The 69876-nt window shown below is 46.9% G+C and overlaps 6 protein-coding genes across 6 annotated transcripts; 2 read left to right on the top strand and 4 right to left on the bottom strand.

Moving 5' to 3' along the window:
* Nucleotides 1–13809: 13809 nt before the first annotated feature.
* Nucleotides 13810–16653, bottom strand: LOC136469335 (uncharacterized). Its single transcript, XM_066467565.1, has 8 exons — nt 16075–16653; nt 15914–15987; nt 15630–15822; nt 15323–15538; nt 15061–15234; nt 14608–14985; nt 14283–14531; nt 13810–14201 (listed from the first exon to the last, which is right to left on the bottom strand). Exons 1-8 carry the CDS (start codon nt 16651–16653, stop codon nt 13950–13952), a joined length of 2115 nt encoding a protein of 704 aa, XP_066323662.1. The 3' UTR covers nt 13810–13949.
* A 7291-nt stretch (nt 16654–23944) lies between these two features.
* LOC136472486 (probable adenylate kinase 7, mitochondrial) lies at nt 23945–26838 on the top strand. Its single transcript, XM_066470189.1, has 4 exons — nt 23945–24663; nt 25636–25776; nt 25924–26175; nt 26439–26838. Exons 1-4 carry the CDS (start codon nt 24301–24303, stop codon nt 26589–26591), a joined length of 909 nt encoding a protein of 302 aa, XP_066326286.1. The 5' UTR covers nt 23945–24300; the 3' UTR covers nt 26592–26838.
* A 2164-nt stretch (nt 26839–29002) lies between these two features.
* On the bottom strand, nt 29003–29838 carry LOC136469334 (putative disease resistance RPP13-like protein 1). Its single transcript, XM_066467564.1, has 2 exons — nt 29646–29838; nt 29003–29508 (listed from the first exon to the last, which is right to left on the bottom strand). Exons 1-2 carry the CDS (start codon nt 29836–29838, stop codon nt 29003–29005), a joined length of 699 nt encoding a protein of 232 aa, XP_066323661.1.
* Nucleotides 29839–40259: 10421 nt separating this feature from the next.
* LOC136472485 (probable adenylate kinase 7, mitochondrial) lies at nt 40260–43152 on the top strand. The gene is made up of 4 exons (XM_066470188.1): nt 40260–40977; nt 41950–42090; nt 42238–42489; nt 42753–43152. The coding sequence occupies exons 1-4, from the start codon at nt 40615–40617 to the stop codon at nt 42903–42905; spliced, it is 909 nt and encodes a 302-aa protein (XP_066326285.1). The 5' UTR covers nt 40260–40614; the 3' UTR covers nt 42906–43152.
* Nucleotides 43153–44785: 1633 nt separating this feature from the next.
* Nucleotides 44786–56242, bottom strand: LOC136469333 (putative disease resistance protein RGA3). The gene is made up of 5 exons (XM_066467563.1): nt 55820–56242; nt 46863–47863; nt 46328–46736; nt 45960–46272; nt 44786–45822 (listed from the first exon to the last, which is right to left on the bottom strand). Exons 1-5 carry the CDS (start codon nt 56240–56242, stop codon nt 44786–44788), a joined length of 3183 nt encoding a protein of 1060 aa, XP_066323660.1.
* A 10020-nt stretch (nt 56243–66262) lies between these two features.
* LOC136469332 (putative disease resistance protein RGA3) lies at nt 66263–69316 on the bottom strand. The gene is made up of 3 exons (XM_066467562.1): nt 69248–69316; nt 66674–67245; nt 66263–66566 (listed from the first exon to the last, which is right to left on the bottom strand). The coding sequence occupies exons 1-3, from the start codon at nt 69314–69316 to the stop codon at nt 66263–66265; spliced, it is 945 nt and encodes a 314-aa protein (XP_066323659.1).
* Between the last annotated feature and the right edge of the window lie 560 nt (nt 69317–69876).

Below are 69876 nucleotides of genomic sequence, written 5' to 3'. Positions count from 1 at the left end.
CCCACGCTGCTTCTCCTCTCCGCAAGCACCGTGCGCACTCGCTCTCCTCGCCGCGCCAGCGCACCCGCCGGCGAAATCCGCCGCGGCTCCTCCACCTCGGCCAGCAATCACGCGCCCGCAGCTCCGCCTTGCTCTCCTTCAAGTCATGCTCATGTTTGCGCCGACTGCTGAGCTCAGGTAGAGCCGTCTCAAGCCTTTGCCATAAGACAAACATGAGTGGAGCGGTGGTCATCATCATCGGACATGTTGTTGAAGAGACTTGATCTAGAGGATGGCTTTTGAATAGCCACGGTTGCAACTTTCACATTCTCTTCACTTGACTCATTAGTTGAGTCCCACTCATGCCCAATGTGTGCCTCTCCTATTTGTTTGTATCTCTTTTTGTGTTCGTGCTTGCCTTCATTGTTGTCCCTCTTGTATTTGTTTTCCTTCTTGTCATAGGGACACTTAGCAATGAAGTGCTTCGTGCTGCCACAATTGTAGCAAGTCCTCTTCTTCTTGTTGGGGAACCTTCTTTGCACTATTTTATACCCATTCCTTTTCAACCCCTTGTGATAGCTCTTCATGAACAAAGCCATGTCATCAATCTTCATATAATCAATCCCATCATCTTCATCTTCACTTGAGGATGAACTTGAATCATCATTTTGTGGAGTTGACTTGATTTCCTTGGGTTAACTTGTTGATGCTTGCTTGCTGCCCTTTGCCTTGTTGGAGATGCCTTGATTGCTTGATTTATTGACCTTGAGAGCTACTTCCTTGATCTTCATGCCTTCTAGCTTGGCTTGCAACTCACCAAGTCTTCTCCTCTCATTAGCTTCTTCTCTTTGCATGTCAAATGTCAATAATCTTCCAAACACATCATTAGGTGTGAAGTGCTCAAACTTCTTCTTATCCCTAATCAAGGTGACTACGGTCTCATTTCTTGGTGAGTAGGCTTCCAACATAACCTTCACCACTTTGTGATCATCAAGCTCATCACATCCATAGCCTCTAATCTTGCCCACCAAGGTCATCAATCTATCAAACATCTCTTATGGGCCCTCTCCATCTACAATCACGAACCTATTGAGCTTGGTCATCAATAAATCAATCTTTGCCTTCTTTACTTTATCAACACCTTCATGTGCTAGATGCAAAGTGTCCCAAATCTGTTTTGCAACATTGACATTCATCACTCGGTTGTACTCATTTCCATCCAAGGCACTAAGAAGAATACTTGTGGCTTGGCCATTGAGATGGACAGCAGCTAGTTCTTCATTTGTTGGTGCTTTGGGATCTTCCGGTGGCTGCAATCCATTCACCACAATCTCCCAAAGACCGGGGTGAAGACCTACAAGATAGGCACTCATCAAGTGCTTCCACTTGGCAAAATTTGTCCCATCAAAATGAGGCAACTTGCCCGCGGGCACATTGACAAAAGATCTTTTGTTATGGTTAGACAAATACGAATAATTAAAGGATACGGCGGCATATTTGTTCTTGTTGTTGTTGCTGCCCTTGTCCTTGCTATCCTTCTTTTTATCCTTGCTCTTCACCTCCTTGCTATCTTTTGAAGTATGGTATGACACATCATCATCTCTATCGTTTGAGCTACTAGAGAGCTCACTAGATGATGCATCATACTCATTCTTCTCTTGCTCTTGAGCTCTTGCTGCCCTTCTCTTAGCTCTTGCCCCTCTTGTGATTTTTCTAGCTTCTTTTCTCTTCTTCTTGTCTTTGAGCCGCTGCTCTTCCTTCTTTTTTTCTCTAGCTTCTCTTGTTGTGATCTTTGCGGCTTTTCTTTCTTTTCTTGCCTTTCTTCTTTCGGTATCAGTGGTATTGGGTTCTTTGATGGTGGCATCACTTGCTATGGACATGGATAGCTCACTGCTGCTGCCAACATCCTCGACGTGCACACCACTTGCGTCCACAACGCGAACGGTCTTCGAACCTTCTCCTTCTTCCATACTTCACGCGGTGAAGCATATACAAAGCTACCTTGCTCTGATACCACTTGTAGGATCTACAGAAATATATAGAAGACCTAGAGGGGGTGAATAGGCCTGTAAAAATTCAACTCAAAACTCTGTTAGAACAGACGGTGGCACTGCCGGCCGTACAGGGCGGCACTGCCACTCTACGAAAAATAATCTAACACAGTTGAGATTTAACAGAGATGAACCTGACCCCACTAGCTGCTTAATCCTGCAATATAACTTCAAAATCCAGTTCGAAGACTAGATACCACATAAACTTCACACAAATATGAATCGAGCAACTAAACCCTAACAATAGCTAGCAATAAGATAAACAGCATGTATAGTAAAGATAAAGCACGCAAGACATAAGATTTATCCCGTGGTTCAGCTCACCACTAAGGTTTGCCTAAGTCCATGTTGTTGAGGAAGCCACAAAAGGCTTGAGCTTACCACAAAGGCTTGCCTTACCCTTGTTCTCAAATCAAGAGAGTGAACTCTTGAAGTGAGAGGTGATTTCTTAGCTTTTGAATGAGGTTACAAACCTCCCAAGGCTGCCACACAAGTTGGCAAGCACAAGAACGATGCCTAGCTGGCTAGGAGCAAGCTCCAAGAGTAACAAACCCTAGAACTACTGGCCAAACGTGAACCAAATGCTCTTAGACTTTAGGAATCAGTGGATCTTCTCTCCAATCGAGTTTTGCTGCCTTTTCTCTCAAGTTTTGATGGTTGGAATCAAGGATTAGCTTGAGGGATGGAGGAGCAACAATGGAGGAGAGAGGTGAGCTTTAGTTCTATCTAGTTTCGAGTAGAATGATTCAGTGGAGAAGATGACCGTTGTGGGCCAGGCCTGAAGGGTATAAATACCCCCTGAGCCCAACGGTCAGTTAAGGGCGGTACTGCCGCCCTAGCCAAAATAGGTAATATGATATCAAATTTGGCTGGCTGTTTTGACTAGGTGGGAGGATGTAAATCTATGAATTTGAGCATTCGATTCAATAGTTGACCAACTGTCCTAAAATCCCTCTTAATAGTACGGCTTTCCCTAAACTCAAATTCAAAACATAAAAGAATTTAAACCTCCTTTGAGCTAGGTTTGGCCACATTTTGTAATTAGGACACCTGCAACCTGTTCATCATCCTCATTCTTTGATTCCCTGCTGTAACACCCCGGTGTTATGCCTGCATTTAGGCACTGCAAATCATACATATCATGCATCATCAAGCATCCTAATCATACATGCCTAATCATGTAAATAACAATTGAAACACTGCTTCGAAACATTTGAAACATGTTGTGAAACCTGAATGTTGCATACCCTTGTTAGAATTGTTTTGCCCTGATTTTGCTTGCTAGGTTAGTAAAACATGTTTGGCGACTATTATAAATCATCTAGGATTATTTAGTTCAATTTTTGGAGCAAGGTTTGTATTCAAATTAATTCAAAATTTTGCTTCCAAAGTAATTTCCCGAAAATTAGGGTTTTGAGTTAAACATGAACTTTGATTTTACAATTCAAAATCTAGAAAGAATTTGGCTTTGGTCATAACAACAAAGTTGTAGAGCTTGCCCGCCGCGTGGCGGCCATGCGCCGTCGATGCCGCCACGCATCGCAGCCGGCCTGCGCCCGGGCCCACGCGCTCACCTATTTCTACTGAATCCAGTGCGCTCGCTCGCTCACTCCCGCGCTGCTTCTCCTCTCCACAAGCACCGCGCGCACTCGCTCTCCTCCTCGCCGCGACACCGCACCCGCCGGCGAAATCCGCCGTGGCTCCTCCACCTCGGCCAGCAATCACGCGCCCGCAGCTTTGCCTTGCTCTCCTTCAAGTCGTGCTCGCGTTTGCGCCGACTGCTGAGCTCAGGTAGAGCCGTCTCAAGCCTCGCCACCGTCGTCCATGGCGCCGCCGTGCTCGGCCGCCATGGAAGTCACCTTCCTCCTCTTCTCCAACCCCGCCTAGCTACCCTCCCGCCTTTGCCATCTTCTCGCGAACCTTGTGCTCCCGCTAGCTCGCCCTGCCACAGCCGGCAATGGCCGTCGGCCTCGTGGCCGAGCCGCGCCGCCGCGACGTCGCATGCGCCGGCGTGGCCTCTACCTCAGCCAAGCCAGGCCGAGCCAGGCCGTGGGCCGACGCCCTGCTAGGCCATCTCCCCCTTCCTTGCGCTCAGGCCGCGCAGGCCAAAAGTGGCCGTGGGCCAGCTGATTCCAGCGGGCTGGCTCAGTAGCCGTAGGATAAATGGTTTTCAATTTATTCTTTATTATTTGAAAATAGAAATGGTTTGAAAAATGTTTGGATACTCAAAGTTGCTCCAAATCTATTGAAATAAATTTGTCTAGGTTACTTATCATCAGATCTACTTGGGAAAATTATTATATGTCATTTTTGAGATACTTTGCTGTAGAATTTTATTTAATCATGCATATTGCTGATAACTTGAAAAATATGTAGAAAAATCTATAGGCTTCAGAAAAATATGATTTCTAAGTTTGTTAATCTTATTATGTAATGTACTTCCTAGGAAAAATATGTTTCATGCATGTGCTGTGGGAAAATTTTGAGGTGTAGTTCAAGTACCTTTAATGGCTGATTTTTGTTATTTTAGCTAGAGAGCAAACTTTGTATAAACCATGCATATTATAATTTTTGTACAGTCATTGTATGCTATGAAGAACCTAGGAAAAATACTAACTCTGTTGTTTGACACTTTTCACAGTTTAAAGTATTTTTATGTTCATAATCCTGCCATAGCTTGTTATTTTTGTGTAGGCTAATCCACTCATTCAAATACCATGAAAATCTGATAGTAGACTAATTAGGGTAGTAATGTGCTATGGTAATTTTCTAAGATTTTTCTAAGCAATAAAAATAGAGGTTGCTATTCAAACCTATTATTAATTAGGGTTTAATTAAGGGTTGCTTTAAGTGTGTCTGAGAAATTAGTAAAGCTTTGGTGTATCTTTGAAGCATTTAATAAGATGTGTTGACTTAACATATTAGTAGTAGAAGAGAATGCAGTAGATGACATGTGCTTGTAGTATATTTTCTTGGATGATGTTGACTACCTTGCATTCGAAAATATCCATTGTATTCATCTCATCCGATGCACCGATTGCATAAGCACTTACGCACATTGCATCATACAGGATCGCAAACCGAGAACCCAGTCGTCATAACCGAGGAGCCCAAGGAGCAGTTCAAGGTGCAGCCGCAGGAAGTGCCAGAAGTCGACGAGGAGGACGTTCAGGAACTTCCGGAGTGCCCCGATCACCGTCCGAGCTCCTTCGAGAGAGGCAAGCCCCAGAGCATTTTCTCTCGGTTTGCAATTATTAATTAAATGCTTTACTTTAATTGATGCATTACGTTTAGGAGTTGTTTGCAACCGTTGCTGCATTATACCTTGTTTACCTTTGTTATACTATATCCTTGTTACCCTGGTATCCGTAGTCGAGTCAATGCTTAGCTGGCTTAGACCGGTAGAAGTCAGGTGATTTCCTGTCACCTGCGAGCTATAGGTGGTTACCTGGATCTGCTTGGATGACTATGAAGTCATGGTATAACTAAGTGTTAAATGAAATTGAGATCGGACAGAGACTTATAGAGTTTTGGACTGTAGTGTTTCCGTCTGTGTCGATTAAGGACCGACCGTTGTTGGGCCTCGAGTCATATTGAACGCATGCCTTACATTTAGCTGGCCGGATAAAGTACCTTCCGACCACAAAGCTAGGAGATTATTCGGGCCGAGTAGATTGCCCGCAACGCACTGTGCCGGAGCAGGTGTGGTAGGACATGAGGGCGAGATGATAAGACCAAAGTGCAGTCGGTCGGCCCCTGGGTACATGTGGTTCCTGGCAAACTCGAGATTCCTGGATAGTTGACTCGGTGATCAATATCTCACTTTAGCGGGTGAGTGAGGTTTGTGTAAGGAATAAATCACCAGCTAGTTAGGAATCGATTCGAATCGCCATCGCTCCTGGATAGTGAGCACTTGACTTGAGTTACTTCATCGTAGTAAATGTTTATGGAACACTTGGACAGTTATAGTGAATATGACAGTATGGAAGTTGTTTAATGATCATTGGTTATCATTATCTGCTTAATCATATGTTTGCTCTAGTATAGGTGCAAATCTAGTCGACAGGTTAATAATAATTAAATTGACAATAATGCTTTAGGAAGGTTCTTGAAAGGCTAAAAATGCTCCTTTTGCAAATGAGTCAGCTACCCTACTATAAAGCCCTTCATAATCCTTGGTGTCATTATTTTCGGTTATGTCGGGTAAGTCTAGCTGAGTACCTTCTCGTACTCAGAGTTTTATTCCCACTTGTTGCAAATGGGCAGATGTATTACGGCTACTGTATCAACTGCCTTTATCCTACGATGGGTGATGCTTAGGACCATGGGCATGGTCATTCCTTACGTCTCGTCTGATGCTTTTGTTGGAGATGATCATTCGCTGGCACTATATTTGAACTCCGCGTGAGTGTGTGTGTGGTTTGAACAAATGGCTTCCGCTACTTTTATTCGAACTTGTTTTGTAATAACTATGTTGAAACTCTGATGTATCTGAGATTGCGAACTTTTATGTAATATGTGATGGTGATTGCTAAACTTATTACGATCTTGGCTGGAATGGAAGTTGGTTTGAAATCCTTCATGATTGCATGGACTACCGGGTTATACGGGCTTAAGTTTGCTAAATCGTCTGCTTTGGCGGATGATTTTCTTACTTAATTTCGTATAATTGGTCGGTTCTGTTACACCTGCTTATCCTCTTGATAAATTGTCATTAGTCCTCTAATTTAGTGGTCATCAATACCAAAACCCACAATAGGGCTTGATTGCACTTACAGTCGCGTCGCTAGGGGCGGGTGTGGCTTGGCTATCCGGCTGGCCGTCCTTTGTCGGCGTAGAAGGGTTGGGTGTGGCTTCGCCGACCGAATGGCCATCTTGTGTCGGTGTAGAAGTAGTCGCCATGTGCTTGGCCGGCTCAAACCTAGGTGGCCAGACCTCACCATCCTCCCTAGGCGCCACAACACCCACGACAACGGGTTGTCCCACCAGTGAAGGTGTGTCCTGCACAGGCGATGACGGAGGCGGGTCCATCGCGCACTGAGTAGTTGTCACCGGAGAACTGGTGTCCACCAACGAAGCTCGAACCTCCTGAGGGATGGATGCCATAGCATGCAGGCACCCAGGCACTAGAGTGACCGCTGGCCGGCTCACGACGAGCGAGGCAGCAAGCTCGTCCAGCATCGGGTCGACCGAGATGAGCCAAGTGGGAGGGCCTACGCCCATGCACAACGCCTCCACTAGTGGATCTGGCTCAAGGAAGCAGTGTGTGGTAGTCGAAGGAGAGGCATCGTTGGTGTCAGCAGGTGCGGTTCATCGCTGGCTCACTCCTGCACCGCCAACGTCATCTCCGGCGTCGACAGTTGCCGTCGGTACACCCCATGCCTCCCTATGTGGTTCTATCCGTGGTCAGTGGGCTGCCAAGGGCTGTGTGCTAGGAGGCTAGTGGGTTGTCAACATGAGCTAAGTGGCGAGGTAGGCCACCACCCTTTAGCGCCAACTTGGACCGGTTGTAGTCCCTCGTGAGGTGGCGGAGTCCGCGGTAGCGCAGGCAACCGGCAAGTTGCTACTCAGTGCGAGTAGGAGAGGTAGTTGAAACATCTATCGCGGAGCTGTGCAGGGATCTTCCATACCAGTGCGCGTGGACCTAGGCCACGGCGGGGCTCAACTGAGGCAGCCGCAGGTGCCTCCTCCTTTCGGGGTAGGATCTCCCGCCACCCATCGGCGTTGGGGGCAGGGACCCATCTACAGGCGCCGAGGCATTGGCGGGCAGGTGAAAGGTCCTTGTGTGGTTTTGGTAATTGAGTGACAACCTAGGTGGACTAATTGTGTTTATGTGAGATACACAGGTGATTAGTCCACAGGTACATATGTGTGAGCAACATATGCCATGAAGGTGAAAATGGCTTGGAGATGTTGCAAAGCTCACACATGTGATGATGAAGGAGCTCATTGCACATGAGACATGGCATTGAGTCATGTGATCAAGGTGGAGAAGATCAAGATAAGACTTGGCTTGATGGACCGGTTGCAAGCGTGAAGGGCAAGTCGGAGGCTTTAGAGCGATGGACCGCGTGGCGGTGAAGCTTGAGCAAGACTAGGCGCCGATGGACGAAGGCAACGGTGAAAAGCAAGTGGAGTCAAGATTGATGAACCAATATGATCATGTGATGATATGAAGTGGATCATATCATTGTTGATCGTGTTGGTGCATGTGTTGCATCAATATTGGAGGAGATGGAATGGAATGCGCAAGGCAAAGGTATAACCTAGGGCATTTTATTTCACCGGTCATAGGTGTGTAGAGAAGCTTATGACCGGTTTAGGATAGATGGCCATACTATCAAGAGGGGCAAACTTGTTTGCATATCGGTCATCTAGTGCCACTCGAGTAATCTAACTTTGCATCGTCGCTAGGATTGAGTGGCGTGGCAAGTTGAGTGGCTAATCTTTTGAAAAATGATTGTGAAAATGCTGACACACATACACATGGTGGTGTACACTTGGTGGTGTTGGCACATTTACAAATGAGATGAAGTTGGAGTTGATGTGGATCAACTCGGCGATGGAACGTGGTGAGAAGGGTTCGGAACTCCACCGGCGGAGTGTCCGCCCGTAGAGTGCGGACAGTCCAACGATGTCACCGGTGCCCTGTTCCGAACAGATAGGGTCTCACAGAGTGGACCGGACACTGGTCACGTAGTGACCGGACGCTGGGTTTCAGCGTCCGGTCAGTAGTGGCAGTCAGAGGGCAGGCATCGGTCTTCGACCGGACGCTGGCGCTAGAAATGATCGGACGCTGACAGGGTGCGTCCGGTCAAGGTGACGTGTGATGACACAGGCAGAGTAGTGTTGCTGGAGGTGACCGGACGCTGGTGCTACGTCCGATCGCGACCGACCGGACGCGTCTGGTCATGTCTGGTACCTTACTAGAAATGACCGGACAGTGGGGTTGTTGCGTCCGATCAGTTCAAGCTGGAGCATCCGGTCGATGGATGACCGTTGAGATCCAGTGAATAGCGTTTGAAGAAGGGGACACGTGGTGTGCATCGCACGACCGAACGCTGAGGTCCAGCGTCTGGTCGATCGGATCGGAGCGTCTAGTCGTCCCTACTTTTGCCCAGTGAAGGGGTAACGACTCTATTTGTTCGTGGGGTTATAAATAGAAGCCATGGTCGGCCTTGGGCTGAAAGCTGAGCACACTAGAGCCTTGGTGGCTTGTGTAGTAGTGCTTGGGAGCCCTCCATCTCACATACACTTGATAGTGATCATTCGATTGTGTGAGAGAGCGATTCTAGTGCGATTGCATCGTGAGGTTGCATCGAGTGGCACTAGGTGATCGAGTTGCAAGCCGGTGGTTCTTGTTACTCTTGGAGGTTGCCACCTCCTGGATGGCTTGGTGGTGGTCTCCGTCGAAGCCCGCAAGAAGCTTATGTGGTGCTCCGGAGAAGAGCTTTGTGAGGGGCATTGTGCTCACCCCGCGGGAGCCGCGAAGAGCAACTCTAGTTGAGTGTGTCATTGAACTACCCTCACTTTTGGGGTAGGTTCTTGTGGTGCCCGACGTGCGGGCTTCGCGGGTGATGCCAATTAGCCACCGAACCACCAAGTGAGCGGTCGACACAACGGGGACGTAGCGTGTTGGCAAACACGTGAACCTCGGGAGAAAAATCACCGTGTCAACCTTGTTCCTCCCGTTAGTTTGCATCCTCGTTACACAAGCTTGTAATTACTTTCATATATATTATGCTTGTGTAGTTGCTTTTGTAATTAGTTAGCTTGTGTAGCTTACTAGTTACCTTCTTGCTTGTGTAGCATAGAAGTAGCTCTCTTGCGTGGCTAATTTGGTTTGTGTAACCTTGTTAGTCACTTTACTTAGTTTGTGTAGCTAAGTATTTGCGCTCTCTAATTTGGCATTGGTTGCCTTGTTATTGAGCATTGCTAGTGAGCATTAGGTGGCTTTGTGCTTTTGCTTACTAGCATGTGTAGGAGCTCTCTTGTTGCTTAAAGTACTAGTGGCATAGGTTTGTGTGACCTTGCTCCTAGAATTGGTTAGGTAAGCTCTAGCTAGCCCGGCACCTTTGTTGCTTAATCAATATCTTTGGAAGGTGCTAGAGAACATAGATAGAGGGGTGTAGTCTTGGCTAGACCGATAGTTATAATTCCGCACTTGTTTCGGTTAGCCAACACAATTAATTTTAGAAAGGACTATTCACCCCCTCTAGTCCGCCATCTCAACCTTACAGCAGGGACCTGACCGTCCACTGGATGAGCAGGCAAGCCATGCACCAGCTGGGGACACGGCCGGCAGTGCTTCCTCCGCCTTTGCATAGGTCCCTGTCCAGCTTCCACTCCGCCGCGCCCTAGAACCGCGACTGAATGAGTTTGGGGGCACACGGGGTACGCAGTGGCTGGCTTCGTCGAGCGACGAGCGGCCTCCAGGTAGGTCACGAGGTGGTCATCATTGGTCGTCTCATAGTCGTCGTCCGCCCATCGCCGACTCTTCGTACGTCCTCCCGAGGAGCATCCTTGGAAGAACGGTGCCGTGGCCGGTGAGAGGGAGGAGCTTGGGGCACTCGGCGATGCCGTGCCAGGGCCCCAAGGCACGGACATGGCCACGGCGACATTGGCATCCAGCCCTAGTGGCGAAGGGGGTGAGGAAGCGCCAGAATTGGCTCCTCGGTTGTCAGCGGTGCGGCCGTGGTGGCATCCGTGGCGGTGTCCTCATTCCCCGGCGGCATATGGGTCGAGCGGTTGTTGATGGCGGAGGCAGCATCCAGCGGTCGTTGAGGGGTCAGCGATGGCGCGGGCTCCGCGGGCATAGGCAGCGGCGGCCCGGTCACCCCGTGAGCGGCCGAGGAGTCGGCGTGGGCCGCCCAAGCGCCGGTGGAGGCCGCGTGCAGCAGCATCGGCTGGGGGCGGGGATCTCGATGCCAGCTGCTATTGAGGCCCGAGATTCGGCGCCTGCTACCGGCGGGCCTCAGATCCGATGGGCTGGAGGCCAGTGGCCGCGGCTATAGGGCCCTGCGGGTGCGACGTCGGCGTGGTCTGGATCGACCCCCGCAGAGCTCCAGACTCTACGATGCCATCAGGGGTGGGTAGAGGAGGGGAAAGGGAAGGGGATAGGGAGGTGGGGGAGGAGGAGGGGGGGGGGCGCCGGCGCCGTCGGTGGCAGCGGGGTCAGGGCGCTAGGGTTTGGTTTCCCTGGCGCTCCACAGCGCGACCAGGGCGGGGGCTGGGACGAGGGCGAGGGCGTGAGTGGTGGCCGCGGCGGTGTTTGGCAACTCGACGAAGCCTGGAGCAGCGGCTGCACGACGTGAGGCTAACTTCTCCACGAACCGTACTGTACAATTTTAAAAAAAAGCAGAGAGAATACAAGGCTAAACAAGCCAAGCCGCTTAGGTAGATTGACCTTTTTTATAGTAGGGAAATAAAATACAGCTTCATCTCTTTACAACCACTTCATAAACTTATGGCCTGTTTGGTAGGACTTGTCTTGCGATCTGACTCCTTCGTGGTTCCTTCATAACGGCTCCGGTTCCTTCGTGAGGAGCCCTGCCAAAGACCCTCTAACATTTGAGGAGCTTCACCAAAACCTTGAAAAAAAAACTCCTCTACCAAAGAAGGGCCTTTATTCAGCCTGTTCGCTTGGTCGTAAACGATCGTAAATTTCCAGCTAGAACAATATTTTTCTCTCACACCAAACCAGCCAGCAGTAAATAATTTACGATCGTTTACGGCCTGCCGAACAGGCTAATTAATTTCTCTAGCGTGACAAGGCCTGCATGCCAGTCTTGCTTGACGCTGACTCGCGTCAACCACCGTACCGGTTACCTTACGATATTTTGCCGGTTTCATCGGAGCATTGGACAGGTACGTGTGTACTCGTATGTGTGTTCCCGTAGGAGATCCACGGGTGCTTGCTTGGTGCGCTCAACTTTCATCTTCTTCTCTCTTTTTTTTTCTTCCTTTTTTGAGGTTTATAAAAACAGAGTTTTATTTATCTCTATTTATTTGAAATATATCACCTCCACCACATTATTGCAGTGATATATACCTCCGTCCCGTGAGTGATGAGCAGCTAAATATTGTTACACCTTACCAGGACAATTAGTGGAGTAATATAGTCCATCCGTATCTAAATAAATCAATTTATAGAAATGTCTCATGTCAATTTTTTAAAGTTTAGTCGAATTTATTAAAAAAACGTCAAGATTTATGACACCAAATTAGTATCATTAGGTACACGGTACACAATAAACTTTGTTTTCACATATTCACAAAAAAAAACTTTATTTTCACATCGGGAGAGAGCCGTCGTGGAAGTTGAGAGCAGTGCTCCTAGGCACTCGAGATGGAGAGACTACAACACCGGTGCAGCAGCGAAAACAGAGACAAAAATCAAAACCGAAAGATGTTTTTTGACAAAGGCCAATAGGTCATTTATATAGGGAAGCCTCCCCATGATCTCGTATATTGCGATCATGATCTAAGGGCATGTTTGGTTTACCTAGTAGCTACTAAATTTAGTAGTTTTTAGTTACTTTAGTAACTTTTTAACCAAACACTATGACTAAAAGCTACTAAAAGGGCTTCAGTCCTCTCTAGTAACTCTGAAGTTACTAAAAGTAACTAAACCGTTTAGTAGCTACTAAAGTTTAGTAGCTCGAACCAAACACCCCATAAATCAATTAGGTTTCCAACATACTAGACTTAGAGAAGTCAAGAGAGCTTTCATAGTTAAGAAGTTTGGTCGTTTCAACTAGGAATATGGGACTCAAGTTTCCCACTTAATTTCCCCATATATATATATATATACACACACACGCGTATGAACAAGCCTTTGACATTTATTTCGAGTTATTGGGAATTCTCTATTGGACTAAGGCCATGCACATGAATGCATATATTCCAACGGTCCCCCACCAGATCTCAAATGTCCGTTTAAAAAATTTGTGTGTTCTTGCTACTGTTTTAAATACCAGTGTTTTAGAGACCGTTCAACTATAGTTTTAAGGTATGAGTATGCCTTGCAAGTTTCGTTGTCCCCCCCCCCCCCCCCACTACAGGAAAACGCCTCTTTGCCGACTGCTTGCCCCGGTCGGCAAAGGCATAAACCCAGTCGGCAAAGGATTTGCCGACCGCAAAGCCACGTGGCAGTCGGCAAAGAGCAGTCGGCAAAGCCTGGGTCGGCAAAGGCGGATTTGCCGACTGCCACGTGGCACACAGTCGGCAAATCCTTTGCCAACTGCCACGCCAGCAGTCGGCATAGCCACGTGGCGCCGTCAGCCCTGACGGCAGGCTTTGCCGACTGCTGTTTCCTCGGCAGTCGGCAAAGAATTTTTTTTTCAAAAATTGTTTGCCGACTGGCCGCCAGCTCGGCAGTCGGCAAAGAAAGAAAATTTTTTTTTTGAAATGTTCTTTGCCGACTGCTTTCGGAGTTGCAGTCGGCAAAGGTTTGACCTCTTTGCCGACTGCCTCCCATTGCAGTCGGCAAAGACTCTGTCCTGGGGTTTTTTTGCCCAGCTTTGCCGACTGTAAACAGTCGGCAAAGCTGGAATTTTTTTTTTGCTTTTGTTTTCTGTTTTCTCGCATCAAAACCCTGCAAAATCACAAATTATAATCCAATTTCACCAGAAGCACCGGTAGCACCATTTATATCACAATTTCATCACATTTGTCGCCAACATCACCACATATATCACAATAACGCACAACATCACATATATCTCACATATATGTCACAATAACAACCACACAAGTGCATTACAACCATCACATGAAGTCCAACACGTCGAACACCACAAGTCGACGTCCATCACACGAAGTTCAACATAACAAGTCTAGGTCCATAACGAAGAAAAGAAATACATGACAACAACTTCGACGATACGGTGGATACATGATAACAGAATCGACAAGTACCTAGCTCGTCGCGCCGTCCCCGGTCTCGTCGTCCGCTCCACCCCCAGAGCCCCCAGGGTTTGCCCACGGAAACCCCCTTGGACCAAATTGAGGCGCCTGCGCGTACTGCCACCCTCCGCGCACCGGCGGCCACGAGTACGTCGGAGGAGGGCCACGCGGAGGTGGATACGGTGGATAGGGTGCAGGTGGTGGATACGACATCATCTGATGGCCGGGACCTCCAGGAGACGGGTTCGAACCCGTCGACTGTACCTGCACAAGTTAAACGCCAAGTGATGTCATTAGTATCTGCAGCATGGACGCACAAGTTAAAGCAAGAGTCAATATACTCACCGGGGTCCCTCCAGGAGCGACAAGAGCAGGCACAGGAAAAAACTCTGAAGGAGGAGGCGGTGGAGCGAACATTGGAAGAGGAGGCGGTGTAGACGCCCCGGGCGTCTGCATGGACTGGAAGAAGCTGGCCATGTTCTGCATCTGAGTGTTGTAGTGCTGCTGCAGGCTTTGCTGGTAAGCCATCTGTTGCGCCATCATCTGCGCGTGCAACGTGGCGATCCTCTCCTCCATCTTGGCCTCCATCTGGGCCTGCAATATTACATCCGCAGTGTTGATTGTATGTACAGGTGCGAAACGAGTGAACGACGAACGAAACGGCACTTACCTGTGACGCTGACTGCCGCCGGGGCGCTACGGGGATGTCGCTGGAGCTCGTGGGCGTGGATCGAACCTGGGTCAGCGTAGGAACCTGGGACGGGTCGAGGGCGCTGTGGGCCATGTAGTAGCGGCCGTGCTGCTTCCCTGGTCCCAACCTCTGCAGGAGGTCTGTGTCCAGGGGCTCGGCGGTGGGGTCGAACGTCTCCCCGTAGCGCTGGCGAGCCGCGACGGTGTACTCGGTGGCCTTCTCGTAGGCGGTGGGGTTGGTGTACGCATCGGGCCCGTCCTCCGGGTTGTAGACGTTGTTCGGATCCGTCGCCTTGCCCTTGTGAGAGAGGAGGTACGCGGTGTACTCGTTGATTTCCTGCCCACCGTGCGTCTGCGTCTGCATTGAAAACACAAACATGGTTACAAGTATTGACAATTGAGCGCAAGGATTAAGACATGAACGGACGCATACCCATCTTGTCGCGAACTGGGGGAGGGGCTGATTCCCTTGGTGGTGTGACACCCCTCGCATCTGCGCGCGGCGGCCCTGACGGTCGGCGCGCCTCGCGTACGCCTCATCCGTGCGCCACATGCGCACAATCTCCGTCCAGCATTCCCTGTGGTTGTCGCACCACGACGGACACACCTGCATGACATCAAGTATTTGACATGCGAGAAGATTAGTGTAATGTTTCACTGAAGGAATCTGAACGAATGTTGTCATACTTAATTACCTGCTCGTATTGCGCTTGGGTGAGGTCGGCCTCCCTCGAGTTCATTCTCTGGCGGATTTGGGGCTTCTTGATGTTCTCTCCAAGCACGTTGGCGTGGAAGTCGCGGATGGCCTGTATGCGCGCCTCATGGTACAGGTCCTTGAGACGATCTTTGCAGACCGCCTCCTGCACTCGCGCCGCCTGGGCTGCTTTACCCTCCTCGCACGTGAAGAAGTCCTGCACACAGACACATCATGTAGCATTTCCTTTTTGCAAGAAGTCCGACGAATGCGTACTATTTAGCAATGCGGTGCGATGAAAGACTCACCCAAAACTCCCTCTTTATCTTTGCCGCGATGGTCTCGCCACCCTCCTCGACGAGGTAGAAGTGGGACCACTTGGTGGGCACCTTCATCTCGCCGTTGACGTTGACAAGGCCAGGGTAGTACTCCTTAATCAGGAGGCCCTGGATGCCATTGATATGGCGTGCTTGACCTGCTCCACTCACAATCTTCCAGGAACTGCACGAGTCATTAAGAACAATTGTTAGTCTTCAGTTCGATTTTTGACATGTCATATGAACAAGTAGTGAAATCAATAATGGTTACTTACGTCTGGCCAGCCAGGTGAACATCACATCTGCCTTGCATGTCGGGCAAGGGAACTTCCCGTGAACACACCACCCGCTGAATAAGCCATACGCCAGGAAGTCATGCATTGAATACTGGTACCACACATGCATTCTAAAGTTCCTCTTCGTAGCCCGGTCGTACGTGAGTACCCCCCTCTTCCCAAGCAAGTTCCAATTCATCCCACACCGGCTGCATGAACACACCCATATTGTCGCCCGGGTGTCCAGGTATTATCAGCGTCAAGAGCACGTTCTTAGGTTCAAACATGACGCCGGGGGGGAGATTGAGGGGGATCACAAACACGGGCCAGCAAGTGTACGGGGCCACCATCATTCCAAATGGGTTGAACCCATCTGTTGCCAGCGCTACGCGTACATTCCGAGCCTCCATAGCCTTGACAGGATTCATGTTATCGAAGTGCTTCCATGCATCACCGTCCGCCGGGTGTACCATCTTGTCAGGATGGTATCTTTTGCCATTCTTGTGCCACGTCATCTGTTTCGCGGACTCCTCCGTCATATACAGCCGTTGCAGCCTCGGTAGGAAAGGAAGGTGCCGTACGACCTTCTCGGGGACCTTTGACTGTTTCATGCTGCCATCAGAGCCTTCTACCAACACGAACCTAGAGGCATCGCACTTCGGACAGGTTTTTGCTTCCTCGAGGTCTCCCCTGAACAGGACGCACCCCTTCGGACAAGCATGGATCCCCTCATACGGCATCTTAAGTGCACGAAGGAGCTTCTGTGTAGCGTAGGTGTTCGTCGGCAGGACATGATCTGCCGGAAGCAGTCCCCCAACAATGCTCAACACGAGATCGAAGCCGTTTCGACTAATGCCCAGCTGCGACTTCAACCCTATCAGGCGTGAGACGGCATCCAGTTGCGTAAGCTTTGTCTTCTCAGTGAAGGGGCTTCTGTGCCGACTCCATCATGTCGTAGAAGGCCTTCGCGGTTTCCTCCGGATCTTCCTCCACATCCATTCCTTCGCCAAACCGTGCTTCGTGGAAGTCTGCCATCATGTCTGCCATCCCGGCATCGCCATCATACTCCTCGAGGACGGGTCGCACCACCTCGTCCCTAATAGGATGGTATTCACCATGGTGGCGCCAACGGGTATAGTTTGGAACGAACCCGTGCTTGAACAGATCTCTCAACACCTGAGCCTTTACTTTCTTCTTCTTGTTCCTGCACTCGCTGCAGGGACACGGCATCCGAATCGACCCTTTAGCAGCTGGGCCAAATGCATGCTCCAGGAACTCAGTCGTCCCCCTGATCCATTCGTGGCTCTTACTTGCGAAGCCCGAGTACATCCACTCACGGTCACCCATGCTCTGTCATGCGGCAATGTTAACATGTGATAAAACCAGCAAGTGCATCTACAACGCGCTCCTACCATCTAATAGGTGAAGGATAGGTCCTAATCCCACCCGAGCATGCGCAGACGAGGTTAGCTTCCATGCTCCGCTCCCGTCCGAGATAGAATTTCGGCAGCACCTCCCCGCTGTTCTCCCGATACACGTCCCGGCGGGGAGAGTGTGTATCCAGAGAACAACGGGGAGGTCCTGCCGAAACTCCGACTCGGACGGGAGCGGAACATGGGAGCTAACCTCGTCTGCGCATCCTCGGGCTGTCCAAATAACGTGGACAATCCAAAACGGATACGGTTATACATATGCGAAGAACGCATACTTCCAACCGTATCCGTTTCGGACGGGAGACGCCTAACTGGGTAACGCGACCTACGACTACATGTGGCGGAAAGAGGGGTCATACCGCAGGTGCCGATGAAGAAAGGCTAGCGGGGCAGTGCCGAGTCGTGCTCCTCCAGGCTAGCCTCCAATGGGAGCCCTCCTGAAAAAGAAAAACAATTAGTGAGAACGAAAAATTTCGGCAGCACCTCCCCTGTACGGGAAGGTTACCAAACCTGCAAGAAAAGACGGCACGATGGCCGACAAACACATATACATGTCAGGCACGATGGCCGACAACCACAAATGTATTTCCAATCCATGCAGAAGAATATAAGCAGGTATTAATAAAGTAAACTACTACTACTAGTAGTACTACTACCTCGTCGTCACGGACGGCGTCACCGGCGCGTGGAGCAGAGGCGCGCGCGAGGACGGCGAGGCGGGGACGGCGCGGCGAGGCGAGGACGGCGAGGGCGAGGACGGCGCGGCGAGGACGGCGACGCAGGGCCGGCGGACGGCGAACGGCGCGCGGACGGCGGACGGCGGACGGAGCGGGGCACGCCGGATCGGGGCGGGGCAGCGACGGCGCCGGGGCGGGTCGGGCGAGGCCGCGGCCGCTGCGGGGCCGACGCCGGAGCTGCACGCGGCGGCGCGCCTGGCCGGGGCCGGATCGGGGCGGGGCAGCGCCGGTGAGGGGCCTGGGCGGGGCGGCCGGCGCCGGGAGGGGCCCAGCGCGGGGGGGCCAGCGCAGGGGGGGACGCGCCGCGGGGGTGGCCCAGCGCGGGGGGGGGGGAGCGCGGGGGGAGGGGGGCGCCGCAGGGGATGGCCGCGCCGCCGGGAGGGACCACGCGGGGGGGGGTGGGGGATGGCCAGCCTTGAGGGTCCTGCCTCGAGGGGGGCGCCGCGCCTCCTTGGAGGGGGCGCTCGCCCGCCGGGTCAGCTCGCGGCGATCGCGGCCGCCGGGGAGGGCGCGGGGAGGGGAGGGCGCGGGGGGGGGGGGGGGATGCGCCGGCGGCCGGCCGGGCAGACGGCGTCGACGGTTCGGGGGCGGCCTGGGTGGCGGCGGCGGGCGAGCGGTGATTTTGGTGGAGGGAGGGCGGGCCGAGCGGATAAGGCGACGTTTTCCTTTTTTTATTATTTTTTTCCCTTTGCCGACTGCCAGCATGTGACGCAGTCGGCAAAGGTCTATTATTTTTTTTTTCAAAAAATTATTTTTTTTAATTTTTTTTTAAAAATACTTTGCCGACTGCTCTGCTCCCTGGCAGTCGGCAAAGGTTATTTTTGATTTTTTTTCTCAGAAATTCTTGCCGACTGCCATCCTCCCTGGCAGTCGGCAAAGGCTCTTTGCCAACTGCCACTGATGGCAGTCGGCAAAGAATTAATTTTTTTTTTCGATTTTCGATCCCAGTTTTTTTGTGTTGCCTTGCTACAGTAAGTACATGATATATTCCAAGTTTGGGGTCATTTTGATTTATTTTGCTATATTCCGTAGATTTTTTCTGTTTCTTTGATTTTTTCCGACAGCTCCAGATTTGAACTGCAGGTACATGAAATAATGGAATCCGGCCATTCAGAAAATGATATTCATGATGTTTGGAGCATGTTGAGGCCGTGTGCGGGGCCTCGCGTGAAATTTCGACCGTGTTGGTGTCGGAACACGCGCGAGCCACGCGCGTGAAAAGTGTTTTTAAATTTTATAAAATCGAAACGGAGTCCGAAAATGACGAAACTTGACGACGTGTCTTGTCATCGCATGCGGAGGCTGTGGTAAAAATTTGAGAAAGTTTCGAGCAAGTGGCGACGTCGGGTGGCTAAAACCTGGACATCTCCACAGGTGACGGCGTGGATGGCGTCAATCATGGCCTGCCTTTGCCGACTGCAATTCTTTGCCAACTGCCTGGCAGTCGGCAAATCCAGGCGACTGCAGGAAATTCCAGTTGGCAAAGGGACCTCTTTGCCGAGTGTCGAAAAAAAACAGTTGGCAAATAAAATTGCAGTCGGCAAAGAGCCAGTTTCCTGTAGTGCCCCCCCCCCCCCCCCCCCCCCCACCCAAAAAAAAAAGAAAAAAGAAAAGAATTGCAAGTTTTGTGGAAATAAATTTCACTCCAAGTCAAACCAGTGTTCTCATCAGCTCTTGCACGCTAAAGAAGTACTAGTATATAGCAGCATTCAACATGTATTATACCGTTATTTATCTGAAATCTCAAGTCGGCACTCTGGGCCAGGGGCCTTCGATCGATCGATGCATGAAGATAAGTTTATACTACTAGTAGTAGCAACGTAACAAAGGAGGCGGCATGCATGCAAATTTGCAAATCTAGGCCTATCCTGACCTAACCTGAGAAAGCAACGCATCATAGGAGCGTCATGCGAGCATGTCCATCTCTCTCTCCTCTAGTCCTCTGGCCTGCTGGCCGCCTGGACCGCCTCCGAGTCCGATCCCCTTTCAGGCTTTTACAACGCGCTCATCCGATCCATATCCATCCATCGAGCACACGCGCGCGCATTATATAAAAGCGCACGCGCGCGCCACCATTGCTGGGTCGTCGCAGAGATCGAGCACAAAGCCAGCAACATCCCACGCACACGTGCTAGCTTGGCGCTTGCACGTCGTACGGCTGCCTGTACGTTGTAGAAGACGACTGGCAATAACTAGCCTGCGCCGCCTCCGCAGGAGAAGAAGCTAAAGAAGTATAGAAGATGGGCGGCGGCAGCAAGAAGCTGCAGCAGCTGGTGGCTCGTCTCCTCCACCTCCACCACCACCACCCGGCGAATTCGAAGAGCGGCGGCGTCGTGGGCGTGCCGCGTGGGCACTTCGCGGTGTACGTGGGCGAGGCGCGGGCGCGGTTCGTGGTGCCGACGGCGTACCTGAAGCAGCCGTCGTTCGTGGCGCTGCTGGAGAGCGCGGAGGAGGACTACTTCGTCCTGGACCACCACTGCCACCCCGGCGGCCTCGCCATCCCCTGCTGCTCCGAGTGCGACTTCGCCACGCTCGTCCGCACCCTCGGCTAGCTAGTTTGTTACCTGGCTAGCTAGCTACCACTGTGAATGCTTGGCGCCGCTGGCACTGCTGCTTGGTCGGCCTCGGCCCCGTCGTTTGGTTAATTGCATGCATGTATTCTTCTTTTCATTCCTGGATGATAGATGAGCTCTACTTCTCCAATCTCCATGCATCCATGGTGTCTGTGGTTGCATAGGGTTTACAATACCGGTAAGAAAAAATTTTTGGTCCCCAACGATAAATACGAAATTTCGGAAATTTCAGTTCAAATTTAAATAAATTTAAATTGAGTTTTAAACAAATTTGGCATCATTTCACTAGAAAAACTCTATAATCCATCATCCATCATAAATTTATATAACATCGACGAAATAACATAATATATCACAGAAGTAGAGTCGCGGTAATACAGTGTGCTGACGGTGGGCGAGCTGCATATACTAGTGCTGTCCAATGTGTGAGTGTGAAAATTAAATAAATTTGAAGAAATTTAGGGCTTTGATAAGACTAGATGATATGGAGGGTCATTTTAGTGTGGTTTTGTGTAATTTTAGAGTGAAAGATGAATTTAACCGAAAAATTTTGACCGATACCAAAAAAAATTCGGACCTCAACGAAAAAGGCGATATTTCGGAAATTTCGACGATATTTCGCCGAAATTATAAACCCTTGCATTGGCTCCATCGCCGCGCCGTACCTCTCCATGTCGATCTTTCGATCGGGACGACGACGACGACCTTGGAATTTGCATTTGGGACGAAAAGTGTATAAAGCAACCTGAACAAAGAACAATCATGTGTGTGTGTGTGGAGAGAGAGAGAGAGAGGGTGATGGCAAGCAAGTCAGCAAGCTTGCACCGGTGATGGCGAGTGGCGAGGGCTAGCTGATGGTGAATAATCCGTAAATGAAATAGACGAGCAGATGCGCTTTATTGTTTGACGGCCCACGCAGACGGTGTCGCTTTTCCGGCCCATCATCCTGCCGCGATGACGCGCCCGCCCGCCAGGGTCGCTCAGCCACCTCCCACCCGGGCCAGACCATTGTGGTTGCAGACTCCGTCCTGACAGTCGACCTACACATGGCCCAAAGTTTTGGGGACTCCGTTCACCGTTGGACTACTTTGAAACTTTGAGTGTCCGGCCGACGTCGCCGAGAGCTAAAACATTGCTCCGCGAGACGACAGATCTTTCTATCTACTACTCGTTAAGAATACAACCACGGGTTGCAGGCCGGCAAAAGTAGTCCATGTTTGATCAATTTTTTAGTGAACACTATTCGTATTTATGACTCCAAATTAATTTATTATGAAAATACATTTTGTAATTAATCTAATAGTATTTATTTGATATCATAAATATTAATAATTTTTTTATTTATAATTAGTCAAACTTAAGATTCTAAAACGTGACACTGTGTTAGAATTACATTCTTTCATGAACAGAGGGAGTATGTCCAAAGCAAGAGAGTGATTGGATTTCAGCATTCTAAATTTGCAGACAACAAAATATAATAAAAAAGACAACTTACAAGAGATCATTCAGAATTTTTTTATAACCAAATAATGATAAAATTACATGTTATCTGAATAGCAACAAAAAAAAAAATCGGGTACTCTAAACATAGGAGAACTGCCAAAGTAAATATTACTACTCTCTCAAACTGTTACAACATCATCAATAATAAACCTGCATATAAGTGAGTTAGACCACCTCTAAAAACTCCTTAAAGATAATTTAGTTTGTGAACAAAATAAATAGCGAGTGAGCATCTCATCTCTTGAATTTTTGTTCATGCTAGCGGCCAAACAGCCAAACAGTTGACCGGTGAGATTACCCATGGGTCACGGATAGGTGAAGGGGCGGAGCCAGGAATCCGGCATATAGGGGGGGCGGCACAAATAACAAGCAAAACTGAACCAAGTTTGATTCATCGATCTCATAGTTATAACCATACGTCCATACATATCAGGGCAATAAAGTTATGCAAAATGCAAATAAGATTACATCTGTATTGATCAAGATCAAAAAATTATGTGCACTTGGGAAGAACAAAAGGGGGAAAACGAAGACACAAGACAGCATCCCTGGCAGCTGGGCGTCACAGAGACGGGAGACTTGACTCTGGGCGTCGGCAGGAGGCAGCTTCCGGCGGCGTCGGCGCGACGCGGCGTTCGGCGAGTCGATGTCCTGCCTCCGGCCTTGCGCTTCCTGCTCCACTGCTCTTATTGTGCTGAGGCAACTTGGGGAGACGACGGAATATGGCCTGCTGCTGCTCGTCTCATTAGGCTGTCTCAAAAAACAACACCTAATATATAAGATTTATTCGTCTTTTCGGTAGCGCTACACACAAAAGGTTTAATATTTATTTGGCATCTTCTCCAACAACGAGCACCCTATTCGTTTGGACTTGTTTGGCTGGTAAGCTATGGCTGAAAGTACCGTTGGCTGGTTTGGTGTGAGAGAAAAATACTGTTCGTTGGCTGATAAGCCATGGCTTATAAGCCAAATACGACCAAACGAAAAGGCTGGAGACCCAAAAGAGAATCATTTCTGCAAATGAGTTTCCAGAAGAGAGGGGGCCCATATTTGGGTTGTGCCTCTCAGACAACCCAAAATAGGTCTTCCGTATATATACTCTGTTATAGGCTGATTTTAGATCACTTGCTATCCACTTTTGATTTAGATGTCTATATGGGTTCCTTATTGAAGACAGTCTTAGCTTCCTTCTAATTGGGCTGCTGTCCTACTGGCTTGCCAGGAACTTGGGCTTAGAACTAAGGGGGCCGAGGCCTATAATTGTTCTAATAATGTGGGGTCCATTCGGCTGATCAGATTTTAGATGATTTTCGAATGATTTCAGATGATTTAATAGTATTCTGAGAAAGAATAAACTAAAATAAACTGAAACAAAGGTTGCATGTATTTAACTACCTGGAGCCCGTTCGACTGGCTTTAAGCCGGCTGGCTGGCTGGTTCTCGCCCTCACGAAATTACTGTTCATATCCTGCCAGAACAGTATTTTCCTCTCACAACAATCAGCCAGAACAGTATTTTTCAGTCCTGCCGAACAGCCCCTGGCAGGGAATCAGCAAGCCGTTGGGGGAGGGCAGGCCCCCCGCCCCCATCGCTCCGCCCCTGGGTGAATAGGTGATCCGTGACTTCCCCAACGGCACGGCGTCGCTATTTAAACCTCTACATGCTCTTATTTATTAAAACAAGCGGTGTAGAATTAGAATCTCCTTTCAAAAAAGAAGAAGAAGAAAAAAACTAAATCCACTTCCTCAACATTTGAGACGCATGACACAGGTTTAAATAGCGATGCCGTTTTCGCACGAAACCCGTCCAAATCTGCCGCGAGTCCCACCAATTTTGCACCCGTGGCAGCGTGGATCTATCTCAAACCACTATTGGTGCGGTGCGGTCCGCCGGCCCGCCTCGAGATCGCGGATCCCGACTACCGAGAGTCGTCGTTCCTCTCGTATCCGCCGGCAGGCGGCCACCAAACGGGCAGCCACACGCCCGCCCACGGCCCACACCACAGAGAGAGAGAGAGAGAGGGAGCAGGGCGACCTCGCCTCGCTTCCACCTTCCCCGCAGCTCCACTCCCTCCACCACCACGCGCCCTTCCCCAAAACCCTACGCCCCGCAAACCCTAGCCGCCGCCGCCGCCACCAGAAATGGCCGGCCTCCTGCGGCTCGCCGCGGGCGCGGCAGCCCGATCCGCGTACCGGCGCGCCCCCGGCCCCGCCCCCGCCCCAAACCGGAGGCTCGCGGCGGCCGCGATGGAGGAGTGCTGGTCCGACTGGGAGGAGGAGGACGAGGAGGAGGCGGCCCGCCGCGCGCGCGCCTCGGCGCCGGCCCCCGGCCTCGACCCCGCCGGCGGGGGGCCAGGGGGCATGCAGTGGGTCGTCATGGGCCGCCCGGGCCCGCAGAAGCACGCCCACGCCGCGCGCCTGGCCGAGGTGCTCGCCGTGCCTTACATCTCCATGGGCACGCTCGTTAGGCAGGAGCTCAGCCCCGCCTCGCACCTCTACAGGAAGGTGGGTGGCTCCGGTTCGGTTCTCCGGTGCTCTGGGCTCGCGATTCCCCGTCACCCTCTCCTTGCCTGCGCTCCAATTGCTCTGATTCCGCCATCTCGGGGCGTCTTGCTCGTCCTAGCTTCGATCGAGTCGTTTAACTGGTTTAGTGTTCCTAGTCGGCTTTTGGCAGGAGGAGGATCCTTTTGTTTGGGCTATTTTGCTTGATTTGTCCCGGAGTTACCTGTGTGTCTTGTGGAAGCCATTTCACACATCAATTGCCAGGAGACTGGGATTTTCTGGCCGCTTTTTTGGGCCCTTCTGGAAATTTCTCGTGACACAGCTGTGCAATCTTTTGATCTCGAAGATATTTGCCTCAGCTCCTGTAAAGCCACAAGCTTTTCTTGGGACCAGCCAATTTGCTGAATATATATTCGCTTATTTCCCCACGAAGTATTTTGCAAAATAAATCATTTTCTTAGCGTTGGCTGCAATTTTCCAATAAAGGCCACAATTTCTCTCTTATTCTCTGGGTTATATTCGATGATTGAATCTCCTGCTGCCAGGAGAAGAGCGTGCTGGCCATGTCTTTCCCAGCGTGCTTGTCCGCCTTCGTGGACGGCTGCGGGGGCAGCCTCGTAATTTGTCTGTGTCCACACAATGTTGGGGGGCAGTTTTGGGATTTGACATGGTTAGGCTTCACATTGGAAGCTTGGAAAATTCCATCCTGCCGTCCTGTGGCGGCTGCAGACAGCATATGCAGCCTTCCCAGTTGGCCCTCATGTTGTACCCTGCATATGTCTGTTTCCTATCTGCACATTTTGTTGAACTGTTTGCACAAATTACACTCGTTAGAGTCTAATTCGGGGCCCTTAGAAATTACAATCATTCCAGAAACGAGCATATGTATTTCCCGAATACACTGAAAATGTCAAGGGGGATCTTTAAAGGCGTGTCGAACTGGGCTGAGTTAGTTTTATTTTCTTATATACACAGATTGCAAACTCGGTAAATGAGGGGAGGCTTGTGCCAGAGGACATCATATTTGGATTGCTGACGAAGCGGCTTGAGGACGGATACAACAAGGGTGAAACTGGGTTCATTCTTGATGGGATTCCACGCACCCGTATGCAAGCTGTGAGTATCTTGCATTCTCAGACTATCACAGAGGATTTAGTTACATCCTGGTACCATGTAACCATCACAGAGGATGGACACCAAATTACTTCCAGATTGGTGTGATTGCACTCATATCTGATTTGTTCATAACTTCACATGTTTCAGGAGATTCTTGATGAGATTGTGGATATTGATTTGGTTCTGAATTTCAAGTGTGCTGATGACTGTTTCATGAAGAAGCGATCGAGGGGCGACATCTGCTCCCACTGTGGACAGCTCTTTGATGTCAGCAATTCAGCATCTACGAACTGTAGCCCCAGCCTTGGAAGTTATACATGGCATTCTCAGGTAGAACCTGCTGGTGTTGTAGGCCTGGAAGCCTCAAGGATGGAGAGGATGCGCACTTATGCTAAGCAGGTAATGCTTAACATTTTGTCTTGGCCTTGCTTTATGCCAAAGGATGCCTAGAACATTATGCCCTTATCCCCTTACTGACCAGGCTAGTGATTCTATTGTCAGACCTTACTAAACTTGTTTCTGTACAAAAAAAAGAGAGAAAAAAAGAAAACCACAGTTCTTCAACTTATGATTCTAGGGATCGAGGCTATTGCATTATTGTTGTTCAAAGCTCTGAAGGTGGAAAATCATGATGATATCTAATATGGAATTTCAAAATGCAGACCAAGCAGCTGGAAGATTACTACAAGAAGCAGAGGAAAATTGTGGAACTGAAGACATCTGCTCGCCCTGGGGAAACATGGCAGGGGCTTGTAGCTGCCCTGCACCTCCAGCATCTGGACTCACCCCCAACACCGCACAAACTCACCGCGTAAATATTATTAATTATGTTATGTCTGAGTAGAGTCTAAAAGGATCTGAATTCGGATCCTGCCTGCAGCATATCTAATATTCCTATTGTTGTGGGTTCTGGCTCTCGAGAGTCAGTTGGCTATGTCTTTTTTTGGTTATTGTTATAGATAAAGGTAAGCGATTTTGCAGACGCTCTTATTATATGGTTGTAACCGAGAGTTTTGGACTTGCCTTTGCTGCAAGTGTACTCGCTTATATGCTCCTTTGAGATATCTTGGCTTGCTCCATTGTGGTGTCCGTTGCCCACATCATTTCACCAGATGTTTTGTTCTGGGCGTTGACGCTGATATTCATGTCCTTTTTGGAATCCTGAAGACAGCATATGTGATGGTAAATTTCAGAAGCATGTGTTGGAACTAGACCGGTTTTCGTGAGCTCCAGTTGTCAGCCACATGGAGCATGTATAGAATATCTTCTGATTGCTGTAAAATTTTTACATGATTTCTGTGAAATTCTTGCATTTTAAACAGGCATTTCTTTACACGTTCTGTAAAACTTTTACACGACTCCTATGCTTTTTTTGCATTTTATTTGGCAATTTTTTTTATGAAATTCTTGCACTTTAAACGGACAAATTTCTACACTTCTCTGCCTCATCAGTAATAAGATGGGCAAACGATGGATACGGTACAACTATGCTCCAAGACTAAATTGGATGCATTGAACTTCTATAATTGATGTTTAGGCATGGACGACTTCTGTAAATTGGATGTTTCAGATTGAACTTATATTGACGTGTTTATGTGTGAATTGGATGAGGTTAGTGATGATCGTGCTTTCTTTGATGCCTGTGCTGTGAATTGAACCAGTTCCGATTTAAAAGTGAACCAAATTTATGTGAAATTCAATTAAAACAGGATGTGCTTGGGCCATCTCACTACTCTCGGATGGTGGATCCAACCGACTGAGCAGAATTGAATTTGGACCAATGATTGATGCTTAAAACCGACCATGCAAATAGCGTTTATAGCTACGGTTGATACTCGAGGCTGACGGTACATATATGATCATCATCATCGTTTGCCACTACAAGCCAATGGTACAAAATGGTTTTCACCTTCAGGTGAGAAACCAACGGTACTGAATGCGATTTCTACTAAAAATGCCAGTGAAAACTCTTTGGAACCGAGGATACAGGGTTTTCTGTAATAGTGCTAGTACACACTGCTTTTGCAACAGAACTGACCAAAGTGACGGTGCTGGAACTTTTGATTGAATCAGGGATTGTAAATAAAATCTTCTACTAGCAAAGACCAAAGCCTACAAAAGAGTTCAGGGCTAAAGCCAGGAAAATCAAGGAAAATAATTACTACACAAATGATCACTGCACAAGCTCTAACCATCAGAAACAGATCAAGCTGTCCACAGGACGTATTGTGCCCAAGTATACGATGATATACAATACAAGATGGCTTACAGTGGCACATTCGGGTCACTGACGCGATTTTGTTACAATAAAAGTAAGAAGACCTACAAACACAGCGTACAGAAAAAGCAAAGATAATTCTTCTGATGGATTGCGATCAGAGAGAATGAGATTCACCGGAAGCAATGAAACAACAATCGGAAACACCATGTGAAAGATTTTCTTGTAGGTCTCATCAGCTGGAGCTGGTCCCAGTGGCAAGAATTTCTTGTCGGTCTCATCAATGGAGCTGCTGGTCCCAATGGTGAATCATCGTTTCCTGTGGAACTGGACGAGACTGTAGAACCTGTTCTCTGTGTCTTGTATTTGCAAAAGAAATCATTGCCCCGGGCATATGAGAAATATGGCAATCTCTTAGGCAAATATGCATAAACACGTGGAATCTCTCGAACGATATACCAATCTTCCTTACTGCGTTCACATCTCACAAGCAGTTGTTTTTTTGCCTAGAATGTCTAGTGTCTCTATCCTTGAAAAATGCTGTCCCAGCCATTCGGAAGCTGTTCATCTTCCATGTGAATGTACTGCAGTAAGTTCACCCCTGAAACAGTTTCCAGGTTTGGGCAGCTGATCACTGTAAACACCTTCATTAGTGGAAGATTTGACACTTTCCGGTTGATTTGTTGCGAGAGAAAAACACTGTTTCGCATGAAAAAGAAGGTGAACAAGGCGAGCCGGATTTTAAGACAAGCGAACGGGGCCATTAGTGGAAGATCTGACACTTCCCTAAGACTTGGCATTGCTTCCACAAGCAACTCCTGCACAGGGATTTTCTCAAGGACCTGTACTAGTCCTGCATCTATCAGCTCCATCTTTGACATAGTTTTGCAGTGCTCCAAGCCACCCGGAAGACGCTTCAGCTTTGGGCACCTTCTGAGTGCCAGCTTTCGAAGGTGTAGCAGGTCGCCAGCTCGAAAATCTGACCAGTTCTCTAAATCTTCCATGCCCTCAATTTCCAACCTCCTCTACATTAGGAAACGATGGCATTTCTGCTGTTGGTTGCATGTCAATTGTTCGCAGCTTGGAAAGATTGGCTATTCTGAGAAACTTCAACTTCTGAAGATGACAAATTGGTGGTAACCTTTCACAGAACTTGGAGTTTTCCAGGCTAAGGTGTTGCAGATTTGGAAGCTCAGAGAAACATAACCATTCTGGATAAACAGTTCCATGGTAACCATCAATTTTGAGTGACACTAAACATTGATGAGGATGAAGCTGTGTGAACATTGTTTTCGATCTCTCTAGCTCTCCAGCTGATAAAGTTTCTGATTTAACAGTACAGCATCTGATCTCCAGGTTCCTGAGATTATCTTTCTCCTTCAGCTTCAGCATTCCATTTCCATAGCTTGCAATGTTTCTGTCTACAATTTTTCTAATATCTATCTGCAGGTCAATTAAATTGCTCATGTTCTGCAGATCTTCCAAAAGTAAGCCATTTGAAGACATGCTGTCCACTACAAAGCCATGAAGAAGTGCAAGATGCCTCAGATTGTGCAACCTTGTGGACTTGTAATGCCACTGTCTCTAAAATCGAGATATTCCAGCTTAAGTAACTTTTGTATGCTTTTGGGAAGGGAAGTGAGACGTTCACATTCCCGCAAACCCAAGAACCGCAGTCTCCTGAGGCGGCCAATGGACTCATGGAGTGCTCTTATTTTTGTACGGGAAAGATTTAGGTGCCTAAGGTACACAAGATTTCCCAACGTCTTTGGAACAGATTGGATCTCTGTATCTGAGAGGTCAAGAACTCGCAATAATTGCAGGTTCTTGCATATGGTATCCATGTCGGTTTCACCAAGTGGATTGCCAGATAGGAGAAGTGTCCTCAGACTCTTTAGCTTTCCGACGTCTTCAGGGATAGTGGTGAGTCCTTTGTTCAGAAAAAGATAGACGATACAGGCTAGCTGGCAATGTAGCCACATTTTCAGTGTCCTCAGACTTGGGATGGCCAGCACATACCTCATTTTCAGTTAAGGAGTCTGCAATTTTCCTAACTTGCTCGTGCATCTTATATTGTTTTGTTTGTTTTCTCGTTGAACAAGACCCCTCTCTGCAAGCTCTTTGAAGTACCAGTCAGCCATCTCTTGATCCGAACAATGGCTTTGCTTATCTGGACTTGTTTTTGAAGAATGTCCACAGCTGCTGAGGCGAGGTGTCCCTTTAGCATGTTCTGATGAATTTTTGTTGTCATCATCAACAACAACAATTTCTGACGAAGTAGTGTTACGCCCATCTGACGAGTCACGTAGCAATGTGATGTTTTCGCCTCGCTCTTGTGCTATCTCTTCCCTGTTGTTGTGCTTGTTGGATTCCTCTTGGGAAACACTAGTCTGCTCATCAGCTGTCTCTTCTAATGAGTGGCCATGTCTTGTATCAATATCAATAAAGCCCTCTGAAATTCACAACTGAGTAACCAAGTGTTGCTTAATCTCAAAATCTACAGGGAAAAGTGATAAGTAAAGAAAGCATTGCTTTAGGTGTGGTGGAGCATACTGGTAGCTCAGATAGATGCTGCTCCTAACTCCTCCTTCAGTTCCCGTGGTTGGATCCTTGAGAGAAAATGCTCTGCTATCACATATGCGCTCCCATTCCTTTTGTCTGTAGCCCTTTCGATGAAGAACACCTCCAACAGCCTTGATAGCAAGAGGAAGACAATCACATTTTGGCAGAATTCCTATACCAATTTTCTTTAGTTCTGGCGTGACTTTTGCTTGCTCCAGACAAGCTGCCCTAAGTAGTAACATCCAACTATCTTCCACTTTTAGCTGCCATATGCGGTACGTTTGGAGACCGTATCCTTCAGCGCCTTTTTTGGATTTGAGCTGACTTTATCTCATTACCAACATTCTCATCACTGGTTGTTATCAAAACACGGCTCCCTTCAGCAGCAGCAAGAAAGAACTTGAGGACTTCAATCAGGTTCCCAAATATTTCAGCGTTACCTATGCCTTGTTTTGAGGGAACACCATTGTATATGTTAAAAACCAGAAAGATTCTCCTTCCCCCAATCTTGTCAGCCAACAGCATCTGGAGTTTGTTCTTTGGTTTGGGTACTTCCAGGACCCCTATAGCTGGAGCAGCACATGCATGTTGCTTGTAAAAATCTGATCAACACTGGATGCTTTAGAAATGGACACCCATACGCGTGTGCTGAAAGCACTTTGCGTCCTCTGTCATCAAATATTTTTCTGGCAATAGTTGTTTTTTCCTACTCCTCCCAGCCCATAGATTGCAAAAATGACAAACTGCCTAGATGGTTCATGATGTTCTGTCAATTTGTCGTCCAATGGCAATATCCTCATCTCAATTTCTGTCTCCACTAAATTGTCATGGCGCATGAGTTCCTGATCATCACAGTATCTATCATGCTGATCATTTTTCATTTTTCTGCTTGTGAGCGTGGAAGGACGGTTCTTAGATACTGAACTTATTATATCCTTAGATAAGTTCCTTATTTCTTGCTTGATATACCTGTCCGTGCTAAAATGGCGCACGGTCTGTAAATGGAGAGAGTGGTCAGTAAGAAAAACTAACAAATAAGACAAATGAACCTAGGACATTTGGCTACTGGTCATGCACATGAACATAAAAAAACGGACTGTGCCAGCCAACAAAAATCAATATGGGGCTAGTGTAATCCTCACGCCCTTTGACTTGTTTTTAGCTCACACTCACTACAACAACATAGCATATGAGTCGGTTTTTGGCTTAAGCACCATGCCAGATAGCAGGCTCTTTTCTTTGTTAATATAATCGGCAGCTCTTTTAAAGGTTTGTTTCAGTGAAAAAAAAAAAAACTAATGGCCGAGGGGACAAGAACAAATTGTGGAAATGTATGTCTAAAATCAGTTCATGATTATGAACCAACTGTACAGATTCATGAATCCATTGTCGGTTTATTGGATAATCGTTGATTTGTACAGTTGGTTCTAGCCTACGAACTGTCATAAAACATATATATAATATGCTAATTTCTAAGTTTCAAGTTGTCCTCGAAAATTCACGCTGTCAGAAAATTTTACACGAAAGTTGTAGCCCACGGTAGGATTGGAAACTTCTTTATTTAAAGTCATTTGAATGGGCCAAATATCTTTTTATTCACAACTAATTTGGCATCCGTAATCTCTATTGGATAGAAAATATAGAATGGTAACAGAAAACATATAGGTTAAACAATGACAACACAATCCATATAAATGCGCAATAATGGTTCAAATTCTTGGCAAACTAAGGTTAATTAAAATGAAAAGGAATCATGTTGTAATAATCAACAATCACATATAGATGGAGTGGTGAGGGCAGTCCCAATGGTGCATTGATGATGGTTTCTATCCTCATTAAATGACTTGCCACGTAGGCAAAATGCTGACATGGCAACGTAATTAATGAAGAAAGAGAGCAAAAAATCATAGAAATGGTTTCTTCATGAAGAAACCAGGTCTACTCTTGACCCAATGCACTAAGAAACCATGAAATCGCCATTGGGGAGAAACCACCAGTTTCTAGGGAGCTCGTGTCGCACTCCCATTGGAGGAAAAGATAGAGTTAGGAGAGAGAAAGATAAAATAGTTATTACTCATAGAAACCATGGGTTGGAAAACAGTACTTTTTTAATGCGGTATCCTATGTTATAGAAACTACTAGTTTCTTTCATTGGGACTGCCCTGAGAACACAAAGCGTGAGGGGGGGGGGGTGCTCTATATAAATCCAAGTTGCAGAGGAGTTGCTTGTCAAAAAAAACTGGAGGACTTATCGCTACCAACAACACAAGAGGGAGCTGACCAATTTGAATTTTTTGCACCAACATTTTGAGTGTCCACTTACCAAGGCGAAGATGGATGCCCTCACGACGCTAATTGAAGCAAGGGCAACAAAAAAAAAACAAGAATAAGAGGGGCAAGCTAACCAAAGCGGAATCTGGAAATATTCAAGAGTAGTTAGTGGCTTGATGGAAGTATTCATATGCAGCCGGTGGTTTATTGATGGGCTGTTGTCTACGTACCTGATCTTTAGGACGAGTTTGGTTGGCCTGCTACCTCCAGCTTGCACGAGCGGAACCGTATAAAAATGTTTGAGTAGTCTATTTGGTTGCTTGTATGCACTATTCAACTCGCACGAGCGGATGCAATTGCATGGGTGGATGCGGGTTGGCGGGATATGCTCAAATTGAGCTTCACTCCCGAGCCTGGCTCGGTGGATGCTGGATGGAGGTTGTGGACCCACACGTCAGTCTCACAGAACAGACATGTTGCATCCGCTCATGCAGTCAACCGAACAACATCTCAGCTTTCTTGCATTCGCTCATGCAACTTCACTAAACGCCTTCTTTTCTGAAATACGGCTCCACCTAGCCCCGCGCCCGCTCATGCAGGATATACGATGCAACTTCAATCCGACAACCAAACACCCCTAGATTTTGCTTTGATGCTCCCCAATGGATGTTGATTAGGCGTGCACGGTGGGCAGTGAGTTGTTGTAGTCTTTGGGTGTGTTTGGTTGCCCGCTTCCACCCCATCTTGGCTTAGCTCATCCGTATACGCAGAAATAGAAGCTCATTTGGTTGCTAGGCTCCACTGTTCCATCTTGACTCCACTCATGCAGATATACGATCTCATCCTGGCTCGGTGGAGATGGCCAAAATGAGCTTCACTCTGGAGCCTGACCCGGTGGATAGAGGTTGCAGAGGATGGGCCCACACATCAGCCTCACATGTTGGTAGGTAGAATGGGTTCTCGTTGGAAAATAGGTAGAGGAGATAAAGTGAGGTTTTGGGAGGATAACTGGTTAATTAGGTTCCTCTAGTCTTTCAATTCAGTTTTGGAAGCTTTACAAAATAGTTAATGAGAAGAATGCTACCATTGATGAGATTTGGGATGGGTCCTCTCTCAAGTGTTCTTTTAGGAGGAACATGGATGAAAGGCTGGAACAACAGTGGGTAGAAGTTTGTCGGTTGACCTCCACAATTTCTTACTCTAGTGAGGAGGATTCACTGATTTGGCCATTTTCCTCTGCTGGTACATATTCTACTCAATATTTATATAAAGTGATCAATTTTAGAGGTGTCCAACCGGTCCTAGTTCCTGCTCTTTGGTCTATAAAGGTCCCTCCGAGAGTTCACTTCTTTCTTTTGCTGGTTTCTAAGAATAAAGTGTTAACCGGGGATAATTTAGGTAAGAGAGAAAGAAAGGTAGAAGATGCTACTTGTTTGTTTTGTTGTGAATCTGAATCAATTCAGCATCTTTTCTTTGACTGTGTGGTGGCAACCCAACTTTGGAAGATTCTATCCTCAATTCGATCTAAATGTTAACCTTGGTGGCTTTTAGATGAGGTTGGAATGTTACCGGACGCTGAACACCCAGCGTCCGGTCGTTTACAGTAAGGTTCCAAAATCGATTTTTTGCTGACCGGACGCGTCCGGTCATGCTTGACCGGACCCTGCCAGCGTCCGGTCACACTATGACTTCCTTACTGTGCTGACCGACACCACGACCGGACGCAGCCCTTCAGCGTCCGGTCGCAGAAGCGACCCAGCGTCCGGTCGTTTTGATCGACGCCAGCGTCTTCGCCTGCTACAACCTAACCGGACATACCGGTCCAACCGAGCCAGCGTCCGGTCACCTCCAATGACCTTCGTCTTTTCTATCTAGGGGCGCCGGTGGCACCGTCGGACTGTCCGTACTCTAACGGGCGGGACACTCCGCCGGTGGAGTTTCTTACCTTTGCTCCCAAACTTCACCACCCTTGCTCAAATGTGCCAACCACCAAGTGTATCACCTTGTGCACATGTGTTAGCATATTTTCACAAACATTTTCAAGGGTGTTAGCACTCCACTAGATCCTAAATGCATATGCAATGAGTTAGAGCATCTAGTGGCACTTTGATAACTGCATTCCGATACGAGTTTCACCCCTCTTAATAGTACGGCTATCAAACCTAAATGTGATCACACTCTCTAAGTGTCTTGATCACCAAAACAAAATAGCTCCTATAAGTTATACATTTGCCTTGAGCTTTTTGTTTTTCTCTTTCTTCTTTTCAAGTTTAAGCCCTTGATCATCGCCATGCCATCACCATTGTCATGCTATGATCTTCATTAGCTTCTCCACTTGAAGTGTGCTACCTATCTCATGATCACTTGATAAACTAGGTTAGCACTTAGGGTCTCATCAATTCACCAAAACCAAACTAGAGCTTTCAATCTCTCCCTTTTTGGTAATTGATGACAACCCTTATACAAAGATATGAAATAAAATTCAATTGAATCCATGTTGCTTGCTTGGAGAAGCGCCGGATGTACCCATGAAGAATTTCCCCAGACTTCTATCGGTAGTTTTTGAGATCCCATGGGTTCTTAGGACGCGCGTATGTGTGCTGGAAGTTTCCCACGAAGATCTCTTTTAAGTCCGCCCAACTTTGGATTTGGTTGGGCGGAAGGAGTTCCAACCATGTTCGCGCCGAATCGATCAGGAAAAATGGAAGGTTGCGGATAATGAAGTCATCATTATCCGCACCACCGGCTTGGCAAGCAAGCCAATAATCCTTGAGCCACAGTCCGGGGTTCGTTTCCTCAGAGTATTTTGGGATATTGGTCGGTGGTCGGTACCGCGGTGGGAAGACGACGTTGAGGATGTGTTGGCCAAAGGCCTGAGGTCCCGGCAAGTCGGGGCTCGGGCTTCGGTCCTCACCGCTGTCATAGTGTCCGCCACGATGAGGGTGGTAGCCACGGCTAGCCTCCTACCTCGCATTATCGTAGGTATGCCAGCAGGCGTCGAGGGTGTCACGCGCGTCATGGTGGAGGCCGAGACATTCATGTACCGAGACCGTGGTGCGCGGCCTGCTGCCTTGCTGCGCCTGGTGGACCAACACGTCCTTATCGGGTTGCTTTGATGGCGCACGCTGGCTGGTGTCGAGCTCGCATCGTCGGGACAGCGAGCTCTCGGCCTGCTGCGCTGCTGCATGCTCGAGTAGCGTGTGAATCTCGTGATGGGCCCGATGATCCTCGGGCGTCGTGGGTCCCAGAAGCCCTCGGAGCAAGGCCGCCGCAACAGTGATGTTTTGGCTTGCCCGAGTGAAGTGTGGGAGGGCTTCGTCGTCCTCGATGATCCTTCGGTTCACGTTGTGGGCTACAGCACGCGCATGCCCACCGTCTCCGTGGTGCTCGATCTCTCGCTCGATCTCCGCGCATTCCTGCTCGAGCTGGAGCCGTGCTTCCTCGATCTCTTGGTGCCTGGTCTTCAGTTGCTCTACACGCAGGTGAGGTGGGGCCCCTGCATCCCCCTCGACCTTGTTGTCGAGGTCATTTGTTGGGGTAGCCTCTCCCTCATGGATGCTTTCAACATATCCCTCAGGGGTACCTGCCATGAAACATTCACGAGAAGGGTGATGGCTCCCCCTGCTAGAGTCAGAGTTATAGGGTGACCCCGATTCTCCCACGAGGAGGTCATGGAAAGATTCCGCGATATATTCGGTCATCCAGCTTGGCGCTTGCACGTCGTACGGCTGCCTGTACGTTGTAGAAGACGACTGGCAATAACTAGCCTGCGCCGCCTCCGCAGGAGAAGAAGCTAAAGAAGTATAGAAGATGGGCGGCGGCAGCAAGAAGCTGCAGCAGCTGGTGGCTCGTCTCCTCCACCTCCACCACCACCACCCGGCGAATTCGAAGAGCGGCGGCGTCGTGGGCGTGCCGCGTGGGCACTTCGCGGTGTACGTGGGCGAGGCGCGGGCGCGGTTCGTGGTGCCGACGGCGTACCTGAAGCAGCCGTCGTTCGTGGCGCTGCTGGAGAGCGCGGAGGAGGACTACTTCGTCCTGGACCACCACTGCCACCCCGGCGGCCTCGCCATCCCCTGCTGCTCCGAGTGCGACTTCGCCACGCTCGTCCGCACCCTCGGCTAGCTAGTTTGTTACCTGGCTAGCTAGCTACCACTGTGAATGCTTGGCGCCGCTGGCACTGCTGCTTGGTCGGCCTCGGCCCCGTCGTTTGGTTAATTGCATGCATGTATTCTTCTTTTCATTCCTGGATGATAGATGAGCTCTACTTCTCCAATCTCCATGCATCCATGGTGTCTGTGGTTGCATAGGGTTTACAATACCGGTAAGAAAAAATTTTTGGTCCCCAACGATAAATACGAAATTTCGGAAATTTCAGTTCAAATTTAAATAAATTTAAATTGAGTTTTAAACAAATTTGGCATCATTTCACTAGAAAAACTCTATAATCCATCATCCATCATAAATTTATATAACATCGACGAAATAACATAATATATCACAGAAGTAGAGTCGCGGTAATACAGTGTGCTGACGGTGGGCGAGCTGCATATACTAGTGCTGTCCAATGTGTGAGTGTGAAAATTAAATAAATTTGAAGAAATTTAGGGCTTTGATAAGACTAGATGATATGGAGGGTCATTTTAGTGTGGTTTTGTGTAATTTTAGAGTGAAAGATGAATTTAACCGAAAAATTTTGACCGATACCAAAAAAAATTCGGACCTCAACGAAAAAGGCGATATTTCGGAAATTTCGACGATATTTCGCCGAAATTATAAACCCTTGCATTGGCTCCATCGCCGCGCCGTACCTCTCCATGTCGATCTTTCGATCGGGACGACGACGACGACCTTGGAATTTGCATTTGGGACGAAAAGTGTATAAAGCAACCTGAACAAAGAACAATCATGTGTGTGTGTGTGGAGAGAGAGAGAGAGAGGGTGATGGCAAGCAAGTCAGCAAGCTTGCACCGGTGATGGCGAGTGGCGAGGGCTAGCTGATGGTGAATAATCCGTAAATGAAATAGACGAGCAGATGCGCTTTATTGTTTGACGGCCCACGCAGACGGTGTCGCTTTTCCGGCCCATCATCCTGCCGCGATGACGCGCCCGCCCGCCAGGGTCGCTCAGCCACCTCCCACCCGGGCCAGACCATTGTGGTTGCAGACTCCGTCCTGACAGTCGACCTACACATGGCCCAAAGTTTTGGGGACTCCGTTCACCGTTGGACTACTTTGAAACTTTGAGTGTCCGGCCGACGTCGCCGAGAGCTAAAACATTGCTCCGCGAGACGACAGATCTTTCTATCTACTACTCGTTAAGAATACAACCACGGGTTGCAGGCCGGCAAAAGTAGTCCATGTTTGATCAATTTTTTAGTGAACACTATTCGTATTTATGACTCCAAATTAATTTATTATGAAAATACATTTTGTAATTAATCTAATAGTATTTATTTGATATCATAAATATTAATAATTTTTTTATTTATAATTAGTCAAACTTAAGATTCTAAAACGTGACACTGTGTTAGAATTACATTCTTTCATGAACAGAGGGAGTATGTCCAAAGCAAGAGAGTGATTGGATTTCAGCATTCTAAATTTGCAGACAACAAAATATAATAAAAAAGACAACTTACAAGAGATCATTCAGAATTTTTTTATAACCAAATAATGATAAAATTACATGTTATCTGAATAGCAACAAAAAAAAAAATCGGGTACTCTAAACATAGGAGAACTGCCAAAGTAAATATTACTACTCTCTCAAACTGTTACAACATCATCAATAATAAACCTGCATATAAGTGAGTTAGACCACCTCTAAAAACTCCTTAAAGATAATTTAGTTTGTGAACAAAATAAATAGCGAGTGAGCATCTCATCTCTTGAATTTTTGTTCATGCTAGCGGCCAAACAGCCAAACAGTTGACCGGTGAGATTACCCATGGGTCACGGATAGGTGAAGGGGCGGAGCCAGGAATCCGGCATATAGGGGGGGCGGCACAAATAACAAGCAAAACTGAACCAAGTTTGATTCATCGATCTCATAGTTATAACCATACGTCCATACATATCAGGGCAATAAAGTTATGCAAAATGCAAATAAGATTACATCTGTATTGATCAAGATCAAAAAATTATGTGCACTTGGGAAGAACAAAAGGGGGAAAACGAAGACACAAGACAGCATCCCTGGCAGCTGGGCGTCACAGAGACGGGAGACTTGACTCTGGGCGTCGGCAGGAGGCAGCTTCCGGCGGCGTCGGCGCGACGCGGCGTTCGGCGAGTCGATGTCCTGCCTCCGGCCTTGCGCTTCCTGCTCCACTGCTCTTATTGTGCTGAGGCAACTTGGGGAGACGACGGAATATGGCCTGCTGCTGCTCGTCTCATTAGGCTGTCTCAAAAAACAACACCTAATATATAAGATTTATTCGTCTTTTCGGTAGCGCTACACACAAAAGGTTTAATATTTATTTGGCATCTTCTCCAACAACGAGCACCCTATTCGTTTGGACTTGTTTGGCTGGTAAGCTATGGCTGAAAGTACCGTTGGCTGGTTTGGTGTGAGAGAAAAATACTGTTCGTTGGCTGATAAGCCATGGCTTATAAGCCAAATACGACCAAACGAAAAGGCTGGAGACCCAAAAGAGAATCATTTCTGCAAATGAGTTTCCAGAAGAGAGGGGGCCCATATTTGGGTTGTGCCTCTCAGACAACCCAAAATAGGTCTTCCGTATATATACTCTGTTATAGGCTGATTTTAGATCACTTGCTATCCACTTTTGATTTAGATGTCTATATGGGTTCCTTATTGAAGACAGTCTTAGCTTCCTTCTAATTGGGCTGCTGTCCTACTGGCTTGCCAGGAACTTGGGCTTAGAACTAAGGGGGCCGAGGCCTATAATTGTTCTAATAATGTGGGGTCCATTCGGCTGATCAGATTTTAGATGATTTTCGAATGATTTCAGATGATTTAATAGTATTCTGAGAAAGAATAAACTAAAATAAACTGAAACAAAGGTTGCATGTATTTAACTACCTGGAGCCCGTTCGACTGGCTTTAAGCCGGCTGGCTGGCTGGTTCTCGCCCTCACGAAATTACTGTTCATATCCTGCCAGAACAGTATTTTCCTCTCACAACAATCAGCCAGAACAGTATTTTTCAGTCCTGCCGAACAGCCCCTGGCAGGGAATCAGCAAGCCGTTGGGGGAGGGCAGGCCCCCCGCCCCCATCGCTCCGCCCCTGGGTGAATAGGTGATCCGTGACTTCCCCAACGGCACGGCGTCGCTATTTAAACCTCTACATGCTCTTATTTATTAAAACAAGCGGTGTAGAATTAGAATCTCCTTTCAAAAAAGAAGAAGAAGAAAAAAACTAAATCCACTTCCTCAACATTTGAGACGCATGACACAGGTTTAAATAGCGATGCCGTTTTCGCACGAAACCCGTCCAAATCTGCCGCGAGTCCCACCAATTTTGCACCCGTGGCAGCGTGGATCTATCTCAAACCACTATTGGTGCGGTGCGGTCCGCCGGCCCGCCTCGAGATCGCGGATCCCGACTACCGAGAGTCGTCGTTCCTCTCGTATCCGCCGGCAGGCGGCCACCAAACGGGCAGCCACACGCCCGCCCACGGCCCACACCACAGAGAGAGAGAGAGAGAGGGAGCAGGGCGACCTCGCCTCGCTTCCACCTTCCCCGCAGCTCCACTCCCTCCACCACCACGCGCCCTTCCCCAAAACCCTACGCCCCGCAAACCCTAGCCGCCGCCGCCGCCACCAGAAATGGCCGGCCTCCTGCGGCTCGCCGCGGGCGCGGCAGCCCGATCCGCGTACCGGCGCGCCCCCGGCCCCGCCCCCGCCCCAAACCGGAGGCTCGCGGCGGCCGCGATGGAGGAGTGCTGGTCCGACTGGGAGGAGGAGGACGAGGAGGAGGCGGCCCGCCGCGCGCGCGCCTCGGCGCCGGCCCCCGGCCTCGACCCCGCCGGCGGGGGGCCAGGGGGCATGCAGTGGGTCGTCATGGGCCGCCCGGGCCCGCAGAAGCACGCCCACGCCGCGCGCCTGGCCGAGGTGCTCGCCGTGCCTTACATCTCCATGGGCACGCTCGTTAGGCAGGAGCTCAGCCCCGCCTCGCACCTCTACAGGAAGGTGGGTGGCTCCGGTTCGGTTCTCCGGTGCTCTGGGCTCGCGATTCCCCGTCACCCTCTCCTTGCCTGCGCTCCAATTGCTCTGATTCCGCCATCTCGGGGCGTCTTGCTCGTCCTAGCTTCGATCGAGTCGTTTAACTGGTTTAGTGTTCCTAGTCGGCTTTTGGCAGGAGGAGGATCCTTTTGTTTGGGCTATTTTGCTTGATTTGTCCCGGAGTTACCTGTGTGTCTTGTGGAAGCCATTTCACACATCAATTGCCAGGAGACTGGGATTTTCTGGCCGCTTTTTTGGGCCCTTCTGGAAATTTCTCGTGACACAGCTGTGCAATCTTTTGATCTCGAAGATATTTGCCTCAGCTCCTGTAAAGCCACAAGCTTTTCTTGGGACCAGCCAATTTGCTGAATATATATTCGCTTATTTCCCCACGAAGTATTTTGCAAAATAAATCATTTTCTTAGCGTTGGCTGCAATTTTCCAATAAAGGCCACAATTTCTCTCTTATTCTCTGGGTTATATTCGATGATTGAATCTCCTGCTGCCAGGAGAAGAGCGTGCTGGCCATGTCTTTCCCAGCGTGCTTGTCCGCCTTCGTGGACGGCTGCGGGGGCAGCCTCGTAATTTGTCTGTGTCCACACAATGTTGGGGGGCAGTTTTGGGATTTGACATGGTTAGGCTTCACATTGGAAGCTTGGAAAATTCCATCCTGCCGTCCTGTGGCGGCTGCAGACAGCATATGCAGCCTTCCCAGTTGGCCCTCATGTTGTACCCTGCATATGTCTGTTTCCTATCTGCACATTTTGTTGAACTGTTTGCACAAATTACACTCGTTAGAGTCTAATTCGGGGCCCTTAGAAATTACAATCATTCCAGAAACGAGCATATGTATTTCCCGAATACACTGAAAATGTCAAGGGGGATCTTTAAAGGCGTGTCGAACTGGGCTGAGTTAGTTTTATTTTCTTATATACACAGATTGCAAACTCGGTAAATGAGGGGAGGCTTGTGCCAGAGGACATCATATTTGGATTGCTGACGAAGCGGCTTGAGGACGGATACAACAAGGGTGAAACTGGGTTCATTCTTGATGGGATTCCACGCACCCGTATGCAAGCTGTGAGTATCTTGCATTCTCAGACTATCACAGAGGATTTAGTTACATCCTGGTACCATGTAACCATCACAGAGGATGGACACCAAATTACTTCCAGATTGGTGTGATTGCACTCATATCTGATTTGTTCATAACTTCACATGTTTCAGGAGATTCTTGATGAGATTGTGGATATTGATTTGGTTCTGAATTTCAAGTGTGCTGATGACTGTTTCATGAAGAAGCGATCGAGGGGCGACATCTGCTCCCACTGTGGACAGCTCTTTGATGTCAGCAATTCAGCATCTACGAACTGTAGCCCCAGCCTTGGAAGTTATACATGGCATTCTCAGGTAGAACCTGCTGGTGTTGTAGGCCTGGAAGCCTCAAGGATGGAGAGGATGCGCACTTATGCTAAGCAGGTAATGCTTAACATTTTGTCTTGGCCTTGCTTTATGCCAAAGGATGCCTAGAACATTATGCCCTTATCCCCTTACTGACCAGGCTAGTGATTCTATTGTCAGACCTTACTAAACTTGTTTCTGTACAAAAAAAAGAGAGAAAAAAAGAAAACCACAGTTCTTCAACTTATGATTCTAGGGATCGAGGCTATTGCATTATTGTTGTTCAAAGCTCTGAAGGTGGAAAATCATGATGATATCTAATATGGAATTTCAAAATGCAGACCAAGCAGCTGGAAGATTACTACAAGAAGCAGAGGAAAATTGTGGAACTGAAGACATCTGCTCGCCCTGGGGAAACATGGCAGGGGCTTGTAGCTGCCCTGCACCTCCAGCATCTGGACTCACCCCCAACACCGCACAAACTCACCGCGTAAATATTATTAATTATGTTATGTCTGAGTAGAGTCTAAAAGGATCTGAATTCGGATCCTGCCTGCAGCATATCTAATATTCCTATTGTTGTGGGTTCTGGCTCTCGAGAGTCAGTTGGCTATGTCTTTTTTTGGTTATTGTTATAGATAAAGGTAAGCGATTTTGCAGACGCTCTTATTATATGGTTGTAACCGAGAGTTTTGGACTTGCCTTTGCTGCAAGTGTACTCGCTTATATGCTCCTTTGAGATATCTTGGCTTGCTCCATTGTGGTGTCCGTTGCCCACATCATTTCACCAGATGTTTTGTTCTGGGCGTTGACGCTGATATTCATGTCCTTTTTGGAATCCTGAAGACAGCATATGTGATGGTAAATTTCAGAAGCATGTGTTGGAACTAGACCGGTTTTCGTGAGCTCCAGTTGTCAGCCACATGGAGCATGTATAGAATATCTTCTGATTGCTGTAAAATTTTTACATGATTTCTGTGAAATTCTTGCATTTTAAACAGGCATTTCTTTACACGTTCTGTAAAACTTTTACACGACTCCTATGCTTTTTTTGCATTTTATTTGGCAATTTTTTTTATGAAATTCTTGCACTTTAAACGGACAAATTTCTACACTTCTCTGCCTCATCAGTAATAAGATGGGCAAACGATGGATACGGTACAACTATGCTCCAAGACTAAATTGGATGCATTGAACTTCTATAATTGATGTTTAGGCATGGACGACTTCTGTAAATTGGATGTTTCAGATTGAACTTATATTGACGTGTTTATGTGTGAATTGGATGAGGTTAGTGATGATCGTGCTTTCTTTGATGCCTGTGCTGTGAATTGAACCAGTTCCGATTTAAAAGTGAACCAAATTTATGTGAAATTCAATTAAAACAGGATGTGCTTGGGCCATCTCACTACTCTCGGATGGTGGATCCAACCGACTGAGCAGAATTGAATTTGGACCAATGATTGATGCTTAAAACCGACCATGCAAATAGCGTTTATAGCTACGGTTGATACTCGAGGCTGACGGTACATATATGATCATCATCATCGTTTGCCACTACAAGCCAATGGTACAAAATGGTTTTCACCTTCAGGTGAGAAACCAACGGTACTGAATGCGATTTCTACTAAAAATGCCAGTGAAAACTCTTTGGAACCGAGGATACAGGGTTTTCTGTAATAGTGCTAGTACACACTGCTTTTGCAACAGAACTGACCAAAGTGACGGTGCTGGAACTTTTGATTGAATCAGGGATTGTAAATAAAATCTTCTACTAGCAAAGACCAAAGCCTACAAAAGAGTTCAGGGCTAAAGCCAGGAAAATCAAGGAAAATAATTACTACACAAATGATCACTGCACAAGCTCTAACCATCAGAAACAGATCAAGCTGTCCACAGGACGTATTGTGCCCAAGTATACGATGATATACAATACAAGATGGCTTACAGTGGCACATTCGGGTCACTGACGCGATTTTGTTACAATAAAAGTAAGAAGACCTACAAACACAGCGTACAGAAAAAGCAAAGATAATTCTTCTGATGGATTGCGATCAGAGAGAATGAGATTCACCGGAAGCAATGAAACAACAATCGGAAACACCATGTGAAAGATTTTCTTGTAGGTCTCATCAGCTGGAGCTGGTCCCAGTGGCAAGAATTTCTTGTCGGTCTCATCAATGGAGCTGCTGGTCCCAATGGTGAATCATCGTTTCCTGTGGAACTGGACGAGACTGTAGAACCTGTTCTCTGTGTCTTGTATTTGCAAAAGAAATCATTGCCCCGGGCATATGAGAAATATGGCAATCTCTTAGGCAAATATGCATAAACACGTGGAATCTCTCGAACGATATACCAATCTTCCTTACTGCGTTCACATCTCACAAGCAGTTGTTTTTTTGCCTAGAATGTCTAGTGTCTCTATCCTTGAAAAATGCTGTCCCAGCCATTTCGGAAGCTGTTCATCTTCCATGTGAATGTACTGCAGTAAGTTCACCCCTGAAACAGTTTCCAGGTTTGGGCAGCTGATCACTGTAAACACCTTCATTAGTGGAAGATTTGACACTTCCGGTTGATTTGTTGCGAGAGAAAAACACTGTTTCGCATGAAAAAAGAAGGTGAACAAGGCGAGCCGGATTTTAAGACAAGCGAACGGGGCCATTAGTGGAAGATCTGACACTTCCCTAAGACTTGGCATTGCTTCCACAAGCAACTCCTGCACAGGGATTTTCTCAAGGACCTGTACTAGTCCTGCATCTATCAGCTCCATCTTTGACATAGTTTTGCAGTGCTCCAAGCCACCCGGAAGACGCTTCAGCTTTGGGCACCTTCTGAGTGCCAGCTTTCGAAGGTGTAGCAGGTCGCCAGCTCGAAAATCTGACCAGTTCTCTAAATCTTCCATGCCCTCAATTTCCAACTCCTCTACATTAGGAAACGATGGCATTTCTGCTGTTGGTTGCATGTCAATTGTTCGCAGCTTGGAAAGATTGGCTATTCTGAGAAACTTCAACTTCTGAAGATGACAAATTGGTGGTAACCTTTCACAGAACTTGGAGTTTTCCAGGCTAAGGTGTTGCAGATTTGGAAGCTCAGAGAAACATAACCATTCTGGATAAACAGTTCCATGGTAACCATCAATTTTGAGTGACACTAAACATTGATGAGGATGAAGCTGTGTGAACATTGTTTTCGATCTCTCTAGCTCTCCAGCTGATAAAGTTTCTGATTTAACAGTACAGCATCTGATCTCCAGGTTCCTGAGATTATCTTTCTCCTTCAGCTTCAGCATTCCATTTCCATAGCTTGCAATGTTTCTGTCTACAATTTTTCTAATATCTATCTGCAGGTCAATTAAATTGCTCATGTTCTGCAGATCTTCCAAAAGTAAGCCATTTGAAGACATGCTGTCCACTACAAAGCCATGAAGAAGTGCAAGATGCCTCAGATTGTGCAACCTTGTGGACTTGTAATGCCACTGTCTCTAAAATCGAGATATTCCAGCTTAAGTAACTTTTGTATGCTTTTGGGAAGGGAAGTGAGACGTTCACATTCCCGCAAACCCAAGAACCGCAGTCTCCTGAGGCGGCCAATGGACTCATGGAGTGCTCTTATTTTTGTACGGGAAAGATTTAGGTGCCTAAGGTACACAAGATTTCCCAACGTCTTTGGAACAGATTGGATCTCTGTATCTGAGAGGTCAAGAACTCGCAATAATTGCAGGTTCTTGCATATGGTATCCATGTCGGTTTCACCAAGTGGATTGCCAGATAGGAGAAGTGTCCTCAGACTCTTTAGCTTTCCGACGTCTTCAGGGATAGTGGTGAGTCCTTTGTTCAGAAAAAGATAGACGATACAGGCTAGCTGGCAATGTAGCCACATTTTCAGTGTCCTCAGACTTGGGATGGCCAGCACATACCTCATTTTCAGTTAAGGAGTCTGCAATTTTCCTAACTTGCTCGTGCATCTTATATTGTTTTGTTTTGTTTTCTCGTTGAACAAGACCCCTCTCTGCAAGCTCTTTGAAGTACCAGTCAGCCATCTCTTGATCCGAACAATGGCTTTGCTTATCTGGACTTGTTTTTGAAGAATGTCCACAGCTGCTGAGGCGAGGTGTCCCTTTAGCATGTTCTGATGAATTTTTGTTGTCATCATCAACAACAACAATTTCTGACGAAGTAGTGTTACGCCCATCTGACGAGTCACGTAGCAATGTGATGTTTTCGCCTCGCTCTTGTGCTATCTCTTCCCTGTTGTTGTGCTTGTTGGATTCCTCTTGGGAAACACTAGTCTGCTCATCAGCTGTCTCTTCTAATGAGTGGCCATGTCTTGTATCAATATCAATAAAGCCCTCTGAAATTCACAACTGAGTAACCAAGTGTTGCTTAATCTCAAAATCTACAGGGAAAAGTGATAAGTAAAGAAAGCATTGCTTTAGGTGTGGTGGAGCATACTGGTAGCTCAGATAGATGCTGCTCCTAACTCCTCCTTCAGTTCCCGTGGTTGGATCCTTGAGAGAAAATGCTCTGCTATCACATATGCGCTCCCATTCCTTTTGTCTGTAGCCCTTTCGATGAAGAACACCTCCAACAGCCTTGATAGCAAGAGGAAGACAATCACATTTTGGCAGAATTCCTATACCAATTTTCTTTAGTTCTGGCGTGACTTTTGCTTGCTCCAGACAAGCTGCCCTAAGTAGTAACATCCAACTATCTTCCACTTTTAGCTGCCATATGCGGTACGTTTGGAGACCGTATCCTTCAGCGCCTTTTTGGATTTGAGCTGACTTTATCTCATTACCAACATTCTCATCACTGGTTGTTATCAAAACACGGCTCCCTTCAGCAGCAGCAAGAAAGAACTTGAGGACTTCAATCAGGTTCCCAAATATTTCAGCGTTACCTATGCCTTGTTTTGAGGGAACACCATTGTATATGTTAAAAACCAGAAAGATTCTCCTTCCCCCAATCTTGTCAGCCAACAGCATCTGGAGTTTGTTCTTTGGTTTGGGTACTTCCAGGACCCCTATAGCTGGAGCAGCACATGCATGTTGCTTGTAAAATCTGATCAACACTGGATGCTTTAGAAATGGACACCCATACGCGTGTGCTGAAAGCACTTTGCGTCCTCTGTCATCAAATATTTTTCTGGCAATAGTTGTTTTTCCTACTCCTCCCAGCCCATAGATTGCAAAAATGACAAACTGCCTAGATGGTTCATGATGTTCTGTCAATTTGTCGTCCAATGGCAATATCCTCATCTCAATTTCTGTCTCCACTAAATTGTCATGGCGCATGAGTTCCTGATCATCACAGTATCTATCATGCTGATCATTTTTCATTTTTCTGCTTGTGAGCGTGGAAGGACGGTTCTTAGATACTGAACTTATTATATCCTTAGATAAGTTCCTTATTTCTTGCTTGATATACCTGTCCGTGCTAAAATGGCGCACGGTCTGTAAATGGAGAGAGTGTCAGTAAGAAAAACTAACAAATAAGACAAATGAACCTAGGACATTTGGCTACTGGTCATGCACATGAACATAAAAAAACGGACTGTGCCAGCCAACAAAATCAATATGGGGCTAGTGTAATCCTCACGCCCTTTGACTTGTTTTTAGCTCACACTCACTACAACAACATAGCATATGAGTCGGTTTTGGCTTAAGCACCATGCCAAGATAGCAGGCTCTTTTCTTTGTTAATATAATCGGCAGCTCTTTTAAAGGTTTGTTTCAGTGAAAAAAAAAAAAACTAATGGCCGAGGGGACAAGAACAAATTGTGGAAATGTATGTCTAAAATCAGTTCATGATTATGAACCAACTGTACAGATTCATGAATCCATTGTCGGTTTATTGGATAATCGTTGATTTGTACAGTTGGTTCTAGCCTACGAACTGTCATAAAACATATATATAATATGCTAATTTCTAAGTTTCAAGTTGTCCTCGAAAATTCACGCTGTCAGAAAATTTTACACGAAAGTTGTAGCCCACGGTAGGATTGGAAACTTCTTTATTTAAAGTCATTTGAATGGCCAAATATCTTTTTATTCACAACTAATTTGGCATCCGTAATCTCTATTGGATAGAAAATATAGAATGGTAACAGAAAACATATAGGTTAAACAATGACAACACAATCCATATAAATGCGCAATAATGGTTCAAATTCTTGGCAAACTAAGGTTAATTAAAATGAAAAGGAATCATGTTGTAATAATCAACAATCACATATAGATGGAGTGGTGAGGGCAGTCCCAATGGTGCATTGATGATGGTTTCTATCCTCATTAAATGACTTGCCACGTAGGCAAAATGCTGACATGGCAACGTAATTAATGAAGAAAGAGAGCAAAAAATCATAGAAATTGTTTCTTCATGAAGAAACCAGGTCTACTCTTGACCCAATGCACTAAGAAACCATGAAATCGCCATTGGGGAGAAACCACCAGTTTCTAGGGAGCTCGTGTCGCACTCCCATTGGAGGAAAAGATAGAGTTAGGAGAGAGAAAGATAAAATAGTTATTACTCATAGAAACCATGGGTTGGAAAACAGTACTTTTTTAATGCGGTATCCTATGTTATAGAAACTACTAGTTTCTTTCATTGGGACTGCCCTGAGAACACAAAGCGTGAGGGGGGGGGGGTGCTCTATATAAATCCAAGTTGCAGAGGAGTTGCTTGTCAAAAAAACTGGAGGACTTATCGCTACCAACAACACAAGAGGGAGCTGACCAATTTGAATTTTTTGCACCAACATTTTGAGTGTCCACTTACCAAGGCGAAGATGGATGCCCTCACGACGCTAATTGAAGCAAGGCAACAAAAAAAAAACAAGAATAAGAGGGGCAAGCTAACCAAAGCGGAATCTGGAAATATTCAAGAGTAGTTAGTGGCTTGATGGAAGTATTCATATGCAGCCGGTGGTTTATTGATGGGCTGTTGTCTACGTACCTGATCTTTAGGACGAGTTTGGTTGGCCTGCTACCTCCAGCTTGCACGAGCGGAACCGTATAAAAATGTTTGAGTAGTCTATTTGGTTGCTTGTATGCACTATTCAACTCGCACGAGCGGATGCAATTGCATGGGTGGATGCGGGTTGGCGGGATATGCTCAAATTGAGCTTCACTCCCGAGCCTGGCTCGGTGGATGCTGGATGGAGGTTGTGGACCCACACGTCAGTCTCACAGAACAGACATGTTGCATCCGCTCATGCAGTCAACCGAACAACATCTCAGCTTTCTTGCATTCGCTCATGCAACTTCACTAAACGCCTTCTTTTCTGAAATACGGCTCCACCTAGCCCGCGCCCGCTCATGCAGGATATACGATGCAACTTCAATCCGACAACCAAACACCCCTAGATTTTGCTTTGATGCTCCCCAATGGATGTTGATTAGGCGTGCACGGTGGGCAGTGAGTTGTTGTAGTCTTTGGGTGTGTTTGGTTGCCCGCTTCCACCCCATCTTGGCTTAGCTCATCCGTATACGCAGAAATAGAAGCTCATTTGGTTGCTAGGCTCCACTGTTCCATCTTGACTCCACTCATGCAGATATACGATCTCATCCTGGCTCGGTGGAGATGGCCAAAATGAGCTTCACTCTGGAGCCTGACCCGGTGGATAGAGGTTGCAGAGGATGGGCCCACACATCAGCCTCACATGTTGTAGGTAGAATGGGTTCTCGTTGGAAAATAGGTAGAGGAGATAAAGTGAGGTTTTGGGAGGATAACTGGTTAATTAGGTTCCTCTAGTCTTTCAATTCAGTTTTGGAAGCTTTACAAAATAGTTAATGAGAAGAATGCTACCATTGATGAGATTTGGGATGGGTCCTCTCTCAAGTGTTCTTTTAGGAGGAACATGGATGAAAGGCTGGAACAACAGTGGGTAGAAGTTTGTCGGTTGACCTCCACAATTTCTTACTCTAGTGAGGAGGATTCACTGATTTGGCCATTTTCCTCTGCTGGTACATATTCTACTCAATATTTATATAAAGTGATCAATTTTAGAGGTGTCCAACCGGTCCTAGTTCCTGCTCTTTGGTCTATAAAGGTCCCTCCTAGAGTTCACTTCTTTCTTTTGCTGGTTTCTAAGAATAAAGTGTTAACCGGGGATAATTTAGGTAAGAGAAGAAAGGTAGAAGATGCTACTTGTTTGTTTTGTTGTGAATCTGAATCAATTCAGCATCTTTTCTTTGACTGTGTGGTGGCAACCCAACTTTGGAAGATTCTATCCTCAATTCGATCTAAATGTTAACCTTGGTGGCTTTTTAGATGAGGTTGGGAATGTTGACCGGACGCTGAACACCCAGCGTCCGGTCGTTTACAGTAAGGTTCCAAAATCGATTTTTGCTGACCGGACGCGTCCGGTCATGCTTGACCGGACCCTGCCAGCGTCCGGTCACACTATGACTTCTTACTGTGCTGACCGACAACACGACCGGACGCAGCCCTTCAGCGTCCGGTCGCAGAGCGACCCAGCGTCCGGTCGTTTGATCGACGCCAGCGTCTTCGCTGCTACACCTAACCGGACATACCGGTCCAACCGAGGCCAGCGTCCGGTCACCTCCAATGACCTTCGTCTTTTCTATCTAGGGCGCCGGTGGCACCGTCGGACTGTCCGTACTCTACGGGCGGACACTCCGCCGGTGGAGTTTCTTACCTTTGCTCCCAAACTTCACCACCCTTGCTCAAATGTGCCAACCACCAAGTGTATCACCTTGTGCACATGTGTTAGCATATTTTCACAAACATTTTCAAGGGTGTTAGCACTCCACTAGATCCTAAATGCATATGCAATGAGTTAGAGCATCTAGTGGCACTTTGATAACTGCATTCCGATACGAGTTTCACCCCTCTTAATAGTACGGCTATCAAACCTAAATGTGATCACACTCTCTAAGTGTCTTGATCACCAAAACAAAATAGCTCCTATAAGTTATACATTTGCCTTGAGCTTTTTGTTTTTCTCTTTCTTCTTTTCAAGTTTAAGCCCTTGATCATCGCCATGCCATCACCATTGTCATGCTATGATCTTCATTAGCTTCTCCACTTGAAGTGTGCTACCTATCTCATGATCACTTGATAAACTAGGTTAGCACTTAGGGTCTCATCAATTCACCAAAACCAAACTAGAGCTTTCAATCTCTCCCTTTTTGGTAATTGATGACAACCCTTATACAAAGATATGAAATAAAATTCAATTGAATCCATGTTGCTTGCTTGGAGAAGCGCCGGATGTACCCATGAAGAATTTCCCCAGACTTCTATCGGTAGTTTTTGAGATCCCATGGGTTCTTAGGACGCGCGTATGTGTGCTGGAAGTTTCCCACGAAGATCTCTTTTAAGTCCGCCCAACTTTGGATTTGGTTGGGCGGAAGGAGTTCCAACCATGTTCGCGCCGAATCGATCAGGAAAAATGGAAGGTTGCGGATAATGAAGTCATCATTATCCGCACCACCGGCTTGGCAAGCAAGCCAATAATCCTTGAGCCACAGTCCGGGGTTCGTTTCCTCAGAGTATTTTGGGATATTGGTCGGTGGTCGGTACCGCGGTGGGAAGACGACGTTGAGGATGTGTTGGCCAAAGGCCTGAGGTCCCGGCAAGTCGGGGCTCGGGCTTCGGTCCTCACCGCTGTCATAGTGTCCGCCACGATGAGGGTGGTAGCCACGGCTAGCCTCCTACCTCGCATTATCGTAGGTATGCCAGCAGGCGTCGAGGGTGTCACGCGCGTCATGGTGGAGGCCGAGACATTCATGTACCGAGACCGTGGTGCGCGGCCTGCTGCCTTGCTGCGCCTGGTGGACCAACACGTCCTTATCGGGTTGCTTTGATGGCGCACGCTGGCTGGTGTCGAGCTCGCATCGTCGGGACAGCGAGCTCTCGGCCTGCTGCGCTGCTGCATGCTCGAGTAGCGTGTGAATCTCGTGATGGGCCCGATGATCCTCGGGCGTCGTGGGTCCCAGAAGCCCTCGGAGCAAGGCCGCCGCAACAGTGATGTTTTGGCTTGCCCGAGTGAAGTGTGGGAGGGCTTCGTCGTCCTCGATGATCCTTCGGTTCACGTTGTGGGCTACAGCACGCGCATGCCCACCGTCTCCGTGGTGCTCGATCTCTCGCTCGATCTCCGCGCATTCCTGCTCGAGCTGGAGCCGTGCTTCCTCGATCTCTTGGTGCCTGGTCTTCAGTTGCTCTACACGCAGGTGAGGTGGGGCCCCTGCATCCCCCTCGACCTTGTTGTCGAGGTCATTTGTTGGGGTAGCCTCTCCCTCATGGATGCTTTCAACATATCCCTCAGGGGTACCTGCCATGAAACATTCACGAGAAGGGTGATGGCTCCCCCTGCTAGAGTCAGAGTTATAGGGTGACCCCGATTCTCCCACGAGGAGGTCATGGAAAGATTCCGCGATATATTCGGTCATCCCCACGAAATCGTCATTCATGGGGGATGGAGGCATGTGTTGCGCCATAAGGTGGCCAACAGTCTCTGCGGTGTTGTGGAGACCGGACAGGAGCGTAGTTGAGGCGCTCCGGATGAGGTATTCTAGGGAAAGCGGCTCTCCTCCAGCAAGCTGCGTCATGACGTTGGCGAACGAAAAGGTGAGACGGCCTAAGTCCTCCCGAGATGGTCGGGGTCCCAGGAATTCGCCAAGCTAGCGTTCTAGCCTCCCGTAATCAAAGCAGAGGAGCTGGTCGCTCCCATGGGCGTGGGCCTCCGGTGCGTGCAACCGCAGCTCCTCAAGCGCCTCGGTGATCGCGTCGAGGCCGGCAGAGTGGAGAGGTTAGACGATGACGGGAGCCTGCACCAACTCTCCCCCATCATGATGATGAAGTCTAGGTTCCCAAAGCGCACGTGCGTGCCCGGGACCTAGCTGACGCTGTGACTAGCCATCCAAGGCCTAATGTGGACATCGAGACGCGCAATAAGCCCCTACATAGTGCACCAACTGTCGGTGTTTCGAGTTACCAACTAGTAAATTTCTAGTATTACGCGTCTGGCTCGGATGGTGTGCTTAGAGGACACGAGATTTATACTGGTTCATGCAGAAAGTCTCTACGTCCAGTTCGTCGCTGCTGCTCGTGTTACTAGCACTGAAAGTTTATAGTAGGGGTTACAAACGAGCGAGAGAGGGACAAATCCCAAGTCTGCCTAGGACATGATAGGAATGACTAGATGCACTAAACATGTCCTTAGCAAGGATGTATGCCATGCCAATCAAATTTTACCTTGGATTGCTTGAAGGAGAGGCATGTCATATAATGGGAGGTGCATCAACACATATTTGAGAAATAATATGTCCAACTCATTCCTTAGCTTGCAAAACCTTTTCTCATCTAATGGCTTGGCGAATATATCGGCAAGTTGATCTTCGGTGCCCACACTCTTAATGCAAATGTCCCCTTTTTGTTAGTGATCTCTTATGAAATGGTGGCGGACATCAATGTGCTTTGTTCTTGCATGTTGAATCGGATTGTTGGTTAACTTGATTGCACTCTCATTGTCACATAGCAATGGCACTTTCTTGAACTTGATTTCAAAGTCACTCAAAGTAGCCTTCATCCAAAGTAATTGAGTACAACAACTACCGGCCGAAATGTACTCCGCTTTGGCGGTTGAAAGTGCTACACTATTTTGCTTCTTTGATGACCAAGACACAAGTGATCTTCCCAACAGTTGACATGTGCCCGATGTGCTTTCTCTCAACTTTGCATCCCGCATAATCGGAGTCCGAATATCCAATCAACTCAAATCTTGCTCCTTTGGGATACCACAATCTAATATTTTGTGTATGCTTCAAGTACCTCAATATTCTCTTTGTAGCCTTCAAATGACTTTCTCTTGGTGAGGCTTGAAATCTTGCACATATGCATACACTAAACATGGCATCCGGCCTTGATGTGGTCACATAGAGTAGGCTTCCAATCATAGACCGATATATCTTTTGATCCACCATGTTGCCACTAGCATCACTATCCAAGCTTCCATTTGTCCCCATTGGTGTACTAATAGCTTTAGCAACATCCATATTTTTTTTGTTTTCAAAAGATGATTAAGTGCATCAATAATAGGTTGAATATTAGTTGGGGCAATTATTTTTTCTTTTGGCGATTATTGATGTAGGTTTTGTTTGGACAATGACATGATTAATACAAAGTTGATGGGTTTTATGGTTTATTAGTTAGTTTTTAAATATGGATTAAGTTTGCATCAACGATGTGTTCACTAGTAATAGTTTTCAACTAATCTTTTTCAATTTTGTTGATTATAATTGTTAAGTGAATATTAATTAATTTGTTTAATTTAGGGTTATTTAATTTTTATTCTAGTTATTGTTACTTGTTTTAATTTTTTATTCTAGTTATTGTTACTCATGGATGTACGACTGAACAAGGTGGAAGCCATTTTTCTACGATGAAGTGAATGGATTTATCAAAGTCGTAGAGAAGCATGCAATGGCTAAGAATGGAACCTAAATTCATTGTCCATGTAGTGACTGCAAGAACAATCTCGCGTGGAAAAATGCGAGTACAATCAGATCGCACTTGATCATGTGAGGCTTCGTGAAGGACTACACAGTTCAGATCCATCATGGCGAAGCAATCTTTGATGTTAAGTTAGAAGAAGAATTTCATGACATAGAGTACGTAAGCACGTTTAGCTGATCTTAATGCTGAAATGGGTGGCTACGACAAGGTGGACATGTCGGGGATAATGTTGGTGGTGGCGGAGGCAATGATGGTGGGCATGTCGGTGATGAAGATTATGGTGATTATTTGGAGGAAATACTTCAGAACATTGGACCAGAGGTGTTAATCAGGAGTGCAAAAAGTCTAGACAATTTGAAAAGGGTAAAAAGCTAGTGCCACAAGGGTGAGGCTTATATGGCATTGTAAAGGATTGTCTGACTCATTGGATGGTGCTAGTTTTGTACTTAAGATGCTGATCCTGAAGGCTAAGAACAGTTGGTCAGGTTTTGGCCTACGCAAATTGGCTTAGGTCGGTTTTCCTTTGACCTCGCTCTGTGGTCGGCCGCTGCGGTCATGCACTCGAATGAGTGACCAGTATAAGTGTTAACAATTACTTGCAACACATAAACACACACTAAATGTTAAGTTTGGATGTTTGCACTGACAAAAAATGGGAACATCATACAATCACCAAAGTATGAGTAGTGTTGGTCTCCTTTGTGGTTTTTTTCTTTATTGAAAAACAAAACTAAATTTCTCCACTTCAAATCCTATAGGGTCTTAGAAATGATGAAGAGCAGTAGCAAAAATGCAAAGAAAGTAATGATGAAAAGCATAGCCTTTTTCCAATCAAGCTTGAATCTTCCAGGCCTCTCATTTTGTGGGGCCACCTTCGCTTCAATAATTTGGTCTTATGGAGAGGGGTGTGCATTTTGTGAGGTCACTACTTCAATAATTTCATCTTGTTGAGGTGGTTGTGCATTTTGTGGCTCTGCCGCTTCAACAATTTCATCTTGTTGAGGAGGGTACGTATTTGGTAAAGCCACTAGGGCTTCAAAACTTTCATCTCTTTGTGGCTCCCATGTGTTGTCCATATTGATCACTTTACCCTTTGTGAAGCCCTGGAGCTTATCCTCGATACCAATCTTAGTTCTGGTATCAACCTCCAACCTCGTTGGTGTCGTTGACTTTTGAAGAATGAGTGGAATAGCTGTCAACTTTATGCATCCTAGTAACCTGAGTACTTGAAGTTGTGGCAAATCCTGGCTCTTAAGATCAGACCATGTATGTAGAGCTTCCATGCCACCAATGAAAAGCAGCTGGAGCCTACGAAATGCTACCATGTCCTGCAGATCACCCCTAAACTCCATGCCAAGCGAACATAGCCTGGCAAAGCCTGTCATAGCTAGGAACTTGAGTTGTGGCAGCTCCGCTAATGAAGGGAGTTTCTCGCACCATACACAATTTTTGAGGTGGAGTCGCTGGAGGTTTGAGAGAGTTGATATCTGTGGGGGTATTAACCCCTATACCCTTACGGCTAAGTTTGGGTCGACCCGGACCAGGGGGTCTGGCCCACCAGAAGACGACGCGCGGCCCAGTCGATCTGCTCGGAGTCCCGCGCAAGGAATCAAGGCAGACTTGGAGATCAAGCAAGATCCTGGTCGGTTAGAATAGGAATCCTTATCCAGCCACTTATGGCAATTGTAACCGGTTGGGATTAGTTTCTAGATCTATAACCCTGCCCCCCAGACTATATAAGGCGGGCAGGGGACTCCTCTCAAAAATCATCTCATTTATATACAACAATACAATGAAATGCAGGACGTAGGTATTACGCCCTCACGGTGGCCGAACCTGGATAAAACCCCGTGTCTGTCTTGCGTCACCATCTCGTTCGTAGCTTGCGCACCTGTCTACCGATAATCTACTACCTTGGGCATACCCCTAGGTAGACTGCCGACCATATTTCGTCGATAGTGGCGCAGCAGGTAGGGGGTGTGCGTACTGCTCCCCAGACGAACAAGATGGTCATCATCCCCGGCTCCATGGCTACGCCGAACGGCCTCACGTTCACCATCGGCCAGGTCACCTGGACCACTAGCTCCGACAACTTCATCGCCATGACCACGGAGGAGACGCAGAACCAATCTGCGTCGACCACTGCTTCACCAGCATTAGCTACGGCTCCGACCATGTTGGATCTGGCTCCGGCCACACCAGCATCGTCTTCAGCCACATCGACAACCCGTCGTTCGCTTCCTCGCTACAAAGGGAGATAGATCAACAACACCGACCTGCTCGACTCCATCGATCAGGTCGGCACCAAGCTTGCTGAAACCCTAGCTCTGGTAGATTCAATTCAAAATCAACCTACCGAGCAGGTAACCAAAAACACAACAGATCTACCCGACCAGCTCGGGCCAGTCATCCCGCACGACTCGGTACGAATCTCGTGGGCACGTCTACTTCTGAAGGGTGCTCCGTTCATCGTCGACCAGCCCCCGCAACGGGTCTCCGGCTCTCCGAGTGCGAAGCCTTGATGGAGAATTACCAGGCTCAGCCCTACGGCCTGCGAAACACTGCTTCCAACTACACGTTCAATATACAACGCTGCTCGGATCTATGTTTTATACATCGACCACCGAACTGATCGAGCAACCACGTCGACCATAGACCACGTCAACCACGTCCCAAGCAGCTCCATCGAGCTCTGACCACGTCGACCACGTCCCGAGCAGCTCCGCCGAGCTCCGACCACGTCAACCACGGACCACGTTGACCACGTCCCGAGTAACTCCGCCGAGCTCTGACCACATCGACCACCAGACCACGTCGCAATGATGATTGCCACGAAGAACAGCGCTATGACAACCGCGACCACCGTCACAATAGGCCGAAAAGCACGAGGATCAGACAACTTTATCGCCATCGACCAGATTTCTATCCAAAGATAAGTACACTTCTAATATTTATATTTAATATAATTTTCATTACGACGTTTCTCCACAACATTCTCGTCATGATTATTCTTCAAATAACGTTTGCCCATGTATACCATCTTAAATATAACATACAGCTATACTTAATGCAAATCCTCGACCAGTCATGTTGACGCTCGATGTCTCCAGAAATGGCCCTGTCTCCGGCTCCTCCCTACACGTGCACGAGCGTCTGCCCTCTGCGTTATGGGTGGTCGGCAGCGGCTCCTTAGCGACGCTTTGTTCTTCCTACACGTGCATGGGCTCCGCGCCCCGCGTTATGGTTAACAGGCTAGCTAGGGCTGGAGACTCAGCTACACACTAACTGGTCGAGCAGTTTATATTAAGTATAAACACAAACTTCACATTAACACTGATGTTTACAAAGCACCAACGGCTTTATCACATCATGCTCGTTTGCAAATGACTGCTGAGCGTCATACGCTATTTCTTCACCGCTGATTTTTTCTCCATAATTTATTATTTTGTACATCATGTACTACCATTCTACATATTTATATTGCAGGAATTTCGAGCTATGCATGGGGACTTCGTCGCTCGCTCCTCGACTTGTGCTCGGGGACTGCCTCGATCACTCTCTGACCATAGCTCGGGGACTTCGTCGCTCGCTCCTCGACCTGTGCTCGGGGACTGCCTCGACCACTCTTCGACCATAGCTCGGGGACTTTGCGTCTCGACTACATGCGACTAGCGACTCGCATACAGTTGGGATATTTTTTCTCACTTAGACCTTGCTACAAGGCTGATACCTCACCTTCCAGCAAGCTTGGGGACTACATCGGTACGATGCACCTGCCCGGTGCAGCTCGTATCGCCTGTACGACGATTAGATTCTCAACTTAACTGGGAATTCTTTTTTAGATACTGGCACCATGTGCCTATGTCACCTACTACTAGGCTCGGGGACTAAGTGGGCACACTTCACCTTACGGTGAATGTGCTTATTTTTTCGACCCCTACGCTTTGACTGTTGGTCATGACTACTCCTATACAAGGGTCACTTACATTTCTTTTCAGAAATACAAGTGGGCACACTTGATCAGGAAAGAAATCTTTTTCTTTTTTCTTTAGAGCACCATACATTCTTCGGACAACCGGAATCTTTGGCTATAGTCGTGGTCTACTGCTCTCTGTGCTGACCAGAATACTGGCACGTTTGCTTAGTCAATGTTTCAACCAGTTGGAGATGTCATGAAGACAGACCACATTAGCCGAAGAAGATCAAACGACGTGTCGCAACATAATACATGGTGCTCGGAGACTAGCTGTGGGGGTATTAACCCCTATACCCTTACGGCTAAGTTTGGGTCGACCCGAACCAGGGGGTCTGGCCCACCAGAAGACGACGCACGACCCAGCCGATCTGCTCAGAGTCCCGCGCAAGGAATCAAGGCAGACTTGGAGATCAAGCAAGATCCTGGTCGGTTAGAATAGGAATCCTTATCCGGCCACTTATGGCAATTGTAACCGGTTGGGATTAGTTTCCAGATCTGTAACCCTGCCCCTCAGACTATATAAGGCGGGCAGGGGACCCCTCTCAAAAATCATCTCATTTACATATAGCAATACAATCAAATGCAGGACGTAGGTATTACGCCCTCACGGCGGCCGAACCTAGATAAAACCTCGTGTCTGTCTTGCGTCACCATCTCGTTCGTAGCTTGCGCACCTATCTGCTGATAATCTACTACCTTGGGCATACCCCTAGGTAGACTGTCGACCATATTTCGTCGACAATATCCATGAAGGGTACTGCATCCCATAGTAGTTCTCAATTTTGAGATGTACTAGGCATTTGTGAGGGACAAACTTCTCGAGAACTTCCATTCTTTTGTCTATCTTTTTCTCTTGCACCAATGTAGGGTCAACATTAATGTAACATAGCTCAAGCTCCTTGAGCTGATACTTTTTAACCGAGGACTCATTTTCAGCTGGAGGCTCCATGATTTCCTCTAGCTTATCAATACGAAGAATATCAAGTTTCTTGGGACATTTAAGATCCAGTGACTGTAGCAAACCAGTCTTTCCCATAGGAAAGCCTTGCATAGAGATAAGCTCTTCCAGGCCATAAAAGCTCCAGTTTATCAGCCTATTCGGCAGGCCTTGCTGGGCTAAATGTACTAGGGCTTATCAGCCTAGCTGTTCAACAGCCTAGCCCCAGCCGTACGGCTAGAGATAAGCGATAGCCGGGCACTACGTGCCACTCCCTATGTCCTCTTTTCCCCTTTGCCCGCGTGGCTAGGGTTTTTGCACACTCTCGCCGCTCGTCTGCGTCTCAGCGCCCGATTCTCAGCGGTCGTCAACGTCGCATCTCCTAGCAAAGTCGGTGGCCACTGGATCTGTCCATGCCCGCCTCTCTATGCTGTCCTCCTCGCTAGGCCTATGGTGACAGTGACCTCCACCTCCTTCCCCGACCTCGCCTCCATCGACGGTGCCTTCGTCCAGCAAGGTAACCCTCGGATCCCATGTCGCCGTCCTCTCACCCGGCCACCTCTGAGCCCTAGCTCGTCGTCTTATAGGTTGACCCCTACGCGGCTAGGGTTTCCTCACACTATCACCGAGCCTCAGTGATAGTGCTCTCTGCCTCCCTCCCGGTCCCTGCCTCCATCAACGGCAACTCCCTCCAGCACGGTAACCCCTCGAATCCCATGCCACCATAGTCTCACCCAGCCGGATCTGAGCCCCATTGGCTTGTCTTGTAGGTTTACCCCATGCCGCACCCCTCCTTGTAGGTGTTTCTGAGCTGCCGTCCTCCTTGTAGGGCCCTGTCTGCATCGACACCGGTTGGCTCCAGCAAGGTACCCCTAGATCTGGCACTCACTTCTGGAGCTGGCTACTGTCAATTTTGAGGTCATGCAGCTGGTCTTTTATAGAGCTGGCTTTACTGATCGGATAGGATTTGTGGCAAGATCAGTTTGGGGCTCTTTCACTTGGGGGTGCTAGGGTTTAGCCCATCATTTCCAAATTCACTATTTGCTTTTTTATCATAGGCTAGGAATTACTTACAGTTCTTTTGTTTACACTAAAATGCTTGACCTTGGTATTGGTACCCAAGGTATTAATTCAGATTAGGATGTTGATTCCGCTTACTATCTGTGCTCTTGGAGTGATGCTGAAATCGGGAATCACTGACAAACGGGGCTTTAGCCTAGCCATTTCTAGTTGGATGTTCAATTCTTTATGATATGTTACAGGTTCCAGTGTTATGTTTTGGCTTCAAATGCTTCATCTATTACTTCAAATTCCAGGTTGCTTTTACTTGAGTACTAGCGTGTTTGTAGTGTACCTGGAATGGAGAATTTTCAGCCACTAAGAGCTGTTGATTTGCTGGTACTAGGGGTTCGTCCATTACCCATTGATTTGTTGGTACTAGGGGTTTCACATGAATACATGCATGCAATCCTGGTGATCTCACATGTTTGTATGCCTACAAATGCGTGTTCATAGTATGCAATATGAGAAGTTACCTGTTATCGTAGTTATTCCTGGTGACCCTTCTTGCACTAATAGCAGGGGCTATTGGTTTCTCTGCCATATGCATGCATTATAGTTTTGTCAGTATAACCCATTTAGCTTGTATCCTTCAACTGCACCCATTATGTAGGCTACTATAACTTTATATGCTACGTCAACACTGCTTAATTGAACATCTTACAAGTATGCTCTATGTTTACACTATAGAGATTTCAGGGACATTTCATCCGCTGGTGACCAACGCTGCCCAAACTGGCAGCGTCATCGACTTCGTCTTGCTCTCCACCTGCTGGCAGGCATTACAACCTCCGCTCAAAATGCCGCAAATGGTTCAGAAAGGCAAGTTCTCTTTTTCGTCGCCCACTCTCATCTTTGCGTACTAGAACTACCCTCCATATGACATAAGATATGCATCCATGTACATAATCCCTTCGAATGTCGATCCTTGCATCAGATGAGCCAGGAACGTGCTAGCTGGGATGACAGAACCTGCTCTCTGCTTCTTGACCTAATCAACAAGCAGAAAGACCTCTGTCACTGGAATGCCACTTCGCCAACCTCACTAGGGTGGACCAATGTCGTTCATGGCTACAACAAAGTCACGAGGCTCAGGTACAACAAGAAAAAGTGCCAAAACAAGTACAACGAGATGAAACGTTTGTATTTTAATTGGTGTGACGGTCAGACCCATACTGGGCTAGGCCGTGACCCGCTTATTAGAGAGGTTACAACTGACCCCGAGTGGTACGGCGCCAGCCCTAGGGTACTAACTACACGCATTTCCTTGACTATTTTTTTAAAATTAGGTTTCCACTAACTCAGTACTAACTTCGCCATCACTGGAACACATGCAGAAAAGTAGCCAACCCGCTCGTGACAAGTTCAGACGCCCCCAATGCTGTGAGCAACTGATCATGATTTTGGGACGCACCCCATGTGACCGAGGCGAGTTGGTATCGGCGGGGGGGGGCATCAACCTGATAAGACACCCAGTAGTGGAAGCCCTCGCACTCCTTCGGCCTTGTCGGACGAGCCGGTCCTACCGTGTAGTGATGCTTAGCCCTCGAAGAGAGTCCATAGGGAACATTCTATTAACAGTCCTCGCAGTAAGAAGAGTAGAAAGACTCCATCCATTGACGACTGCCTTGAACACCTGAGCCACATTATCAGGGAGGCTAGGTCCTAGAAGGCCCGTTAGGCCACAGATGCTGAGGAGTTGTCCCAAGTCCATCAGATTCTGAAGCAAGATGGTTACAGCGAGACTGATGTAGTATTCGCGCAAGCCCTTAACCTTTGCAACAACAGGCTTCGTCGTCGGGCTTTTCTTAATTTGGAAACTAAAGAACTGGGTCAATGTGTTGTGGGACTTCGTGTGCTCCACAAAGTCCCAATGATCAGCACTATTGTTCGTACTATGGTTTTTTCTACTGTTTATATTTTCCACCATGTGCATGTTGAGTTGATTTTGTTCGTTGTTTCGTTATGTTTGTTTTGTTTGTCTTAATAAAGACCGTTGCGGAGAACTAAGTGCATGTCATTGTCTCGTGTTTTGAATAAAATATATGTGTCGTGCTGTGAGCGTTGTAAGACCTTATGCATGGATCACTTTTCGGTTGTTCATTCCTTACATACATTTGTCTAAGGTGGTTGTGCCAACTACCTAGTTCAGGTAACTTGACATGTTCACTTATTAGCAAATGTTTTGTTCCCAATATATGCATCAGCATCTTACTGATTTGTGCCCATTTGCAGGTAGCACAATGAGCAGCACTGACGAGTCATCGTACAGCGACACTTCCAGTGATGGACTGAGCACTGTGATCTTGGCGAAGGCAGCAGTCATGCTGCGGAGGTTGAAAGGTATAATGTTGCAGCAAATTCCTGAGGTAAATCCTCCTTGTCCCATTCCTAAACTATCTGGAGCCCAATGGATGCAGCTTACCCTTGCCGACCAAACCAAATGTATAGACAATTTGCGCATGACGTGTGATGCCTTCATGCATTTGCATGACACCCTGCTTCCTTTTGGCCTGCCATCAACAGATAAGTGTACCTCGGTAGAAGCTTTAGGCATGTACATCTAGACCTGTGCCCACCAATCTGCCAGTAGAGAGTGCAAACATAGGTTTGAAAGGTCTTTAGATACAGTTAGCAGAAAGTTAACACCAGTTGCAGAGGTCATGTATAGGTGGGCAAAGACTGTCCTAGTGCCCATAGATAGGAAGTACGTACGCATAAGCCAGAAACTTGCTGCATATGCACCATGGTTTGATGGATGCATAGGTGCTATAGATGGTATGCACATAAAGGTCGAGGTTAACCGTGAAGCAAAGACTGGTTTCTTCAATAGGAAAGGCAAAACAACAATTAATGTTTATGCTATCGTGGATATGGATGGCCGTTTCACATACGTGGGGGCCAGGAAAGCGGGGGCATGTCATGACATGGCGGTGTTGAAAGACTGTCAGGACGACGGTTGGTTCCCGCATCCCCCAGCAGGTTCGTGATGCCTGGCAAAAAAAAATTTCGTCATGTTGTCACTGATTTTTACTTGACAGTGCTTAAATATAGCTTTGTGTATGACAATGCTTGCATAGGTTACAAGGACCTTGATTGCTTGTTGTTTGTTCTTATCATGTATTGCCTAAGATGATTGGATGAAATGCTAAGATTGATTGATATATGATATACATATGCACTTTGGATTCATAGGCTTGCTATCCAACCTCTGTCTGTAGCTAGGACCTGTTGGTTGGATTTTGGTCAGTTGACAACAAACATTTCAACACTCCTTTTTTATTTTATTTTAAAAAAACAAACAAACTGCAAACATCTCATTGATTTAGTATAACAGTAGTCGAAGGAAAATTGTTTCCACAGTTCCTTATGACATCCTAGGAATTGATTGTAGATTGAATATTGTTGTTAAGATCAGTACATTTGTACATACAGTAGGAGCCAGAGTTGGCATCTCAGGGGAGAAAAGCTGCTATCTAGTTGTGCAGTAATATATGTGTGGTGAAGATTATTCTGTTGATACCTAAATGTTGGCACCTTTTGGCTCAGTATAAGTTAGTTTGATGCAACTGGGACTACTTATTTTTTGCCGCATTCATAGTCTAAAGTTGTCTTTAGGTGTTTCTGTTGTGAGTACAAACCACAATGGCATCTGTTGTGTTGTGTTTCCTCATCCAGTAGGACTAATTGGTGATCTGTTGTCATTTCTTGTAGACCGTTACTACCTGGCGGACGCGGGTTACATGGACATGCCAAGTTACATGACTCCCTTCAGAAACACAAGGTATCATATAAACGATTTTAGGGGCGTAGATTTGCATCGGTTGCAGCGGGAGGAAAAATTCAACTACATTCATGCAAAGCTGCGAAATGTCATCGAAAGGAGGTTTGGGGGCTTGAAAGAACGTTGGCATATTCTGAAAGGGGTGTCGTACTGCAAGAGGAAGAAGCAGGCTATTATAATCATTTCATGCTTTGCATTAGAAAATTACTTGTGGCTGCTTAAGTATGGAGCTGATCCACCTTCGTATGAGCTGTCGGAGTGGGTTGAGCTAAATCGGGGAACCCAAACCTCTGCAGTTAGGGAGTAAATATCTATGGTTGTGTGGAGTGGTATCTGATTTAGGAAAGTTGAGGTAATGCAGCTACTTTAGTAATTCAATTTGAATTAGGTAGTTACGGATTTGTTTATGAGTGACAATGGGTACTGATCGCAGGAGTAGATCGAAGGCGGGTGGTGTATGTGCACATGCAGGTTGCAGGTATGCGTGCATTTTGGTTAGTGGGATCATGAAGGCCACAATGTTTGTGCTGCATATATGCCTACTGTGGTATTTGTAGTGTATGATCTTTGTGTTGTATGGATGGAACAAATGGACTATGAATTGTTGGTTGAACTTGTAACTTGTTTAACTGTGAATTGCGGATTGCAAATGTGTTGTAAATAACCTTATGTGCATTGTGGTTTGGCGCCATTATATGAAAACCACCTGTTGTTGGCGTCAATAATCAGTTTGAATTTGAAATTGTGAAATCAGCCATTTTCCAGCTGCTGGGAATGGCTAGCGGCTGGAATTGGCTGGCTGGGCTGGCTGGTCCAGCCCCAGCTCCTGAAATGTCAGTACCCTGATACAGGCTGTATAACCCTGATACCAGTACCTGAAATGTCAAGGCACCTCAAATGTCTTAGTTGCCCAATGCCCTTTGGAAGTGTCTCTATTTGCGAGCAGTTTCTGAGAAGGAAGTACTGGAGCATCTTCAGGTCTACTATACTCCTAGGGACTCTTTTTTATCTTTGTTTGAGAAATATTCAAGTATCGAAGACGCTCTAGGCTTTCTACAGCAATAGGTAGAACCTCAATACCCCTCACTTCACGAAGGTCAAGCACTCTTAAAAGATTTAGCTGTTTGAACGTGTCCACTCGAATGCCATCTGGTACTGTGCTCTTATGAAGTACTAGTGTCCTCAGGTACTTCATCCTTTTTAGTCCATGCAACGATGCACTTTCACCAGATTTTGAATCTTTTTTGGCTTCATTATTATTTATGTGGCCGTTATTTGCCTTGTTTTCATTGATATTTTCTTCTCCTCCTATGATCCCACCATTGTCACCATTTTCATTGCTATCATCATTATGCTTATCTGCCTCATTGTTTTTAACTATGGACAACCTCCGGGCTTCAAAAAGATTTGTTGTAGACATTGATTCATTGCAAAAGTTCTCATGATCAGACATCCTTTGCGAATGAGCGGATCATGATAGGCATCTTCGCTCCTATGGCACCAGCATTCCCAAACTCAAGATGGAGGAGACCTTTTCCAATCAACTCATCAAAATAATACTCCGCAACCTCTTCCATGGTGAGTTTTCTTTTCTCCACAATGAAGCCATCAGAGATTCATTGTTGTATAATGTACTGTTTCTCGATGAAGAAATCTTCAGGAAAGACTGAACAGTAAAGAAAGCACTGCCTCATGTAAGATGGCAAATTCTGAAAACTCAAGTTGATCATGTATTGTTCCTCTGGTGAAAGGTCCTGAAATGCAGTCCGGTAGACAGTCTCCCAGTCATGCCTTGTCGGCTCATGGCTCCTTAGAGTCCGCCCTATACTCCTGATGGCAAGCGGGAGACCATCACATTTCTTGACTATCTGTTGCCCAATGTCCTTTAAGTCTGCTTTGTCATTCTCACTAATCGAAGCTCTTCGAAACAGCAAGCTCAAAGCATCAATGTTGTTCATCCTTTTGACATAATGGATATGACCAGCCCCGATTCTTTTAGCAATATGCTTATTTCTGGTAGTTAATACACTCTACTGCTTTCACAGTTGCCCTGCTGCAGAGGACCCTCCAACAACGCCTCCCAAACATTTTCTGTCCAGACAGAATCAACTACTAGCAAGAATTTCTTATTAGCTATTTCAGCCCCTAGGTTCTGTAGTTGAGCATTAGTTGGTCCTTCCTTACGACAATCCGACCACATTATCAGTGAGCTCAAATCATTGGAGAAACGTATCCATAATTTTATCTCAAAGTGTTGATCGTTACCATCACCAACCTTGACTCTGTGATATATCCTCCGAGCAAGAGTAGTCTTGCCAATTCCAACCATTCCAACTATCGCAATAAGACGACATCTTTTCTTGGAACTATGTAATAACTCAATTATATCACTAGCATCGCTGTCAACATAGTCACCAATAATATCAGCATTGTAGTCAGGTGCTGTCTTTCCATATGATCGAATTGCGTGCTGGTCTGTCTTAGTCTCATCTTTAATCTTCAGTATGCTCTCAAAATCCACATTCAACTCCTTTATGGCGGCAGCAAGTTTCCTATTATCAGAGCAATCACCACAGCTAAGCGACCTTCTATGAGATCCCTACACAACAAATGAACAAACAATTATTTTGAGTATTTATTATTTAAGCATGCCCTTGAACTTAGATTCTTCCTTTTTAAAAGTCATGCAGGATCAACATGGAGAAGACTTTTGAGTTTTGAAAGAGATAAAATAACACCTATGAAACATATATTAGCATAGGCACACACTAGACCGGAGAAAACGAAGTACATCCATCTAATATCTCGTGAATTGATATTTTACTTTACTAATAAAAGGTTCCAATAAAACCACTATGTTAATTCTCACAGATGCATTAGAAAACAAAATAAATTCTAGAAATTCTCATAAAAATTAGAAACCTACATATGGTGAAACATATAGAGTAACTCATAAATTTACCATAAGCAGAAAGGGATTATAGAGCATCCAGCGGCGGATCCAAAGGGGGGGCTGGGGGGCTCCAGCCCCCCCTAATTTCTTGATTTCAAGCCTAATCACTGTAGCAAAAGCTTGATTTCACCATTAAATCTTCATGCAAATCAACATCTCCATTGTTTTAGCCCCCCCTTATCCCGCATCGTGCATCCGCCACTGAGAGCATCTAATGGGAACATTGTGTTACGCAAAGATAAGCAATTTCGATTATTTGTAGGTACTAAATTTATTAATGGGTTTATAATATTTATGTATTTTATTAAGAGCTAGTCCGTGGAAGAGCATGATTTGATAAAATTAGTTTCAAAATAGTATGAGTAGATTGTCTTGAAAAGGTGAAGGAAATTTGCTATGTCTCATAGAAGCAATCCAACACACTTCACTTATTTGTAACTGGAGGGAGTAGTAGACTTACTATGCCTTTCTCGTTGTTTTAGTAGAGTTTAATACACGCGTTGAGTTACTGCATGCATGATCCATTCATTTCATACCTTTGAACCAACTAACTACAAAAGGACAACGCTCTCTTCTTTCTCTGAATAAATCAGTTCACAGAGCTGCCTTAAGTAAAAAGAAATTATGTTTGACCAAATTTATAGAAAATGCACAAATATTTATAATACCAAATGAACATATTATGAAAATATATTATATGATGTATCTAATCATACTAATCTAATATTATAAATATTAGCGCTCTTTTCTATAAATTTAGTTAAACTTAAAATTTTGTGACTTACACAACTATAGGAATTAATTAATTCAACCACGGACGGGGTATAGGCAGGCACTAATAATAACTCGTGATACCTTCCAAATCAGTCTTAAAATATATTTTTTATTATAAATTAAGGAAATAAAAAATTGCTCAAGATGACAATTTTCCATTGTGATTAGGGCCGCTCCTTTTTTTACCCTTACATTTCAAACCAGTGCAAAAACAAAAGTGTTTAACATACGTTGAACGGGTATTTCAAACCATTGGATTACTTCTGGATATATGTAACATGTTAGGCTGTCTCCAATAGGTGATGTATATGGGCACCCAAGCACAAAATAAGTCTCGGAGGGTACTGTATCGGCCTCCAACAGAGTACCTATATGTGAGACTCATTTTGGGTTGCAGCAGAGGCACAACCCAAATATGAGTATCCTCTCTTCTGAAGACTCATTTGCAGAAAGTGTTCTCTTTTGGGTCTTGTTGTTGGAGAACTAAAAATGGGTATTGAACCATTTACCTGTAGCGCTACCCAAATATGGAATGGGTCTTGTATTTTGGGTGATGTTGTCGGAGATAGTCTTAGATTTCACCAAATAATAAAGTGAGTGATGAAGTAAAAGAAGGGGTTAGCTTCCTTCGGTTCACTTTTCTTTTTATGTGTTTTTCGTCCTCCTCCTCTTTGGTAAGCTCGGCGTTTATCATTGACGGGTAGCTTGTAATGTTTCTCTGCTTCCTTTTTAATTGAATACGTGTCTAGGGACGGTCATGAAAAAAAAAAGTAAAAGAAGGGGGTGAGGTGGGTTAAAAATAAATGAAATCTACATGCAGTATATATATGTTCCTCGCAACGACGTCGACAGGAGAGCATATAGAGCAGCATACCCTGTGCTTCTTCTCGTTAAAAAGGATGGAGTAGTAGTTAACTTGTTGATCTGCATCCGCAATCTGCATGCAACCCAGTTGACTTCGGACAAACGACCCACGATATATGCGGTGCCTTGGCGGTATCCCATACCCATCGTTCAACAACCGAATTAATGAAATCCCAGACCCACCTCCAATCGCACTCATCGATCCTTCTCGCCACGCCTAAGGCCTAGCTAGCTGCCACTACTCACGCCCGACCTCAACATCTTCTGTCCTTTTTTTTTTGAAAGAAACTTCTTCTGTCCTTACTATTTCATCGTCGACGCCACCGTACCTAAGCACTGTCAGAGCCACGGCTCTCCTTCCTCCTGAAGAAGTCCTGATGCATTTGTCATGGTGTCACTACCTGACTGTTGCTGCTAACTACTACTGTTCTTCTGTGTGGTGCCATGGCCACTGGCCCAAAACGCCTCCATCGCCATTACAAATCATGTGTTGGGTGGGCTATCCCTCGACGTACGTGGAGGCTGATTTGAAGCCTAACAAAAACAATCCACAAGCCTAGTGTATTTGTGCATCGTTTGGTTGGTGCTTGAATCAACGGTTTCGGATAGCCGGCTTCTTGATCGAGGAGGGGCAAAAGG

This window comes from Miscanthus floridulus, chromosome 8 (genome assembly GCF_019320115.1).
Source record: "Miscanthus floridulus cultivar M001 chromosome 8, ASM1932011v1, whole genome shotgun sequence".
Classification (NCBI taxonomy): domain Eukaryota; kingdom Viridiplantae; phylum Streptophyta; class Magnoliopsida; order Poales; family Poaceae; genus Miscanthus; species Miscanthus floridulus.
This window is presented reverse-complemented; position numbering and strand designations above follow the sequence as displayed.

Bases quoted from the DNA above. Each gene is read 5' to 3' on its own strand.
- LOC136469335 (XM_066467565.1), bottom strand. From the start codon at position 16,653: ATGCCGTATGAGGGGATCCATGCTTGTCCGAAGGGGTGCGTCCTGTTC. The intron at 15,988-16,074 runs GTACGACCGGGC...TGGCTTATTCAG, and splicing joins GGGAAGAGGGGGGTACTCAC to CGGGTGGTGTGTTCACGGGA. The intron at 15,539-15,629 runs GTGAGTCTTTCA...GTCTGTGTGCAG, and splicing joins AGATAAAGAGGGAGTTTTGG to GACTTCTTCACGTGCGAGGA.
- LOC136469333 (XM_066467563.1), bottom strand. From the start codon at position 56,242: ATGGAGTTTAGGGGTGATCTGCAGGACATGGTAGCATTTCGTAGGCTC. The intron at 47,864-55,819 runs GTAGTGACCTCA...CTCCATTTACAG, and splicing joins AACAAGATGAAATTATTGAA to ACCGTGCGCCATTTTAGCAC. The intron at 46,737-46,862 runs GTATGCTCCACC...TATTGATACAAG, and splicing joins AGCATCTATCTGAGCTACCA to ACATGGCCACTCATTAGAAG.
- LOC136472485 (XM_066470188.1), top strand. From the start codon at position 40,615: ATGGCCGGCCTCCTGCGGCTCGCCGCGGGCGCGGCAGCCCGATCCGCG. The intron at 42,091-42,237 runs GTGAGTATCTTG...CACATGTTTCAG, and splicing joins CACGCACCCGTATGCAAGCT to GAGATTCTTGATGAGATTGT. The intron at 42,490-42,752 runs GTAATGCTTAAC...TTCAAAATGCAG, and splicing joins TGCGCACTTATGCTAAGCAG to ACCAAGCAGCTGGAAGATTA.
- LOC136469334 (XM_066467564.1), bottom strand. From the start codon at position 29,838: ATGGATACCATATGCAAGAACCTGCAATTATTGCGAGTTCTTGACCTC. The intron at 29,509-29,645 runs GTGAACGTCTCA...ATGGCTTTGTAG, and splicing joins GTTCTTGGGTTTGCGGGAAT to TGGACAGCATGTCTTCAAAT.
- LOC136469332 (XM_066467562.1), bottom strand. From the start codon at position 69,316: ATGCAGATTGCGGATGCAGATCAACAAGTTAACTACTACTCCATCCTT. The intron at 67,246-69,247 runs GTATGCTGCTCT...TTTGTTGTGTAG, and splicing joins TTAACGAGAAGAAGCACAGG to GGATCTCATAGAAGGTCGCT. The intron at 66,567-66,673 runs GTATTAACTACC...GCTGTTTCGAAG, and splicing joins AACTGTGAAAGCAGTAGAGT to AGCTTCGATTAGTGAGAATG.
- LOC136472486 (XM_066470189.1), top strand. From the start codon at position 24,301: ATGGCCGGCCTCCTGCGGCTCGCCGCGGGCGCGGCAGCCCGATCCGCG. The intron at 24,664-25,635 runs GTGGGTGGCTCC...TTATATACACAG, and splicing joins CCTCGCACCTCTACAGGAAG to ATTGCAAACTCGGTAAATGA. The intron at 26,176-26,438 runs GTAATGCTTAAC...TTCAAAATGCAG, and splicing joins TGCGCACTTATGCTAAGCAG to ACCAAGCAGCTGGAAGATTA.